Source organism: Lineus longissimus, chromosome 19 (assembly GCF_910592395.1).
Source record: "Lineus longissimus chromosome 19, tnLinLong1.2, whole genome shotgun sequence".
NCBI lineage: Eukaryota > Metazoa > Nemertea > Pilidiophora > Heteronemertea > Lineidae > Lineus > Lineus longissimus.
This window is the reverse complement of record NC_088326.1, coordinates 6,829,771-6,901,859: the sequence shown is the minus strand read 5'-3', so window position 1 is coordinate 6,901,859 and position 72,089 is coordinate 6,829,771. Positions and strand designations below refer to the sequence as shown.

The following is a 72,089-nucleotide window of genomic DNA, read 5'->3' as shown; positions in this document are numbered from 1 at the left end:
GCTGTCGCCAGGGACGTGGCTACCTTGCGGCGATGACGTCAATGGAGGCTGCCTGGCACCAATTGGCTCCCCCTTTCAACCACTGATGTCACTGTCGGCAGGGACGTGGCTGCCTGGAGGCGATGGCGTCAAATGCGGCTGCCTGGCACCGATTGGCTCCCCGCTCCCAACCACCGACGTCACTGTCATCAGGGACATGGTTGCCTGGCGGCGATGACGTCAATGGCGGCTGCCTGGCATCGATTGGCTTTCCCTCCCGACCACCGACGTCACTATCGCCAGGGACGTGGCTACTTGGCGGCGATGACGTCAATGGAGGCTGCCTGGCACCAATTGGCTCCCCCTCCCAACCACTGACGTCGCTGTCGGCAGGGACGTGGCTGCCTGGAGGCGATGGCGTCAAATGAGGCTGCCTGGCACCGATTGGCTCCCCCCTCCCAACCACCGACGTCACTGTCACCAGGGACGTCGCTGCCTGGCGGCGATGACGTCAATGGAGGCTGCCTGGCACCAATTGGCTCCCCTTTCCAACCACTGACGTCACTGTCGGCAGGGACGTGGCTGCCTGGAGGCGATGGCGTCAATGGCGGGAGCCTGGCACCGATTGGCTCCCCTCCCGACCACCGACGTCACTGACGCCAGGGACGTGGCTGCCTAGAGGCGATGACGTCAATGGCGGCTGCCTGGCACCGACTGGCTCCCCCTCCCAACCACCAACGTCAATGTCATCAGGGACGTGGCTGCCTGGTGGCGATGACGTCAAATGAGGCTTCCTGGGGCACCGATTGACTTCTCCCTCCCAACCACCGACGTCACTGTCGCCAGGGACGTGGCTGCCTGGCGGTGATGACGTCCATGGCGACTGCCTGGCAGTGATTGGCTCCCCCTGCCTGGCGGCGATGACGTCAATGGAGGCTGCCTGGGGCACCGATTGTCTCCCCCCTGCAATTGCTTGGAGGCAATGACCTCAATGGCGGCTACCTAGCACCTATCCCCCCCTCACGCAAAACAACTGTGGTCACTGTCACCAGGGACGTGGCTGCCTGGCGGTGATGACGTCCATCGCGGCTGCCTGGCACTGATTGGCTCCCCCTCTCAACCACTGACGTCACTGTCGCCAGGGACGTGGCTTTCCGGCGGGGATGACGTCCATGGCGGCCGCCTGGCACCGATTCGCTCCCCCTCCCAACCACTAACGTCACTGTCGCCAAGGACGTGGCTGCCTGGAGGCGATGATGTCAATTGCAGCTGCCTTGCACCGATTGGCTCCTCCTCCCCGTAACCAGTGAGGTCACTGTTGCCAAGGGTGCGGTTGGCGATGACCTTAATGGCGGCTACCTAGCACCGATGACCCCCTCAACCAAAACCACTGTGGTCACTGTCGCCAGGGACTGGGCTGCCTGGCAGTGATGAGGACCATGGCGGCTGCCTGGCACTGATAAGCTCCCCCTCCCAACCACTAACGTCACTGTCGCCAGGGACGTGGCTGCCTGGAGGCGATGACGTCAATTGCAGCTGCTTGGCATCGATTGGCTCCTCCTCCTAATAACCAGTGAGGTCACTGTTCCCAAGGGTGCGGTTGCCTAGTGGCGATGACCTCAATAGCAGCTACCTAGCACCGATGCTCCCCTCACCCAAAACCACTGTGGTCACTGTCGCCAGGGACGGGGCTGCCTGGCAGTGATGTCGACCATGGCGGCTGACTGGCACTGATTAGCTCCCCCTCCAAACCACTAACGTCACTGTCGCCAAGGACGTGGCTCCCTGGAGGCGATGACCTCAATGGCATCTGCCTGGCACCGATGGGCTCTTCATCCAAATCACTGACGTCACTGTCGCCAGGGATATGGCTCCGCGGTGATGATGTCAATGGAGGCTGCCTGGGGCACCGATTGGCTCCCCCTCCCAACCACCAACGTCAATGTCGCCAGGGACGTGGCTGCCTGGTAGCGATGACGTCAAATGAGGCTTCCTGGGGCACCGATTGATTCCCCCCTCCCAACCACCAACGTCACTGTCGCCAGGGACGTGGCTGCCTGGTGGCGATGACGTCAAATGAGGTTTCCTGGGGCACCGATTGACTCCCCCCTCCCAACCACCAACGTCAGTGTCGCAAGGGACGTGGCTGCCTAGAGGCGATGACGTCAATGGCGGCTGCCTGGCACCGACTGGCTCCCCCTCCCAACCACCAACGTCAATGTCGCCAGGGACGTGGCTGCCTGGTAGCGATGACGTCAAATGAGGCTTCCTGGGGCACCGATTGATTCCCCCCTCCCAACCACCAACGTCACTGTCGCCAGGGACGTGGCTGCCTGGTGGCGATGACGTCAAATGAGGTTTCCTGGGGCACCGATTGACTCCCCCCTCCCAACCACCAACGTCAATGTCGCAAGGGACGTGGCTGCCTTGCGGCGATGACGTCCATGGCGACTGCCTGGCAGTGATTGGCTCCTCCTGCCTGGCGGCAATGACGTCAATGGAGGCTGCCTGGGGCACCGATTGTCTCCCGCCTCCCAACCGCTGACGTCACTGTCGCAAGAGGCGCGGTTGCTTGGAGGCAATGACCTCAATGGCGGCTACCTAGCACCTATCCCCCCCTCACGCAAAACAACTGTGGTCACTGTCACCAGGGACGTGGCTGCCTGGCGGTGATGACGTCCATGGCGGCTGCCTGGCACTGATTGGCTCCCCCCTCAACCACTGATGTCACTGTCGCCAGGGACGTGGCTTCCCGGCGGGGATGACGTCCATTGCGGCCGCCTGGCACCGATTGGCTCCCCCTCCCAACCACTAACGTCACTGTCGCCAGGGACGTGGCTGCCTGGAGGCGATGACGTCAATTGCAGCTGCCTGGCACCGATTAGCTCCTCCTCCCCGTAACCAGTGAGGTCACTGTTGCCAAGGGTGCGGTTGGCGATGACTTCAATGGCGGCTACCTAGCACCGATGCCCCCCTCACCCAAAACCACTGTGGCCACTGTCGCCAGGGACGGGGCTGCCTGGCGGTGATGACGATCATGGCGGCTACCTGGCAGTGATTGGCTCCCCTGCCTGGCGGCAATGACGTCAATGGAGGCTGCCTGGGGACCGATTGTCTCCCGCCTCCCAACCGCTGACGTCACTGTCGCAAGAGGCGCGGTTGCTTGGAGGCAATGACCTCAATGGCGGCTACCTAGCACCTATCCCCCCCTCACGCAAAACAACTGTGGTCACTGCCACCAGGGACGTGGCTGCCTGGCGGCAATGACGTCAATGGAGGCTGCCTTGAGCACCGATTGGCTCGACTTCCCAAGCACTGACGTCACTGTCGCAAGGGACGTGGCAACCTAGAGGCGATGACCTCAATGGCGGCTGCCTGGCACCGATTGGCGCCACCTCCCGACCATCGACGTCACTGTCGCCAGGGACGTGGCTGCCTGGCAGCGATGACGTCAATGGAGGCTGCCTTGGGCACCGATTGGCTCCCCCTCCCAACCACTAACGTCACTGTCGCCAGGGACGTGGCTGCCTGGAGGCGATGACGTCAATTGCAGCTGCCTGGCAACGATTGGCTCCTCCTCCCAACAACCAGTGAAGTCACTGTTTCCAAAGGCGCCGTTGCCTAGTGGCGATGACCTCAAATGCGGTTACCTAGCAACTATGCCCCCCCTTCACCCAAATCCACTGCGGTCACTGTCGCCAGGGACGTGGCTCCCTGGGGGCGGTGACCTCAATGGCATCTGCCTGGCACCGATGGGCTCCTCATCCAAATCACTGACGTCACTGTCGCCAGGGATATGGCTCCGCGGTGATGACGACCATGGCGGCTGCTTGGCACCGATTTGCTCCCCCTCCCAAGCACTGACGTCACTGTCGCCAGGGACGTGGCTTCCCGGCGGGGATGACGTCTATGGCGGCCGCCTGGCACCGATTGTCTCCCCCTCCCAACCACTAACGTCACTGTCGCCAGGGACGTGGCTGCCTGGAGGCGATGACGTCAATTGCAGCTGCCTGGCACCGATTGGCTCCTCCTCCTAATAACCAGTGAGGTCACTGTTCCCAAGGGTGCAGTTGCCTAGTGGCGATGACCTCAATAGCGGCTACCTAGCACCGATGCCCCCCTCACCCAAAACCACTGTGGTCACTGTCGCCAGGGACGGGGCTGCCTGGCGGTGATGACGACCATGGCGGCTGCCTGGCACTGATTAGCTCCCCTCCAAACCACTGTCGTCACTGTCGCCAAGGACGTGGCTGCCTGGAGGCGATGACGTCAATGGCCGTAGCCTGGCACCGATTGGCTCCCCCCTCCCAACCACCGACGTCACTGTCGCGAGGGACGTGGCTGCCTGGCGGCGATGACGTCAATGGAGGCTGCCTGGGGCACCGATTGGCTCCACCTCCCAAGCACTAACGTCACTGTCGCCAGAGACGTGGCTACCTGGCGGCGATGACGTCATTTGAGGCTGCCTGGCACCGATTAGCTCCTCCTCCCCGTAACCATTGAGGTCACTGTTGCCAAGGGTGCGGTTGGCGATGACCTCAATGGCGGCTCCCTAGCACCGATGCCCCACTCACTAAAAAACAACTGTGGTCACTGTCGCCAGGGACGTGGCTGCCTGGCGGCGATGACATCAATGGTGGCTGCCTAGGGCACCGATTGGCTCGACCTCCCAACCATCGACGTCACTGTCGCCAGGGACGTGGCTACCTGGCGGCGATGACGTCATTTGAGGCTGCCTGGCACCGATTAGCTCCCCCTCGAAACCACTGACGTCACTGTCGCCAGGGACGTGGCTGCCTGGAGGCGATGACGTCAATTGCAGCTGCCTGGCAACGATTGGCTCCTCCTCCCCACAACCAGTGAGGTCACAGTTTCCAAGGGCGCGGTTCCCTAGTGGCGATGACCTCAAATGCGGCTACCTAGCACCTATGCCCCCCCCCTCACCCAAATCCACTGCGGTCACTGTCGCCAGGGACGTGGCTCCCTGGAGGCGATGACCTCAATGGCAATGCCTGGCACCGATGGGCTCCTCCTCCCGGTAACCAGTGAGGTCACTGCTGCCAAGTGTGCGGTTGGCGATGACCTCAAAGGCGGCTACCTAGCACCGATGCCCCCCCTCACCCAAAACCACTGTGGCCACTGTCGCCAGGGACGGGGCTGCCTGGCGGTGATGACAATCATGGCGGCTACCTGGCAGTGATTGGCTCCCCCTGCCTGGCGGCGATGACGTCAAATGAGGCTGCCTGGGGCACCGATTGTCACCCCCCTCCCCACCACTGATGTCACTGTCGCAAGAGGCGCGGTTGCATGGAGGCAATGACCTCAATGGCGGCTACCTAGCACCTATCCCCCCCTCACGCAAAACAACTATGGTCACTGTCGCCAGGGACGTGGCTTCCCGGCGGGGATGACGTCCATGGCGGCCGCCTGGCACCGATTGGCTCCCCCTCCCAACCACTAACTTCAATGTCGCCAGGGACGTGGCTGCCTGGAGGCGATGACGCCAATTGCAGCTGCCTGGCACCGATGCCCACCTCACCCAAAACCACTGTGGCCACTGTCGCCAGGGACGGGGCTGCCTTGCGGTGATGACGATCATGGCGGCTACCTGGCAGTGATTGGCTCCCCCTGCCTGGCGGCGATGACGTCAACGGAGGCTGCCTGGGGCACCGATTGTCTCCCCCTCCCAACCACTGACGTCACTGTCGCAAGGGGCGGAGTCGCCAGGAATGTGGCTACCTGGCGGGGATGACGTCAATGGCGGCTGCCTGGCACCGATTGGCTCCCCCTCCCGACCACCAACGTCACTGTCGCCAGGGACGTGGCTGCCTGGCGGCGATGACGTCAATGGAGGCTGCCTGGGGCACCGATTGGCTCAACCTCCCAACCACTGACGTCACTGTCGCAAGGGACGTGGCTGCCTGGAGGCGATGACGTCAATTGTGGCTGCCTGGCAGTGATTGGCTCCCCCTCGCAACCACCGGCGTCACTGTCGCCAGGGACGTGGCTGCCAGGCTGCGATGACGTCGATGGCAGCTGCCTGTCACCGATTCGCTCCCCCCTCCCAACCACCGACGTCACTCTCGCCAGGGACGTGGCTACCTGGCGGTGATCATGTCAATTGAGGCTGCCTTGCACCGATTGGCTCACCCTCCCAACCACTGACGTCACTCTCGCCAGGGACGTGGCTGCCTGGAGGCGATGACGTCAATTGCGGCTGCCTGGGACCGATTGGCTCCCCTACAACCAGAGAGGTCACTGTTGCCAGGGACGCGGTTGCCTGGAGGCGATGACCCCAATGGTGGCTACCTACCACCCATGCCCGCCCCCTCTCACCCAAAACCACTGTGGTCAGCGTCGCCAGGGGTGTAGCTGCCTGGAGGTAAAGACGTCATTGGCGGCTGCCTGGCACCGATTGGCTTCCCCCTCCCAACCACCGGCGTCACTGTGGCAACATGGCGGCGATGACGTCAATGGAGGCTGCCTGCAACCAATTGGCTCCCCCTCCCAACCACCAACGTCACTGTCGGCAGGGACGTGGCTGCCTGGAGGCGATGGCGTCAACTGTGGCTGCCTGGCACCGATTGGCCCCCTTCCCAACCACTGACGTCACTGTCGCCAGGGACGTGGCTGCCTGGAGGCGATGACGTCAATTGCGGCTGCCTGGCACCGATTGGCTCCCCCTACAACCAGTGAGGTCACTGTTCCCAAGGACGCGGTTGCCTGGACGCGATGACCTCAATGGTGGCTACCTACCACCCATGCCCGCCCCCTCTCACCCAAAACCACTGTGGTCAGTGTCGCCAGGGGCGTGGCTGCCTGGAAGCAATGACGTCATTGGCGGCTGCTTGGCACCGATTGGCTCCTCCTCCTAATAACCAGTGAGGTCATTGTTCCGAAGGGTGCGGTTGCCTAGTGGCGATGACCACAATAGCGGCTACCCAGCACCGATGCCCCCCTCACCCAAAACCACTGTGGTCACTGTCGCCAGGGACGGGGCTGCCTGGCGGTGATGACGACCATGGCGGCTGCCTGGCACTGATTAGCTCCCCCTCAAAACCACTGACGTCACTGTCGCCAAGGATGTGGCTGCCTGGAGGCGATGACGTCAATTGCAGCTGCCTGGCATCGATTGGCTCCTCCTCCCTAGAACCAGTGAGGTCACTGTTGCCAGGGACGCAGTTGCCTAGTGGCGATGACCTCAATTACGGCTACCTAGCACCTATGCCCCCCTTCACCCAAATCCACTGCGGTCACTGTCGCGAGGGACGTGGCTCCCTGGAGGCGATGACATCAATGGCGGCTGCCTGGTACCGATTGACTCCCCCTCCCGACCATCGACGTCACTGTCGCCAGGGACGTGGCTGCCTGGCTGCGATGACGTCAATGGAGGCTGCCTGGGGCACCGATTGGCTCGACCTCCCAAGCACTGACGTCACTGCCGCAAGGGACGTGGCTGCCTAGAGGCGATGACGTCAATGGCGGCTGCCTGGCACCGATTGGCGCCACCTCCCGACCACCGACGTCACTGTCGCCAGGGACGTGACTGCCTGGCAGCGATGACGTCAATGGAGGCTGCCTGGGGCACCGATTGGCTCGACCTCCCAACCACTGACGTCACTGTCGCCAGGGACGTGGCTTCCTGGCGGCAATGATGTCATTTGAGGCTGCCTGGCACGGATTAGCTCCCCCTCCAAACCACTGACGTCACTGTCGCCAGGGACGTGGCTGCCTGGAGGCGATGACGTCAATTGCAGCTGCCTGGCAACAATTGGCTCCTCCTCCCCACAACCAGTGAGGTCACTGTTTCCAAGGGCGCGGTTGCCTGGTGGCGATGACCTCAAATGCGGCTACCTAGCACCTATGCCCCCCCTCACCCAAATCCACTGCGGTCACTGTCGCCAGGGATGTGGCTCCCTGGAGGCGATGACATCAATGGCATCTGCCTGGCACCGATGGGCTCCTCAACCAAATCACTGACGTCACTGTCGCCAGGGATATGGCTCCGCGGTGATGACGACCATGGCGGCTGCCTGGCACCGATTGGCTCCCCCTCCCAACCACTGACGTCTCTGTCGCCAGGGACGTGGCTTCCCGGCGGGGATGACGTCCATGGCGGCCGCCTGGCAGTGGTCAGTGGCAGTGGCTCCCCCTCCCAACCACTAACGTCACTGTCGCCAGGGACGTGGCTTCCCGGCGGGGATGACGTCCATGGCGGCCGCCTGGCAGTGGTCAGTGGCAGTGGCTCCCCCTCCCAACCACTGTGGCCACTGTCGCCAGGGACGGGGCTGCCTGGCGGTGATGACGATCATGGCGGCTACCTGGCAGTGATTGGCTCCCCCTGCCTGGCGGCGATGACGTCAACGGAGGCTGCCTGGGGCACCGATTGTCTCCCCCCTCCCAACCACTGACGTCACTGTCGCAAGGGGCGCTGTCGCCAGGGACGTGGCTACCTGGCGGCGATGACGTCAATGGCGGCTGCCTGGCACCGATTGGCTCCCCCTCCCGACCACTGACGTCACTGTCGCCCGGGACGTGGCTGCCTGGCGGCGATGACGTCAATGGAGGCTGCCTGGGGCACCGATTGGCTCGACCTCCCAACAACTGACGTCACTGTCGCAAGGGACGTGGCTGCCTAGAGGCGATGACGTCAATTGTGGCTGCCTGGCAGTGATTGGCTCCCCCTCGCAACCACCGGCGTCACTGTCGCCAGGGACGTGGCTGCCAGGCTGCGATGACGTCGATGGCAGCTGCCTGTCACCGATTCGCTCCCCCCTCCAAACCACCGACGTCACTCTCGCCAGGGACGTGGCTACCTGGCGGTGATGATGTCAATTGAGGCTGCCTTGCACCGATTGGCTCACCCTCCCAACCACTGACGTCACTGTGGCCAGGGACGTGGCTGCCTGGAGGCGATGACGTCAATTGCGGCTGCCTGGGACCGATTGGCTCCCCTACAACCAGAGAAGTCACTGTTGCCAGGGACGCGGTTGCCTGGAGGCGATGACCCCAATGGTGGCTACCTACCACCCATGCCCGCCCCCTCTCACCCAAAACATCTGTGGTCAGCGTCGCCAGGGGTGACGTCATTGGCGGCTGCCTGGCACCGATTGGCTTCCCCCCTCCCAACCACCGGCGTCACTGTGGCTACATGGCGGCGATGACGTCAATGGAGGCTGCCTGGCACCAATTGGCTCCACCTCCCAACCACCAACGTCACTGTCGGCAGGGACATGGCTGCCTGGAGGCGATGGCGTCAACTGTGTCTGCCTTGCACCGATTGGCTCCCCCTCCCAACCACTGACGTCACTGTCGCCAGGGACGTGGCTGCCTAGAGGCGATGACGTCAATTGCGGCTGCCTGGCACCGATTGGCTCCCCCTACAACCAGTGAGGTCACTGTTCAGTGAGGTCACTGTTCCCAAGGACGCGGTTGCCTGGACGCGATGACCTCAATGGTGGCACCTACCACCCATGCCCGCCCCCCTCTCACCCAAAACCACTGTGGTCAGTGTCGCCAGGGGCGTGGCTGCCTGAAAGCAATGACGTCATTGGCGGCTGCCTGGCACCGATTGGCTCCCCCTCCCAACCACCGACGTCACTGTCGCCAGGGACGTGGCTACCTGGCGGCGATGACGTCAATGGTGGCTGCCTGGCACGAATTGGCTCCCCCTTCTAACCACTGACATCACTGTCGCAAGGGATATGGCTGCCTAGGGGTGATGACCTCAAATGCGGCTACCTAGCACCTATGCCCCCCCCCCCCTCACCCAAATCCACTGCGGTCACTGTCGCCAGGGACGTGGCTCCCTGGAGGCGATGACCTCAATGGCATCTGCCTGGCACCGATGGGCTCCTCATCCAAATCACTGACGTCACTGTCGCCAGGGATATGGCTCCGCGGTGATGACGACCATGGCGGCTGCCTGGCACCGATTGGCTCCTCCTCCAAACACCGAGGTGGCACTACGCAATGGGGACGGGGCCGTTTCGTCCCCGCAAAGAAATGTAGTTCTTAAGACGCTGGCCGTTTCCTTGTTCATGAATGGTTCCAAACTGTTCCAAATACTATTTACTTTGACGCCCTGGTCTTAGTTTCTATGTGCAGAGGGATTTTTGGCGATTTGATGAGCGTATAATCCATCCCATTTGAAGCGGGTCCAAATCCCCAGTTTGGCATCAATATGTAACATACCTTCAATCTGCCACGCGAGGTTGGGCGTAGTTGTGCGAGTGTCTATTACGCTCGTCCAAATTCAAGGCCATATAGCGAAAAAATAGCCGAAATGACCCAATGTTTTCACATCAAATCAAGAAACAAGATGCATTTGGCTATCTGCCGGTCGTAATAGCAATCCCAAATCATTCATTTTGAACCGATTGAGACTCGTTTGAAGATCGCACACATCATGCCATTTCTTGGTCAATTATTTACAATATTCAGGATCCAAGTGGTGTCAAAGGTGGCGCCACCTATCGGTGAACTTATGAATCATATGCAATGAAAATGCTGCTGACTTCTTCTCTGGATTCATATGAACCCAGAAATGGATGGATTATGGTGCCTTTGATGTATGATTAGGCCTCATCAGGAACTGAAAGACTACCTCGTGTCGATTGCCCTGGGCCTAGTTGACGCTGCCCTTGACACCGTCCTCCGCACAGTGTAGTGCCAACTGAGGTCACTGACGCAAAGTGCGTGGCTGCCTGGCGGCGGTGACGTCGATGGCAGCTGCCTGGCACCGATTGGCTCCGCCTCTCAACCATCGACGTCACTGTCGCCAGGGCCGTGGATACCTGGCGGCGATGACGTCAATTGAGACTGCCTGGCACCGAATGGCACCCCCTCCAATCCACTGACGTCACTGTCGCCAGGGACGTGGCTGCCTTGAGGCGATGACGTCAATTGCGGCTGCCTGGCACCGATTGGCTCACCCCCACAACCAGTGAGGTCACTGTTGCCATTGACGCGGTTGCCTGGAGGCGATGGCCTCAATGGTGGCTACCTACCACCCACGCCCCCTCACCCAAAACCACTGTGGTTACTGTCGCCAGGGGCGTGGCTGCCTGGAGGCGATGTCGTCAATGGCGGCTGCCTGGCACTGATTGGCTCCCCCTCCCGACCACCGACGTCACTGTCGCCAGGGACGTGGCTGCCTGGCAGCGATGACGTTAATGGAGGCTGCCGTGAGCACCGATTGGCTCGAACTCCCAACCACTGACGTCATTGTCGCCAGGGACGTGGCTACCTGGCGGCGATGACGTCATTTGAGGCTGCCTGGCACCGATTAGCTCCCCTCCAAACCACTGACGTCACTGTCGCCAGGGACGTGGCTGCCTGGAGGCGATGACGACAATTGCAGCTGCCTGGCAACGATTGGCTCCTCCTCCCCACAACCAGTGAGGTCACTGTTTCCAAGGGCGCGGTTGCCTAGTGGCGATGACCTCAAATGCGGCTACCTATGCCCCCCCCCCTCACCCAAATCCACTCCGGTCACTGTCGCCAGGGACGTGGCTGCCTGGAGGCGATGACCTCAATGGCGGTCGCCTGGCCGATTGGCTCCCCCTCCCAACAACTAACGTCACTGTCGCCAGGGACGTGGCTGCCTGGAGGCGATGACGTCAATTGCAGCTGCCTGGCACCGATTGGCTCCTCCCCCCGTAACCAGGGAGGTCACTGTTGCCAAGGGTGCGGTTGGCGATGACCTCAATGGCGGCTACCTAGCACCGATGCCACACTCACCCAAAACCACTGTGGTCACTGTCGCCAGGGACGTGGCTGCCTAGCGGCGATGACGTCAATGGAGGCTGCCTAGGGCACCGATTGGCTCGACCTCCCAAGCACTGACGTCACTGTCGAAAGGGACGTGGCTGCCTAGAGGCGATGACGTCAATGGCGGCTGCCTGGCACCAATTGGCTCCCCCTCCCGACCACCGACGTCACTGTCGCCAGGGACGCGGCTGCCTGGCGGCGATGACGTCAATGGAGGCTGTCTGGGGCACCGATTGGCTTGACCTCCCAACCACTGACGTCACTGTCGCCAGGGACGTGGCTACCTGGCGGCGATGACGTCATTTGAGGCTGCCTGGCACCGATTGGCTCCCCCTCCAAACCACTGACGTCACTGTCGCCAGGGACGTGGCTGCCTGGAGGCGATGACGTCAATTGCGGCTGCCTACCACCCATGCCCCCCCTCACCAAAAACCACTGTGGTTACTGTCACCAGGGCAGTGGCTGCCTGGAGGCGATGACATCATTGGCGGCTGCCTGGCACCGATTGGCTCCCCATCTCAACCACCGACGTCACTGTCGCCAGGGACGTGGCTACCTGGCGGCGATGACGTCAATGTAGGCTGGCTGGCACCAATTTGCTCCCCCTCGCAACCACTGACGTCACTGTCGGCAGGGACGTGGCTGCCTGGCGGCGATGGCGTCAATTGCGGCTGCCTGGCACCGATTGGCTCCACCCTCCCAACCTCCGACGTCACTGTCACCAGGGACGTGGCTGCCTGGCGGCGATGACGTCAATTGAGGCTGCCTGGCACCGATTGGCTCCCCTTCCCGACCACCGAAGTCACTGTTGCCAGGGACGCGGTTGCCTGGAGGCGATGACCTCAATGGTGGCTACCTACCACCCATGCCCCCCCTCACCCATAACCAGTGTGGTCACTGTCGCCAGGGGCGTGGCTGCCTGGAGGCGATAACGTCATTGGCGACTACATGGCACCGATTGTCTCCCCATCCCAACCACTGCCGTCACCGTCACAAAGGGTGCGGTTGCTTGGACGCAATGACCTCAATGGCGGCTACCTAGCACCTATCCCCCCCTCACGCAAAACAACTGTGGTCACTGTCACCAGGGACGTGGCTCCCTGGCGGTGATAACGACCATGGCGGCTGCCTGGCACTTATTGGCTCCCCTCCCAACCACTGACGTCACTGTCGCCAGGGACGTGGCTGCCTGGCCGCGATGTCGTCAATGGAGGCTGCCTGGGGCACCGATTGTCTCCCCCCTCCCAACCACTGACGTCACTGTCACAAGGGGTGCGGTTGCTTCGAGGCAATGACCTCAATGGCGGCTACCTAGCACCTATCCCCCCCTAACGCAAAACAACTGTGATCACTGTCACCAGGGAAGTGGCTGCCTGGCGGTGATGACGACAATGGCGGCTGCCTGGCACTGATTGGCTCCCCTCCCAAACACTGACGTCACTGTCGCCAGGGAAGTGGCTGCCTGGCGGCGATGACGTCAATGGAGGCTGCCTGGGGCACCGATAGTCTCCCACCTCCCAACTACTGACGTCACTGGTACAAGGGGTGCGGTTGCTTGGAGGCAATGACCACCTGGCGGCTACCTAGCACTTATCCCCCCTCACGCAAAACAACTGTGGTCACTGTCACCAGGGACGTGGCTGGCTGGCGGTGATGACGTCCATGGCGGCTGCCTGGCACTGATTGGCTCCCCTCCCAACCACTGACGCCACTGTCGCCAGGGACGTGGCTGCCTGGCGGCGATAACGTCAATGGAGGCTGCCTGGGGCACCGATTGTCACCCCCCTCCCAACCACTGACGTCACTGTCACAAAGGGTGCGGTTGCTTGGAGGCAATGACCCCAATGGCGGCTACCTAGCACCTATCCCCCCCTCACGCAAAACAACTGTGGTCACTGTCACCAGGGACGTGGCTCCCTGGCGGTGATGACGACCATGGCGGCTGCCTGGCACTGATTGGCTCCCCTCCCAACCACTGACGTCACTGTCGCCAGGGACGTGGCTGCCTGGCAGCGATGACGTCAATGGAGGCTGCCTGGGGCACCGATTGTCTCCCCCCTCCAAACCACTGACGTCACTGTCGCCAGGGACGTGGTTGCCTGGAGGCGATGACGTCAATTGCGGCTGCCTACCACCCATGCCCCCCCTCACCAAAAACCACTGTGGTTACTGTCACCAGGGCAGTGGCTGCCTGGAGGCGATGACATCATTGGCGGCTGCCTGGCACCGATTGGCTCCCCATCTCAACCACCGACGTCACTGTCGCCAGGGACGTGGCTACCTGGCGGCGATGACGTCAATGTAGGCTGGCTGGCACCAATTTGCTCCCCCTCGCAACCACTGACGTCACTGTCGGCAGGGACGTGGCTGCCTGGCGGCGATGGCGTCAATTGCGGCTGCCTGGCACCGATTGGCTCCACCCTCCCAACCTCCGACGTCACTGTCACCAGGGACGTGGCTGCATGGCGGCGATGACGTCAATTGAGGCTGCCTGGCACCGATTGGCTCCCCTTCCCGACCACCGAAGTCACTGTTGCCAGGGACGCGGTTGCCTGGAGGCGATGACCTCAATGGTGGCTACCTACCACCCATGCCCCCCCTCACCCATAACCAGTGTGGTCACTGTCGCCAGGGGCGTGGCTGCCTGGAGGCGATAACGTCATTGGCGACTACATGGCACCGATTGTCTCCCCATCCCAACCACTGCCGTCACCGTCACAAAGGGTGCGGTTGCTTGGACGCAATGACCTCAATGGCGGCTACCTAGCACCTATCCCCCCCTCACGCAAAACAACTGTGGTCACTGTCACCAGGGACGTGGCTCCCTGGCGGTGATAACGACCATGGCGGCTGCCTGGCACTGATTGGCTCCCCTCCCAACCACTGACGTCACTGTCGCCAGGGACGTGGCTGCCTGGCCGCGATGTCGTCAATGGAGGCTGCCTGGGGCACCGATTGTCTCCCCCCTCCCAACCACTGACGTCACTGTCACAAGGGGTGCGGTTGCTTCGAGGCAATGACCTCAATGGCGGCTACCTAGCACCTATCCCCCCCTCACGCAAAACAACTGTGATCACTGTCACCAGGGAAGTGGCTGCCTGGCGGTGATGACGACCATGGCGGCTGCCTGGCACTGATTGGCTCCCCTCCCAAACACTGACGTCACTGTCGCCAGGGAAGTGGCTGCCTGGCGGCGATGACGTCAATGGAGGCTGCCTGGGGCACCGATAGTCTCCCACCTCCCAACTACTGACGTCACTGGTACAAGGGGTGCGGTTGCTTGGAGGCAATGACCACCTGGCGGCTACCTAGCACTTATCCCCCCTCACGCAAAACAACTGTGGTCACTGTCACCAGGGACGTGGCTGGCTGGCGGTGATGACGTCCATGGCGGCTGCCTGGCACTGATTGGCTCCCCTCCCAACCACTGACGCCACTGTCGCCAGGGACGTGGCTGCCTGGCGGCGATAACGTCAATGGAGGCTGCCTCGGGCACCGATTGTCACCCCCCTCCCAACCACTGACGTCACTGTCACAAAGGGTGCGGTTGCTTGGAGGCAATGACCCCAATGGCGGCTACCTAGCACCTATCCCCCCCTCACGCAAAACAACTGTGGTCACTGTCACCAGGGACGTGGCTCCCTGGCGGTGATGACGACCATGGCGGCTGCCTGGCACTGATTGGCTCCCCTCCCAACCACTGACGTCACTGTCGCCAGGGACGTGGCTGCCTGGCAGCGATGACGTCAATGGAGGCTGCCTGGGGCACCGATTGTCTCCCCCCTCCCAACCACTGACGTCACTGTCACAAGGGGTGCGGTTGCTTCGAGGCAATGACCTCAATGGCGGCTACCTAGCACCTATCCCCCCTCACGCAAAACAACTGTGGTCACTGTCACCAGGGACGTGGCTGCCTGGCGGTGATGACGACCATGGCGGCTGCCTGGCACTGATTGGCTCCCCTCCCAACCACTGACGTCACTGTCGCCAGGGACGTGGCTGCCTGGCGGCGATGACGTCAATTGAGGCTGCCTGGGGCACCGATTGTCTCCCCCCTCCCAACCACTGACGTCACTGTCACAAGGGGTGCGGTTGCTTCGAGGCAATGACCTCAATGGCGGCTACCTAGCACCTATCCCCCCTCACGCAAAACAACTGTGGTCACTGTCACCAGGGACGTGGCTGCCTGGCGGTGATGACGACCATGGCGGCTGCCTGGCACTGATTGGCTCCCCTCCCAACAACTGACGTCACTGTCGCCAGGGACGTGGCTGCCTGGCAGCGATGACGTCAATGGAGGCTGCCTGGGGCACCGATTGTCTCCCCCTCCCAACCACTGACGTCAATGTCACAAGGGGTGCGGTTGCTTGGAGGCAATGACCTCAATGGCGGCTACCTAGCACCTATCCCACCTCACGCAAAACAACTGTGGTCACTGTCACCAGGGACGTGGCTGCCTGGCGGTGATGACGACCATGGCGACTGCCTGGCACTGATGGGCTCCCCTCCCAACCACTGACGTCACTGTCGCCAGGGACGTGGCTGCCTGGCGGCGATGACGTCAATTGAGGCTGCCTGGGGCACCGATTGTCTCCCCCCTCCCAACCACTGACGTCACTGTCACAAGGGGTGCGGTTGCTTCGAGGCAATGACCTCAATGGCGGCTACCTAGCACCTATCCCCCCTCACGCAAAACAACTGTGGTCACTGTCACCAGGGACGTGGCTGCCTGGCGGTGATGACGACCATGGCGGCTGCCTGGCACTGATTGGCTCCCCTCCCAACCACTGACGTCACTGTCGCCAGGGACGTGGCTGCCTGGCGGCGATGACGTCAATTGAGGCTGCCTGGGGCACCGATTGTCTCCCCCCTCCCAACCACTGACGTCACTGTCACAAGGGGTGCGGTTGCTTCGAGGCAATGACCTCAATGGCGGCTACCTAGCACCTATCCCCCCTCACGCAAAACAACTGTGGTCACTGTCACCAGGGACGTGGCTGCCTGGCGGTGATGACGACCATGGCGGCTGCCTGGCACTGATTGGCTCCCCTCCCAACAACTGACGTCACTGTCGCCAGGGACGTGGCTGCCTGGCAGCGATGACGTCAATGGAGGCTGCCTGGGGCACCGATTGTCTCCCCCTCCCAACCACTGAAGTCACTGTCACAAGGGGTGCGGTTGCTTGGAGGCAATGACCTCAATGGCGGCTACCGAGCACCTATCCCCCCTCACGCAAAACAACTGTGGTCACTGTCACCAGGGACGTGGCTGCCTGGAGGTGATGACGACCATGGCGACTGCCTGGCACTGATGGGCTCCCCTCCCAACCACTGACGTCACTGTCGCCAGGGACGTGGCTGCCCGGCGGGGATGACGTCCATGGCGGCCGCCTGGCACCGATTGGCTCCCCTTCCAAACCTCTGACGTCACTGTCACCAGGGATGTGGCTCCTTGGAGGCGATGAAGTCAATGGCGGCTACCTAGCACCTATCCCCCCCCTCACGCAACACAACTGTGGTCACTGTCACCAGGGACGTGGCTGCCTGGCGGTGATGACGACCATGGCGGCTGCCTGGCACTGATTGGCTCCCCTCCTAACCACTGACGTCACTGTCGCCAGGGACGTGGCTGCCTGGCAGCGATGACGTCAATGGAGGCTGCCTGGGGCACTGATTGTCTCCCCTCCCAACCACTGACGTCACTGTCACAAGGGGTGCGGTTGCTTCGAGGCAATGACCTCAATGGCGGCTACCTAGCACCTATCCCCCCTCACGCAAAACAACTGTGGTCACTGTCACCAGGGACGTGGCTGCCTGGCGGTGATGACGACCATGGCGGATGCCTGGCACTGATTGGCTCCCCTCCCAACCACTGACGTCACTGTCGCCAGGGACGTGGCTGCCTGGCGGCGATGACGTCAATTGAGGCTGCCTGGGGCACCGATTGTCTCCCCCCTCCCAACCACTGACGTCACTGTCACAAGGGGTGCGGTTGCTTCGAGGCAATGACCTCAATGGCGGCTACCTAGCACCTATCCCCCCTCACGCAAAACAACTGTGGTCACTGTCACCAGGGACGTGGCTGCCTGGCGGTGATGACGACCATGGCGGCTGCCTGGCACTGATTGGCTCCCCTCCCAACAACTGACGTCACTGTCGCCAGGGACGTGGCTGCCTGGCAGCGATGACGTCAATGGAGGCTGCCTGGGGCACCGATTGTCTCCCCCTCCCAACCACTGACGTCACTGTCACAAGGGGTGCGGTTGCTTGGAGGCAATGACCTCAATGGCAGCTACCTAGCACCTATCCCCCCCTCACGCAAAACAACTGTGGTCACTGTCACCAGGGACGTGGCTGCCTGGCGGTGATGACGACCATGGCGACTGCCTGGCACTGATGGGCTCCCCTCCCAACCACTGACGTCACTGTCGCCAGGGACGTGGCTGCCCGGCGGGGATGACGTCCATGGCGGCCGCCTGGCACCGATTGGCTCCCCTTCCAAACCTCTGACGTCACTGTCACCAGGGATGTGGCTCCTTGGAGGCGATGAAGTCAATGGCGGCTACCTAGCACCTATCCCCCCCTCACGCAAAACAACTGTGGTCACTGTCACCAGGGACGTGGCTGCCTGGCGGTGATGACGACCATGGCGGCTGCCTGGCACTGATTGGCTCCCCTCCTAACCACTGACGTCACTGTCGCCAGGGACGTGGCTGCCTGGCAGCGATGACGTCAATGGAGGCTGCCTGGGGCACTGATTGTCTCCCCCTCCCAACCACTGACGTCACTGTCACAAGGGGTGCGGTTGCTTCGAGGCAATGACCTCAATGGCGGCTACCTAGCACCTATCCCCCCCTCACGCAAAACAACTGTGGTCACTGTCACCAGGGACGTGGCTGCCTGGCGGTGATGACGACCATGGCGACAGCCTGGCACTGATGGTCTCCCCTCCTAACCACTGACGTCACTGTCGCCAGACACGTGGCTGCCCGGCGGGGATGACGTCCATGGCGGCCGCCTGGCACCGATTGGCTCCCCTTCCAAACCACTGACGTCACTGTCACCAGGGATGTGGCTCCTTGGAGGCGATGAAGTCAATGGCGGCTACCTAGCACCTATCCCCCCCTCACGCAAAACAACTGTGGTCACTGTCACCAGGGACGTGGCTGCCTGGCGGTGATGACGACCATGGCGGCTGCCTGGCACTGATTGGCTCCCCTCCCAACCACTGACGTCCCTATCGCCAGGGACGTGGCTGCCTGGCAGCGATGACGTCAATGGAGGCTGCCTGGGGCACCGATTGTCTCCCCCTCCCAACCACTGACGTCACTGTTACAAGGCGTGCGGTTGCTTGGAGGCAATGACCTCAATGGCGGCTACCTAGCACCTATCCCCCCTCACGCAAAACAACTGTGGTCACTGTCACCAGGGACGTGGCTGCCTGGCGGTGATGACGACCATGGCGACTGCCTGGCACTGATGGCCTCCCCTCACAACCACTGACGTCGTTGTCGCCAGGGGCGTGGCTGCCTGGCGGCGATGCCGTCATTGCCGCCTGCCTGGCACCGATACGCTCCCCCTCCCAACCACCGACGTCACTGTCGCCAAGGACGTGGCTGCCTGGCGGCGATGACATCATTGAAGGCTCCCTGGGGCACCGATTGTCTCCCCCCTCCCAACCACTGACGTCACTGTCACAAGGGGTGCGGTTGCTTGGAGGCAATGACCTCAATGGCGGCTACCTAGCACCTATCCCCCCTCACGCAAAACAACTGTGGTCACTGTCACCAGGGACGTGGCTGCCTGGCGGTGATGACGACCATGGCGGCTGCCTGGCACTGATTGGCTCCCCTCCCAACCACTGACGTCACTGTCGCCAGGGACGTGGCTGCCTGGCAGCGATGACGTTAATGGAGGCTGCCTTGAGCACTGATTGGCTCGAACTCCCAACCACTGACGTCATTGTCGCCAGGGACAAGGTTACCTGGCGGCGGTGACGTCATTTGAGGCTGCCTGGCACCGATTAGCTCCCCTCCAAACCACGGACGTCACTGTCGCCAGGGACGTGGCTGCCTGGAGGCGATGACGACAATTGCAGCTGCCTGGCAACGATTGGCTCCTCCTCCCCACAACCAGTGAGGTCACTGTTTCCAAGGGCGCGGTTGCCTAGTGGCGATGACCTCAAATGCGGCTACCTATGCCCCCCCCCCTCACCCAAATCCACTGCGGTCACTGTCGTCAGGGACGTGGCTGCCTGGAGGCGATGACCTCAATGGCGGCCGCCTGGCACCGATTGGCTCCCCCTCCCAACAACTAACGTCACTATCGCCAGGGACGTGGCTGCCTGGAGGCGATGACGTCAATTGCAGCTGCCTGGCACCGATTGGCTCCTCCCCCCGTAACCAGAGAGGTCACTGTTGTCAAGGGTGCGGTTGGCGATGAACTCAATGGCGGCTACCTAGCACCGATGCCCCACTCACCCAAAACCACTGTGGTCACTGTCGCCAGGGACGTGGCTGCCTAGCGGCGATGACGTCAATGGAGGCTGCCTAGGGCACCGATTGGCTCGACCTCCCAAGCACTGACGTCACTGTCGAAAGGGACGTGGCTGCCTAGAGGCGATGACGTCAATGGCGGCTGCCTGGCACCAATTGGCTCCCCCTCCCGACCACCGACGTCACTGTTGCCAGGGACGCGGCTGCCTGGCGGCGATGACGTCAATGGAGGCTGTCTGGGGCACCGATTGGCTTGGCCTCCCAACCACTGACGTCACTGTCGCCAGGGATGTGGTTACCTGGCGGCGATGACGTCATTTGAGGCTGCCTGGCACCGATTGGCTCCCCCTCCAAACCACTGACGTCACTGTCGCCAGGGACGTGGCTGCCTGGAGGCGATGACGTCAATTGCTGCTGCCTACCACCCATGCCCCCCCCCTCACCAAAAACCACTGTGGTTACTGTCACCAGGGCAGTGGCTGCCTGGAGGCGATGACATCATTGGCGGCTGCCTGGCACCGATTGGCTCCCCATCCCAACCACCGACGTCACTGTCGCCAGGGACGTGGCTACCTGGCGGCGATGACGTCATTTGAGGCTGCCTGGCACCGATTGGCTCCCCCCCCCCAAAACCAGTGAGGTCACTGTTGCCATTGACGCGGTTGCCTGGAGGCGATGACCTCAATGATGGCTACCTACCACCCATGCCCCCCCCTCACCCAAAACCACTGTGGTTACTGTCGCCAGGGCAGTGGCTGCCTGGAGGCGATGACGTCATTGGCGGCTGCCTGGCACCGATTGGCTCCCCATCCCAACCACCGACGTCACTGTCGCCAGGGACGTGGCTACCTGGCGGCGATGACTTCAATGTAGGCTGGCTGGCACCAATTTGCTCCCCCTCGCAACCACTGACGTCACTGTCGGCAGGGACGTGGCTGCCTGGCGGCGATGGCGTCAATTGCGGCTGCCTGGCACCGATTGGCTCCACCCTCCCAACCTCCGACGTCACTGTCACCAGGGACGTGGCTGCCTGGCGGCGATGACGTCAATTGAGGCTGCCTGGCACCGATTGGCTCCCCCTCCCGACCACCGAAGTCACTGTTGCCAGGGACGCGGTTGCCTGGAGGCGATGACCTCAATGGTGGCTACCTACCACCCATGCCCCCCCCCCTCACCCATAACCAGTGTGGTCACTGTCGCCAGGGGCGTGGCTGCCTGGAGGCGATAACGTCATTGGCGACTGCATGGCACCGATTTTCTCCCCCCTCCCAACCACTGACGTCACTGCCAGAAGGGGTGATGTTGCTTGGAGGCAATGACCTCAATGGCGGCTACCTAGCACCTGTCCCCCCCCTCACGCAAAACAACTGTGGTCACTGTCACCAGGGACGTGGCTGCCTGGCGGTGATGACGACAATGGCGGCTGCCTGGCACTGATTGGCTCCCCTCCCAACCACTGACGTCACTGTCGCCAGACACGTGGCTGCCCGGCGGGGATGACGTCCATGGCGGCCGCCTGGCACCGATTGGCTCCCCTTCCAAACCACTGACGTCACTGTCACCAGGGATGTGGCTCCTTGGAGGCGATGAAGTCAATGGCGGCTACCTAGCACCTATCCCCCCCTCACGCAAAACAACTGTGGTCACTGTCACCAGGGACGTGGCTGCCTGGCGGTGATGACGACCATGGCGGCTGCCTGGCACTGATTGGCTCCCCTCCCAACCACTGACGTCCCTATCGCCAGGGACGTGGCTGCCTGGCAGCGATGACGTCAATGGAGGCTGCCTGGAGCACCGATTGTCTCCCCCTCCCAACCACTGACGTCACTGTTACAAGGCGTGCGGTTGCTTGGAGGCAATGACCTCAATGGCGGCTACCTAGCACCTATCCCCCCTCACGCAAAACAACTGTGGTCACTGTCACCAGGGACGTGGCTGCCTGGCGGTGATGACGACCATGGCGACTGCCTGGCACTGATGGCCTCCCCTCACAACCACTGACGTCGTTGTCGCCAGGGGCGTGGCTGCCTGGCGGCGATGCCGTCATTGCCGCCTGCCTGGCACCGATACGCTCCCCCTCCCAACCACCGACGTCACTGTCGCCAAGGACGTGGCTGCCTGGCGGCGATGACATCATTGAAGGCTCCCTGGGGCACCGATTGTCACCCCCCTCCCAACCACTGACGTCACTGTCACAAGGGGTGCGGTTGCTTGGAGGCAATGACCTCAATGGCGGCTACCTAGCACCTATCCCCCCTCACGCAAAACAACTGTGGTCACTGTCACCAGGGACGTGGCTGCCTGGCGGTGATGACGACCATGGCGGCTGCCTGGCACTGATTGGCTCCCCCTCCCAACAACTAACGTCACTATCGCCAGGGACGTGGCTGCCTGGAGGCGATGACGTCAATTGCAGCTGCCTGGCACCGATTGGCTCCTCCCCCCGTAACGAGAGAGGTCACTGTTGTCAAGGGTGCGGTTGGCGATGAACTCAATGGCGGCTACCTAGCACCGATGCACCACTCACCCAAAACCACTGTGGTCACTGTCGCCAGGGACGTGGCTGCCTAGCGGCGATGACGTCAATGGAGGCTGCCTAGGGCACCGATTGGCTCGACCTCCCAAGCACTGACGTCACTGTCGAAAGGGACGTGGCTGCCTAGAGGCGATGACGTCAATGGCGGCTGCCTGGCACCAATTGGCTCCCCCTCCCGACCACCGACGTCACTGTTGCCAGGGACGCGGCTGCCTGGCGGCGATGACGTCAATGGAGGCTGTCTGGGGCACCGATTGGCTTGGCCTCCCAACCACTGACGTCACTGTCGCCAGGGATGTGGTTACCTGGCGGCGATGACGTCATTTGAGGCTGCCTGGCACCGATTGGCTCCCCCTCCAAACCACTGACGTCACTGTCGCCAGGGACGTGGCTGCCTGGAGGCGATGACGTCAATTGCTGCTGCCTACCACCCATGCCCCCCCCCCCTCACCAAAAACCACTGTGGTTACTGTCACCAGGGCAGTGGCTGCCTGGAGGCGATGACATCATTGGCGGCTGCCTGGCACCGATTGGCTCCCCATCCCAACCACCGACGTCACTGTCGCCAGGGACGTGGCTACCTGGCGGCGATGACGTCATTTGAGGCTGCCTGGCACCGATTGGCTCCCCCCCCAAAACCAGTGAGGTCACTGTTGCCATTGACGCGGTTGCCTGGAGGCGATGACCTCAATGGTGGCTACCTACCACCCATGCCCCCCCCTCACCCAAAACCACTGTGGTTACTGTCGCCAGGGCAGTGGCTGCCTGGAGGCGATGACGTCATTGGCGGCTGCCTGGCACCGATTGGCTCCCCATCCCAACCACCGACGTCACTGTCGCCAGGGACGTGGCTACCTGGCGGCGATGACTTCAATGTAGGCTGGCTGGCACCAATTTGCTCCCCCTCGCAACCACTGACGTCACTGTCGGCAGGGACGTGGCTGCCTGGCGGCGATGGCGTCAATTGCGGCTGCCTGGCACCGATTGGCTCCACCCTCCCAACCTCCGACGTCACTGTCACCAGGGACGTGGCTGCCTGGCGGCGATGACGTCAATTGAGGCTGCCTGGCACCGATTGGCTCCCCCTCCCGACCACCGAAGTCACTGTTGCCAGGGACGCGGTTGCCTGGAGGCGATGACCTCAATGGTGGCTACCTACCACCCATGCCCCCCCCTCACCCATAACCAGTGTGGTCACTGTCGCCAGGGGCGTGGCTGCCTGGAGGCGATAACGTCATTGGCGACTGCATGGCACCGATTTTCTCCCCCCTCCCAACCACTGACGTCACTGCCAGAAGGGGTGATGTTGCTTGGAGGCAATGACCTCAATGGCGGCTACCTAGCACCTGTCCCCCCCCTCACGCAAAACAACTGTGGTCACTGTCACCAGGGACGTGGCTGCCTGGCGGTGATGACGACAATGGCGGCTGCCTGGCACTGATTGGCTCCCCTCCCAACCACTGACGACACTGTCGCCAGGGACGTGACTGCCCGGCGGGGATGACGTCCATGGCGGCCGCCTGGCACCGATTGGCTCCCCCTCCAAACCACTGACGTCATTGTCGGCAGGGATGTGGCTCCCTGGAGGCGATGAACTCAATGGCAGCTGCCTGGCACCGATTGGCTCCTCCTCCAAACACCGAGGTGGCACTACGCAATGGGGACGGGGTCCGTTTTGTCCCCGCAGAGAAATGTAGTTCTTAAGACGCTGGCCGTTTCCATGTTCATGAATGGTTCCAACCTGTTCGGAATACTATTTACTTTGACGTCCTGCTCTTTGTTTCTATGTGCAGAGGGATCTTTGGCGATTTTATGAGCGTGTAATCTATGCGGGTCCTAATCGCCAGCTTGGGATCAATATGTAACATACCTTCAATCTGCCACGCGAGATTGGGAGTAGTTGTGCGAGTGTCTATTACGCTCGTCCAAATTCAAGGCCATAGTGAAAAAATAGCCGAATTGACCCAATGTTTTCACATCAAATAAAGAAACTAAATGCATTTGGCTATCTGCCGGTCGTAATGGCAATCGCAAATCATTTATTTTGAACCGATTGAGACTCGTTTGAAGATCGCACACATCATGCCATTTCTTGGTGAATTATTTACAATTTTCAGGATCCAAGTGGTGTCAAAGGTGGCGCCACCTATCGGTGAACTCATGAATTATATGCAATGAAAATGCTGCTGACTTCTTCTCTGGATTCATATGAACCCAGAAATGTATGGATTATGGTGCCTTGATGCATGATTAGGCCTCATCAGGAACTGAAAGACTACCTCGTGTCGATTGCCCGGGGCCTATTTGACGCTGAAATGACCCAATGTTTTCACATCAAAAAAAGAAACTAAATGCATTTGGCTATCTGCCAGTCGTAATGGCAATCCCAAATCATTCATTTTGAACCGATTGAGACTCGTTTGAAGATCGCACACATCATGCCATTTCTTGGTCAATTATTTACAATTTTCAGGATGCAGGTGGTGTCAAAGGTGGAGCCACCTATCGGTGAACTTATGAATTATATGCAATGAAAATGCTGCTGACTTCTTCTCTGGATTCATATGAACCCAGAAATGTATGGATTATGGTGCCTTTGATTTATGATTAGGCCTCATCAGGAACTGAAAGACTACCTCGTGTCGATTGTCCGGGGCCTATTTGACGCTGCCCTTGACACCGTCCACCGCATTGTGTAGTGTCAACTGAGGTCACTGTCGCCAGGGGCGTGGCTGCCTGGCGGCTGCCTGGCACCGATTGGCTCCCCCCTCCCAACCACCGACGTCACTGTTGCCAGGGGCGTGGCTGCTTGGCGGCGATGCCGTCATTGGCGCCTGCCTGGCACCGATTGGCTCCCCCCCTCCCAACCACCGACGTCACTGTCGCCAGGGACGTGGCTGCCTGGCGGCGATGACGTCAATGGAGGCTGCCTGGGGCACCGATTGTCTCCCCCCTCCCAACCACTGACGTCACTGTCACCAGGGATGTGGCTCCTTGGAGGCGATGAAGTCAATGGCAGCTGCCTGGCACCGATGGGCTCCTCCTCCAAACACCGAGGTGGCACTACACAATGTGGTCGGGGTCCGTTTTGTCCCCGCAGAGAAATGTAGTTCTTAAGACGCTGGCCGTTTCCATGTTCATGAATGGTTCCAACCTGTTCCAAATACTATTTACTTTGACGCCCTGGTCTTAGTTTCTATGTGCAGAGGGATTTTTGGCGATTTTATGAGCGTATAATCTATGCCATTTGAAGCGGGTCCGAATCCCCAGTTTGGCATCAATATGTAACATACCTTCAATCTGCAACGCGAGGTTGGGCGTAGTTGTGCGAGTGTCTATTACACTCGTCCAAATTCAAGGCCATATAGCAAAAAAATAGCCGAAATGACCCAATGTTTTCATTTCAAATAAAGAAAAATGCATTTGGCTATCTGCCGGTCGTAATGGCAACCGCAAATCATTCATTTTGAACCGATTGAGACTCGTTTGAAGATCGCACACATCATGCCATTTCTTGGTGAATTATTTACAATTTTCAGGATCCAAGTGGTGTCAAAGGTGGCGCCACCTATCGGTGAACTTATGAATTATATGCAATGAAAATGCTGCTGACTTCTTCTCTGGATTCATATGAACCCAGAAATGTATGGATTATGGTGCCTTTCATGTATGATTAGGCCTCATCAGGAACTGAAAGACTACCTCGTGTCGATTGCCCGGGGCGAAATTGACGCTGCCCTTGACACAGTCCTCCGCATTGTGTTGTGCCAACTGAGCTCACTGTCGCCAGGGGCGTGGCTGCCTGGCGGCGATGCCGTCATTGGCGCCTGCCTGGCATCGATTCGCTCCCCCCTCCCAACCACCGACGTCACTGTCGCCAAGGACGTGGCTGCCTGGCGGCGATGACGTCATTGAAGGCTGCCTGGGGCACCGATTGTCTCCCCCCTCCCAACCACTGACGTCACTGTCACAAGGAGTGCGGTTGCTGGGAGGCAATGACCTCAATGGCGGCTACCTAGCACCTATCCCCCCTCACACAAAACAACTGTGGTCACTGTCACCAGAGACGTGGCTGCCTGGCGGTGGTGACGACCATGGCGGCTGCCTGGCACTGATTGGCTCCCCTCCCAACCACTGACGTCACTGTCGCCAGGGACGTGGCTGCCTGGCGGCGATGACGTCAATGGAGGCTGCCTGGGGCACCGATTGTCTCCCCCCTCTCAACCACTGACGTCACTGTCACAAGGGGTGCGGTTGCTTGGAGGCAATGACCTCAATGGCGGCTACCTAGCACCTATCCCCCCTCACGCAAAACAACTGTGGTCACTGTCACCAGGGACGTGGCTGCCTTGCGGTGATGATGACCATGGCGGCTGCCTGGCACTGATTGGCTCCCCTCCCAACCACTGACGTCACTGTCGCCAGGGACGTGGCTGCCTGGCGGCGATGACGTCAATGGAGGCTGCCTGGGGCACCGATTGTCTCCCCCCTCCCAACCACTGACGTCACTATCACAAGGGGTGCGGTTGCTTGGAGGCAATGACCTCAATGGCGGCTACCTAGCACCTATCCCCCCTCACGCAAAACAACTGTGGTCACTGTCACCAGGGACGCGGCTACCTGGCGGTGATGACGACCATGGCGGCTGCCTGGCACTGATTGGCTCCCCTCCCAACCACTGACGCCACTGTCGCCAGGGACGTGGCTGCCTGGCGGCGATGACGTCAATGGAGGCTGCCTGGGGCACCGATTGTCTCCCCTCTCCCAACCACTGCCGTCACTGTCACAAAGGGTGCGGTTGCTTGGAGGCAATGACCTCAATGGCGGCTACCTAGCACCTATCCCCCCCTCACGCAAAACAACTGTGGTCACTGTCACCAGAGACGTGGCTCCCTGGCGGGGATGACGACCATGGCGGCTGCCTGGCACTGATTGGCTCCCCTCCCAACCACTGACGTCACTGTCGCCAGGGACGTGGCTGCCTGGCAGCGATGACGTCAATTGAGGCTGCCTGGGGCACCGATTGTCTCCCCCCTCCCAACCACTGACGTCACTGTCACAAGGGGTGCGGTTGCTTCGAGGCAATGACCTCAATGGCGGCTACCTAGCACCTATCCCCCCCTCACGCAAAACAACTGTGGTCACTGTCACCAGGGACGTGGCTGCCTGGCGGTGATGACGACCATGGCGGCTGCCTGGCACTGATTGGCTCCCCTCCCAAACACTGACGTCACTGTCGCCAGGGAAGTGGCTGCCTGGCGGCGATGACGTCAATGGAGGCTGCCTGGGGCACCGATTGTCTCCCACCTCCCAACTACTGACGTCACTGTTACAGGGGTGCGGTTGCTTGGAGGCAATGACCACCTGGCGGCTACCTAGCACCTATCCCCCCTCACGCAAAACAACTGTGGTCACTGTCACCAGGGACGTGGCTGCCTGGCGGTGATGACGTCCATGGCGGCTGCCTGGCACTGATTGGCTCCCCTCCCAACCACTGACGCCACTGTCGCCAGGGACGTGGCTGCCTGGCGGCGATGACGTCAATGGAGGCTGCCTGGGGCACCGATTGTCTCCCCCCTCCCAACCACTGACGTCACTGTCACAAAGGGTGCGGTTGCTTGGAGGCAATGACCTCAATGGCGGCTACCTAGCACCTATCCCCCCCTCACGCAAAACAACTGTGGTCACTGTCACCAGGGACGTGGCTCCCTGGCGGTGATGACGACCATGGCGGCTGCCTGGCACTGATTGGCTCCCCTCCCAACCACTGACGTCACTGTCGCCAGGGACGTGGCTGCCTGGCAGCGATGACGTCAATGGAGGCTGCCTGGGGCACCGATTGTCTCCCCCCTCCCAACCACTGACGTCACTGTCACAAGGGGTGCGGTTGCTTCGAGGCAATGACCTCAATGGCGGCTACCTAGCACCTATCCCCCCCTCACGCAAAACAACTGTGGTCACTGTCACCAGGGACGTGGCTGCCTGGCGGTGATGACGACCATGGCGGCTGCCTGGCACTGATTGGCTCCCCTCCCAACCACTGACGTCGCTGTCGCCAGGGACGTGGCTGCCTGGCGGCGATGACGTCAATGGAGGCTGCCTGGGGCACCGATTGTCTCCCCCCTCTCAACCACTGACGTCACTGTCACAAGGGGTGCGGTTGCTTGGAGGTAATGACCTCAATGGCGGCTACCTAGCACCTATCCCCCCTCACGCAAAACAACTGTGGTCACTGTCACCAGGGACGTGGCTGCCTGGCGGTGATGACGACCATGGCGGCTGCCTGGCACTGATTGGCTCCCCTCCCAACCACTGACGTCACTGTCGCCAGGGACGTGGCTGTCTGGCGGCGATGACGTCAATGGAGGCTGCCTGGGGCACCGATTGTCTCCCCCCTCCCAACCACTGACGTCACTGTCACAAGGTGTGCGGTTGCTTGGAGACAATGACCTCAATGGCGGCTACCTAGCACCTATCCCCCCCTCACGCAAAACAACTGTGGTCAGTGTCACCAGGGACGTGGCTGCCTGGCGGTGATGACGACCATGGCGGCTGCCTGGCACTGATTGGCTCCCCTCCCAACCACTGACGTCACTGTCGCCAGGGACGTGGCTGCCTGGCAGCGATGACGTCAATGGAGGCTGCCTGGGGCACCGATTGTCTCCCCCCTCCCAACCACTGACGTCACTGTCACAAGGGGTGCGGTTGCTTCGAGGCAATGACCTCAATGGCGGCTACCTAGCACCTATCCCCCCTCACGCAAAACAACTGTGGTCACTGTCACCAGGGACGTGGCTGCCTGGCGGTGATGACGACCATGGCGGCTGCCTGGCACTGATTGGCTCCCCTCCCAACCACTGACGTCACTGTCGCAAGGGACGTGGCTGCCTGGCGGCGATGACGTCAATGGAGGCTGCCTGGGGCACCGATTGTCTCCCCCTCCCAACCACTGACGTCACTGTCACAAGGGGTGCGGTTGCTTGGAGGCAATGACCTCAATGGCGGCTACCTAGCACCTATCCAGCACTGCGGAGAATGGACCAAGTACGATTATCCAAGCTGACATGGCGTCAGACACCGCTGCTTCTTTTGGGTTCCGCTTCCTCGAAGTCAGGCACGCAGTAGCACAGACCGAAGCGAAGAGGATTGACGATGTGACACCGAGTGCAATAGACGTCCTCATGAATGCGGCTAGGAATTACAGCCACCTCCCTCCTCAAAGGTTTGTAGGCCCCAACTTGTTTACGCACGTGGGCATAGCCTGCATACATAATACATTTGATGTACATGATGTATGCACATGTGGCCTATGGCTATGATGTAGGCCTACGTCAGCCAGGGGCATCACAATCTTTAGCTGTGTGCAAGACTCAGTTGTCATGTCAGATTGCTGCTGGGCTTGTCTGTCTATCATGCTATAAGCCTTTAGGCCTAGGGCTGAAGCTAGGCCCTATTAATACTAGGCCTGTGCCTGTGGCCTTGGCCTGCCTATAGGCCTAGGTGGGTGCTACCTTTGCCTAGGCCTATCGAAATGCACAGCTAGGCTTAGGCCTGCATGGGCGTATGAAGTGTGGCTGAGTTTACTCTCTGCTGCATATTTTAAATACAGTGGGCCTATTGAACTGCAAATGAAAGAGATGTCCACTGTCCATGCACCATGAGGTGAGTGATTTAGAAATTTCAAGCGAATCTTTTTTAGCCCTCGACAGACTATGAGACATTGTTCTGAAGTACCGGTGCCAGGACCGGTAAACTTTTCCCATGCAACCTCGGTCCAAAACATGCATCTCAATACAGTTCATATACCAGTATTAACTTCTGTCTTTTCATATTTCAGGGCACCAACGAATTCCCACAACAGGCAGTACAACAAATTATTGGAGATTTGTCAGGCCAGTTGACACCGTTGGCGTGGATGTCCTGAGTGTGATTAGTGAGGCCCTCTGGTACATAGATGCACACCATGACAAGTTTATACAGTGGTCCATCCCGATTGTGGCACCTTTCAACGATATAACAGACTTCAACGACTACATACATTACCACAAGGCAAAACCAATGGTAAGACTGATCTCATGTCTAATCCTTTCGACTGAACACTGGGTCCTGCCTTTAAACCTCTTGTAAATTGTACATTTCCCTGTACTGGCGAAGTCAACTTTTAGTATTGGTTTTTGTCCCCATATACATGTACAATGTAGGCCTACAATGCAAGAATTGTGCAAAGTTCTTAGAAAGCCTATGGCATTGAATGATCGCCCACTGGTGTATTCTCACTTGACATGAACTGACCTGACACTTTTTTATTTCAGCTAACTAGTGATGGTCTGAAAATTCACCTTGATGAATTGGCACGGATACTCATGTTGCCCTGGTTTGCCAACAGCAAAATCAAGGCATTCAAAGTGAAAGTTGACGACTTGGCTAAGGCTTTTAAGTCTTATCTGGACTATCTAACCGCACACAGCAAACGTCAAGTTGCTGCACGGTCTTCAACTCAACCAATCAGATCATTGCAAGACAACTGGCTTTACAAAGTATTCCCTGGTGTTACACGTCCAATCAAAGTTGAATATCAACGACTGGATGAGGCCATTTGTGAACGTGAAGAGTACAAACACGTGCATTTGTTGAACTATGAGCCTGAGGACATATATGAAAGGAGAGATTGGCTTAATAAGCTTCAGTTACCATATTCTGTTGCTGTGTATACCTACCAACAGGATGGGAACTTGAGAACCCACGCCACAGGTTCAAGTGATGAGAAAATGATACACAAGTGGTGAATGATATTCGACAACACATTCCATTGTATTCGACAAGATCCATGCGGCGTCAATTTATTGACAGATACACACCAGCAGGTATAAAGCCAGCAGTACTGAGGGATATATACAAGTATCTCGCACATGATGAGTCAAGTGCAGAAACGTCGAAGATGGAGGAGGTTGATTGTAGGGTTGTTGCCTGGTTGGCCAGCAGCGACGACCCAGATTTGTTCTATGATCTTCGGAAACTCAATGGTAGGCCCCACAATGCTCTGTTTAACCCTTTCTGGGAAGAGCTTCAGCGGTACCTAGATGAAACATGTGCTGTGAACAACAGGGGCCACGATGACTTGATGTATCTACCATTCGCGATGTCGGTTCGCGATTTGAAGGAAACTATTTTGGACAGACTGCCGGAAGATACTCCTGCCCCATCTGTGTCATGGATTCGCTTGAACTTTTCTCCGCAGAACAGTTTCAACAAAACAGCACTCAACTACACTGGTCGGTTTAATGTCAAATATGCGGTTCAGCAGCGGCTGCTACGCCATGAGCACGAAGACCAGTGGTTCTGTGGTCACCAGTGTAACGATATTGTCATTGATTGTTGCTGCCGCCTATTGATATATGTTGTAGTTGTTTTTCATTGTTAAGAATATATATGAAGTACCACCACGAACATGTCTTCTTAATTTCATTCTCTCAGCCGTTTATAAGCTTTATATGGTGTCAGAAAGTACCTAATCGCCCCGAAAATTAATCAGGCTTACAGAAAACCAAACGAACTACAATTAGTAGGCAACGTCGCCGAAAATTGGAAGCGATTTAGACAAGAATTCGACATATTCTTGGCGGCGAGTGGGCTGGATGAAAAACCGGACAAGCGGAAGGTAATGATTCTGCTAAATCTCGTCGGATCCGAGGGCCTCGCAGTGTATAATACGTTAACGTTTGACCCAGCTACTGACAATGAGAAACTCGCTCTTGTATTGACCAAATTCGAAGCATACTGTAATCCCTTGAAAAATGAAACGTGTGAGAGACATAGGTTCACACACAGGAGCCAGGGTGCAGATGAATCTATAGATCAGTATGTCACAGAGCTACGTAGGCTGTCCGAGAACTGTAACTACGGGACAATGCGTGAGTCTATGATTAGAGACCAGATTGTGTCAGGCTGTAAAGATGAGGAGACCCAGTTACGTTTACTGAGAGAACCAGATTTGACATTAGAGACTGCAATTAAATTCTGTCGTGCTGCTGAAACGAGCAAAAAGCAGAAGAGTGAAATGGAAAAAACGTCCTCAAGTACTAACTCTAGTGTGAATGCTGTGCATGCCAGCCATCATGGCCGTGGTAAAGCTGGTGCATGGCGTGGAGGAAAACGTGGTGGATTTGGCTATCGAGGGGGCCGTGGTAAACCTCCTATGTCACGACAAGCTGCTAGTAATAGTACTGACTCCAGTGCTAAGTCAACGTGTAAACGGTGTGGATTCACATATCACAAGACGGGAACGTGTCCGGCGTTAGAAAAACAGTGCGGAAAATGTCACAAAATAGGTCATTTTCAGGAATGTTGCAGGGCTTCGAAGTCAGGTCCAGGAAAATCGGTGAATCTGCTAGCTGCTGACGATTTATATGATAATGAGTACGGTACTCTTGAGGAGCATGGATTGTTCGTGGATTCAATCGCGTCAAAGGAGGATCGCAATGTGTGGAAAGTCGATTGTGAAATTCAAGGAAAAGCGGTAAAATTCAAAATCGATACCGGCGCCGAGGTGAATTGCATTCCCAAATCTATGTGTTCTGAGTTGGGGATCGCTAAACTTGAGCCAACAACAACCAAGTTGTTGGGATATTTCGGGCAACGTCGCCACCCTGTGGGTCAGGTTGTGTTAGATATCACGTATAAAGGTCGCACATACCCTACACAGTTTCAGGTCATCGACGGCCTTGTTCCAGTGAAACCTGTGCTTGGTTTAGAATCTTGTGTAGATATGAAGCTGATTGAGCGCGGATACTCAATGTCAAAGGATCCCGATGATCCTAACCGTATTCTGGATGAATATTCTGTTGTGTTTAAAGGCCTTGGCTGTCTGCCGACTACGTATGATATCAAAGTTGATCCAAATGTACCGCCTGTAGTGCATGCACCCCGTCACGTAGCTCATGCATTACATGATCGCTTGAAAGCTCAATTGAAGAAAATGCATATGGAAGGTGTGATTGAACCAGTTGAAGAGCCTAGTGAATGGGTTCATTCAATGGTTGTCATTGAAAAGCCCAGTGGCTCATTGCGCATATGTATCGATCCGAAAGATCTCAATAAAGCAATATTACGTGAGCACTACCCCATGAAATCGCTAGATGACGTCGTTGGAAAGTTATCGGGCGCTAAATATTTCACTGTCCTGGACGCAGGACAAGCGTATTACCAAGTTCCAGTGTCTGATGCGAAGTGCTAAGTTACTTTGTTTCAACACTCCATTCGGGAGGTTTCGCTTTATCTGCTCCAGAGGTATGGCAGAGAATCGCATCGCAAATGTTTTGTAACCTTGAAGGAGTAGAGGTATGATATCTTGATCTGGGGAAAAACGCTAGCTGAGCATAACGAGCGCTTACGGAAAGTGCTAGAACGTGCACGAGAAAACCATCTGACATTAAATCGAGACAAATGTCAAGTAGGAGTTGATTCCGTGACCTACATGGGCCACACCCTCACACGAGATGGATTGCGCGTAACTGATGCAAGGATTCGGGCTATTGCCAAAATGGCCACTCCCACAGATAAGACTGAACTCAAACGTTTTCTGGGCATGGTGAACTATGTTGGAAAGTTCATTCCCAACCTGTCACAGCGGAGTGACCCGTTACGTGAACTCTTGAAAAATGATGTAGCATGGCACTGGGATAGCCGTCACCAGGCATGTTTTCTTGATCTAAAGAATGCACTGGCAGCAGCTCCTGTGTTAAGTTACTTTGATCCTAAGAAGGATGTGACATTGTCTGTAGATGCGTCACTACAAGGCCTGGGTGCTTGTGTACTTCAATGTGGAAAACCAGTAGCCTATGCTTCACGCGCACTGAACTCTGCTGAACGCAGTTACGCTAACATTGAACGGGAGATGCTTGCAATCTCCTGGGGCTGTCATAAATTTCACGATTATATTTATGGCAAAGCTAATGTCGTTGTTGAGAGTGATCATAAGCCTCTTGAGTCGCTGTGGAGAAAACCAGTGGCTCAAGCGCCTCCTAGGATGCAACGTTGGCTGATCAGACTGCAGAAATATGATATCAGTGTGAAATATGTACCTGGAAAGAACATGCATATTGCAGGTGCTCTTAGCCGTGCTGTGGTCGGTCCACCAGAGCATGATGAGGAAGATGACTGTGTTGTAAATGTGATTAGCAACTTGCCAGTTAGTCAGTCCAGACTAGCTGAGTTCAAGGATCAAACTGCCAAAGATGAAACATTGATCAAACTCATGAAGTATGTTATGCAGGGCTGGCCTGAATGTCGTGATCAGGTTGACCCATCTGTTCGTCCGTACTGGAACTTCCGTGAGGAAATTTCAACATATGATGGTCTGCTGTTGAAAGCAGATAGACTGATTGTTCCAGAATCAATGCGAGCTGCTATGAGAGAGAAAATTCATAGTAGTCATCTTGGCGTAGAGAAATGTCAACGCAGAGCAAGAGATGTGATGTACTGGCCAAACATGAATGTTGAAATCAAGGAGTTAGTCGCTAACTGTCCGTTGTGCTTAGAATTTCGAAACAAGCAGAGCAGAGAACCATTGCTGGTACACCAGATTCCTGACAGACCGTGGCAAAAGTTGGGATCTGACTTGTTTGAGATTGATGGTGTGTCATATGTGTTCCTAGTGGACTACTTCTCCAAGTTCGTTGAGTACATTGAGTTGAAAGTAAAAACGTCGAGCGAGACTGTTATCACGTGGATGAAAGAAAAGTTTGCACGTCACAGAATACCGGAGGTTGTATTCTCTGATAATGGTCCACAGTAGGATAGTTTGCTGTTCTCACAGTTTGCACGAGACTATCACTTTGTTCATGACACGTCGTCCCCTATATATCCGCGTAGCAACGGGATGGTAGAGCGGGCTGTCCAAACTCTGAAAAAGCTGCTGAAAAAGTGTCGTAGGCAGGGAACGGACCCCTACCTCGCAGTTGTTGAGTGGAGAAATACGCCATTGGAGGGACTTGGAGGCTCTCCAGTGCAAGTTCTTATGGGATGCAGGACCCGTACCCTGCTACCCATCACTGATAAGTTGCTGAAGCCTGGTACTGTATTCGATGGTGTGAAGGAGAAGCTTGAGCAGGCACAGCTCAAACAGAAACATTACTATGACAGGGGCACTCGACCCTTATTACCATTGCAACCTGGAGACTTCGTACGTCTTCATAATGGTAAAACCTGGCAACCAGCTGTTGTTAGGCAACAACTTACTCAACCTCGTTCATACATGGTTGAGCACAATGGTAGGCTGTTCAGAAGAAATAGACAGGTGCTGATGAAAACCCCTGAACCAACCCCGTCGCAGAATACTCCTGTGCTTAATATGCCAACTCCTGTACAATCGGAACCACCAAAGACGCAGAACCCTGAGCCGACGCCACCGCCAGTGACCCAGAGCAGAAGTGGTAGGACAATTGTGCTTCCGAGTCGGTTCAAAGACTTTGTGATGGACAATGCCAATGCAAAGTAATTGCTGAGAGTGAGAGTTGAGAATGTTATATTATAGACATGGTGATTTTCAGTATACTTGTGTGGTGTATATGACAAGTTTACTTTGTGTGTTATCTCGATGTTGGACTGTCGTTGTATTTCAGCTTCTTGTGTTTGTGTACTTTACCAGTTCCATATAGTTAAATCATGAAGATGAAGGTTAAGGTTAACCACGAGTTCATAACAAGTTCATAATTAGTGAGATCATAGTGAATTTAAAGTTGTAAGTGCTTCCATAGTTTGCGCTACCAGTTACCGAACAGTAGTAATTTGTTGGAGTAATTCGTAAGGATTCAAGTTGTGTTGACGTTGTGTTATCAGCAAAAGTTATATATAATTTGCGTGTGTACCGTCGTGTTCTAGGAAATGCATTCTGTGTTCAAACCGTGTAAGTGCTGTCTTATGAATGGTTCAATTTCAGCAAGTGTGGACATTATGAGTTGATTAGCTTAATGCAGCTATCAAGTTGATCCCGGACACCCCCCTCCTCAGGCACTCGACTCTAACTCGCCAGTCTGCAATATTTTGTGTGTTGGAGACTCGACATGGATACGCCAGTACCATAGAAAGTGCTAGGTTGGGATTCACTTTAGGGTCATGTGTTGCGATTGGGGCACTCGTCTTATCCATTAACTCCTGTGTAGAGCAGGTGGGGACTCGCTCCGGATGCATAGGTAGCATGCATGTATCGTTGTAGTCGGAAAATCTATTCTTGGACAAAATCCAACTGCGATGTTCTTCGGTCTGTTTTCCAACCTAACTGTTGCCGAGATAAACCCAGCAAAAGGCAAACGAATCATAAACTCTCGAAGTTGCAAAATGTACAATAACAGGCTACTTTCACACAATACGATGATTAAAAATCGGGACTATTCACCTGACAGCCCCTACTCCGTTAGCACCCTGGTCCTCCATCATGCTTGCGCTCGCACATGTCCCGATGTCGAGGCACTCGGCAGTCAGACGTCAGCAAATCGACGGAGAACTAATATCGCGATGCGCCGATAGGGTCGGGCACTCGCGTTAGTTCTTTTTCAGTTTTCGAGTCACTCGCGCCAACACGCCTGTCGCAGAAAAACTGCTTGTCAAGGATTCGACCAAAGGATACAATCTAGAACACGGGGACTCGACGAATTATGGCGAGTGAACGACGATGCCTGAGGGGGGGGGGTCCGGGTTCAACTTGATAGCTGCATAAAGGGGGAGATGTAACGATATTGTCATTGATTAGTGCTGCCGCCTATTGATATATGTTGTTTTTCATTGTTAAGAATATATACGTGTACCACCACGAACATGTCTTCTTAATTTCATTCTCTCAGCCGTTTATAAGCTTTATAACCAGTGGAAGATGCTTCGTCAGATGGCGATAAGCTTGAGGTCGCATTCAGTTCTCGTTTGTGTTGATGACAAATCGATTGTACCTGTGGTTGAACCCGGTGTAGCCATATCAACAGGTGTCCGCGTGCATCATGGTGCACCAGTTGTGGTAAACGGTCCTACACTTGCTGCTGCTGACCATGACTTCCACACATGCGGGATAGTCCCTTCCGTTACATTCCTCATAGACATTCCTGAAGTGCTGGAAGATGGTTTTTACAGTGGGAAAGTTCACGTTGCCAGCAAGGATAAGATATTCAGTCCGTCTTCTGCCGCAAGACATGCTGGGGAGATGATCAAGCTGATGCGTGACATTCACAGCGACGATGACGTTGACCTCTCCAAGCCGATTCTTTTCACCTTCAGTGATGGTGGTCCTGATCACAGGACTAACTTCATATCAGTGAAAGTTGCTGTAGTACTTCAGTTCATGGCACTCAATTTGTATATGTACGTTGCTATTAGAACTGCCCCACATGCTAGTTGGGTTAATCCGGCAGAACGTATTATGTCAACATTGAATATAGCACTGCAGAATGTTGCCCTCACGCGGGACAAAATGGATGATGATAGCCACGAAAAGGCAATGAAGTCCAAGTCGGCAATGAAAAGCGTTCGCATTGAGGCTGGCGAACATCCAGATTTTGGAGCTGCACTGAAAGGATCGATGGAACCAGTGACTGACTTGTTGAAGGAGCGATTTAGTCGTCTGCGTTACAAGGGAGAATGTATCGAAACAGTTGATCCACCACAGGATGAGGCTATGGTTGACGTATTCACTGATCTGGCTAGGATTTTGGATAAAAACCTGAACATCACCTCCCTCGATGTTACAAAACTCCCCAATCGTAGCCCTGCTTTGAAGAACTTCATGACGAAACACACAAGGGAGCGGCACTATTCATTCCAGGTAAGGTCCTAGTACTGTATGGTGGAAACGTTCATTCTTGTATTAAACTGTTCCAGTTTGATAGTTTGATACTTCTTGATGTGCCTCACTTGTTGCAATCATGATATGTGAATATTGGCCAATATTAATCAATGTTTTCATTTCATTCAGGTCAAAAAATGTACATCGGCTGACTGCTCGTATTGTACTATGTTCCCGCCTAGGCTTCCTGCAGAGATCTTTGAAAATCTCCACTTCCTGCCAAACTCTGTCTACGACAGGAACAACCCGTGTTATTTGCCATTCGAAGACGTCTATGGCAAACCAACTACTGACGATGACCGGCCATCCCTTCAGAAAAAGAAGTTCTGGAGCACTTCAGCAGACAAGGCCCACAATGCTGTCCTCAAGGGAGGTAGGTAGCATGTTCTTGGTTAATGAGGCCACTACAATTTGTGTAGTGGGCCTTACTGTTTTATCAAAACAGACTTGGACTAGAGTAGGAGGTTTTTATACCTGTAGGAAGAATGAAGATTTTATTTAAAGTTTAATGACTTGCTTTGCACCAAGAGTTTATCAATGGTATGGTGAGTTGAGGAAAACTTAGGTCAGGTACAAGACACAGAATCTTCCTTAATTTTTGTGATGTTTGTTCATGTAGCATTTTCCTATTTTTCAGAAAAGGCCCGTGACTTTGTTGACTGCTGTGAATGTGGAAAACGACGAGTAGTATATTCTAAAGCCAAGCTGACTACGAGACAGGTCATTGTCTTGAGACAAGTAAAGGAGGAACTGTTGTACGTCTGTGGGTCCCACCTCTTCCCAGAAGAAAACATGCATCATCACACTATTGTCGTCAGAGAGGGTTTGCGGTGTTCTTCTGAAATTGAAAGTACCTACTACTCAGGTAGGTTATCATTATTTCAACTTCCGGTATTAAAGTTGTCCAGGATTCCAGATACCTTTCACCAATGATGTTGCCAGTTCATACCTAATACATGTCATCCTCGGCACCCAGTGGTTTTCCATATGCTCCAGCTCTCGCTATTACAAACCCCTGGGGAAATCCATGCCCTTCAGACGGATTGTAGCGGTAGAAAAAAAAGCGCCCAATCAGAGCGTCGGTTGTATTTGAGTCATGATGACAGATAAAACCACATGTTTGCGAGGGTCAAAGGTCAATCAGCGCCATGAAACGCGTATTTTCATTAGCTGCTATTTTTAGAACATCCGGGTATTTATGAAAATTCTGAATTTTTCAGTGCTGTTCCTTCGTATTGCGCGCACCCCGCTGCAAATTTATTTCATTACTTAATTGAAACACAATTACACGTCTACACAATGTTTAACAGCAGTAATATATATATGAGGTGATAGGAATCTAGGTATTTTGAAGCTATTTTGACAAAATCCCTTACAGGCCTTTTTGTCTCAAATTAGCTTAGAAACCCCTAAGAACCAGCCGCCTCATATGTATATTACTTAGGGAATACTACAGCTCAATGGGTTAATTCCTTAAAATAAATGGCCTTTTACTGTCTTCATTATCCAAAATTCAAGGAAAAATTCAAGTAAATTAAATGTATTATCCAATAGCAAATCAACATAAAAGTAAATTCACCTATGACTTCTTTAATTTAGAAGTAACTGTTAACAGTAACAATTTCTTCAGACTACAAGAAACTAAGATAACACCTGGGTTTTTGAGCCTGAAAAATAAGAAAGACTGTCTGCGACTGGAAAAGAATCCATTATCGTTTTACCAGAACCAATTTAACATGGCTGTTTGGTTTGCTACTACCGGTTGTGGTATTTCAATAGATGATCACTTGAATCACAGTGACCCATTGATAAGGTCAATTTACAGATTTCATGTTTACTATCAAATATTGAAGATCATGAAGAATCTAGAGATACCAATTCCAGGTGAAAGTGATTTCAATGAGACAAACAATAACATTAACCGTAGGAAACTAGGAGGGTTATTGAGTGAATTTGGTTTAAAAGACGAATATGATTTTTCAGTGTTTGAAAGTAATGAGGGGTGGACTTCCTGGAGTGTACCGGATTACAACCCAAACATAACTGATCCCGGATATTACATCAATGATTCTAAAATCAATTTCTTCCTCATGCAAGTTCACGAGAATAGAATGCCACCAATGTTTAAATCTGATTGGGATGCTGGAATGGCTAATTTCAAATATCCAGATACCTTCATTAAGTATCATGTGAAACAACACAAGAATGTATTTGATGTAATTACACAAAATGAATGTCAAACCTATCAACAATTCATGATATTTAAATCAAATGGTTTCTCTAATCCTGGAATAGAGAGGTTGAATGACACAATAAGAACATATGTTTACTGTATTCTGGGTGCTCAGGCGTTGACCAGAACACCAATAATTGGAGTACCGGGTACAGAATTGGATGCCCAGAAGGAATTTAACAAACTATTAAAGGACTCGATTAATCAACATCCTGATATTCCCACTTCAATTCAAAGATATCAAAAAGCAGTGAGTGACACTCATACAAGACTAGATTATGTAATAGCATCAGGATTGTATGTCATAGGGTCAAATATGGTACTCGTTATTGGTAAGCTGGATAACTACAATAATAACATTTTAATAGCACCAAAAAATGCTAAACCTGGTAAGAATGACATTAACCACAAAAAGACCTTACCACCACCACTGATGGAAGGAAATAGTTCTAAGAAAATAAGAGTTAAGAGTAGTGTTGATACTGTCAAGACCAGTCATACACCAAAGAGTAATGTTGATTCACCAAAAACAACTGAAACATCAAAGAATACTCCTACTACTAAACGGGGCACCAAAGTTGAGAGGGAGGATGATACTCATGAAACAATTAAATTCATGCTTTACTCAGTTGTTGGTACATTGATTGTTTTTATGGTTAGATAAATAAGTAATTATGGCTGAAGGAGGTGAAGATTATGAAATGGATGATTACGATCATAATTACATTCATAATGTGGATGATCCTAATACAGGTGAAACCAATAGAAATTTTCAAGATGACGGCACAACATACAACACAGGTAATACAAATCTTACTACTGAAACTTCATTCACTACAACTCCAGATAGAGCAAGAGGTATTGCCCCTGAATTGATGGAAAAGGAGTTTAATTACGCTGAAGTAGAGGGTAAACTTGATACAGCATTGGAAAGAGCAAAATGGAAATATGACAAGAACAAATTGAGTAATCTTGCACCACACATTAGTTACGATGGAAACAAACTTTATTATTGGCCGACAACACAGTATGAATTTGATTTGATAAAAGGTAAACTAGGAAACGAAAATTTATTTGACTGGCGTAATAAGGATAGAGAAGACATAAAGTTAATTCCTTTAACTAAGGGTGATGGAAGCTTCTTTGCTGAAACAACTTTAAAGAATGAGTTTGGTACTAATTTTGTTAATTATTTAAAAGGTATGATTGCACCTGATGAACCAGCACCTATGGAAGGACATAGAATGGCACCTATGGAAGGCCAGGAATCAGTAAGGGAACCTAAATCTGCATCCACTCAAACAGATATATTAATTAATGAGGTAAACAGTTCAAACCAACCAATAGATAAACTGATAGATTCTAATGATGATGAACTTAAAACACTGGGTTTTACTGAATCTGCCTTGAGAGAACTTAGAGGGTTAAAACAGGCTGGTGATGATCTAGCTGCAGTAAAGAGGGATAAGGACATGCAAATAGAGGAATTAGAAAATAAACTTCGTAATTTAACAAGAGACTAATTTTAGAGTCTGTAGAAGAAGATTCTGAAGATACGGGGGAGTTGAAAAAGCAAATAGATGAACTAAATAATAAATTGTATGAGGAAATGTCAAAGGTATGGAGGTTAGACAATGACAGGGAGTCACAAACTAGAAGAATTAAACGTTTAATTGTTGATGTTCTAAAGAAACCAGATTCAACTATTCCTCTAAAGGACAGAATAAAGTTACTTTTTAAGACGTATGGTGTAACCATTAGCGCCATAATAACAGCTGTTGTAAGGACATTTACAACTCTAGGTCTCAGTATCAGTAGTGTTTTAAGTGGTGCCACTAAATCTGTAAAACCAACTCCAGGACCAGACCCAACTCCAGGACCAGACCCAACTCCAGGACCTGGGCCAGGACCAAAACCATCAATACCAGATAAAGTAAAAGAAGGTCTCAAGAAGTTTGCTGAATGGCTAAAAGAACTGGCCTAGAAATCAGCTGCGGCTTTACCTGGAATCATCGGTTCTATCGTTTCATTTCTCCTGAAAACATTTGGTGCAGTTGTTGGCTTTCTAGCTGAACATCTGATCATAGCAGTTATTGCTATTGTGAGCTCCATAATCTATGGTTTAATTGGGGGTGTTAAAGCCTTAAAATCACGTAAAGCCTTAAAATCACGTAAAAGGTCTTAGGTGAACTTCTATCAAAAAACAATGTTTAAAAAAATAATTATCATGTAAATATGAATAAATACATCTCATTAAAAGATTATTATGCTAGTGAGTGGAACAGTGAGAATCTTAAAGGATACATTCGTCCTAGGGTCATGGATAGAAATTTTAGTGAAGAAAATGTCAGCAAGAATTATGACAGTGGGAAATTTGATAAGCCTACTGAGACACACAAAGTAGTCCTGCCAAGAATGAAAGAATATGACGTCAGTACCAACACTAATGCCCAATTCTGCCGTAATTGCAAACGTTGGACACTTTTTGAGTATCAAAAGACTTTAAATTTAGCCAGGAACGCCGCTAAAACTGTGAAGTATCAATTCTGCATTGTTTGTAATGCAACCAGTTACAATGGTGATTTTAAGACTCTTGAGATCAATATTGACAACAAGATTCGTTATTTTGACATTATTCTTAGAAAGCTTGGATGGAGACGTTTGTCTGAATCGGTTCTCAAATATTTAAAGGACTTTGTGGAAGTGTATTTACAGTGCTACTTTTCAAGTCCCAGAAAATGTCTTAGTAAGCAGAGATATGAAAGTACAGTCCACTTAGCTTTAAAAATGGGTATTAACACTCCTCTCCCCTCTAAGTTACGGGAAAAGGGGTTACATGGCGAGGCCATACTTGTTGAATTTCACTGTGGGGAATATGACTGGTTTCTTGCCATTGAATTTATCAACAGGGCTATTGGTAAACCCCAATTAACAGATGAGAATATCACTGACCTTAGACTAGTGTACTATGCTTTCCTTAGATTTCTGCATTACTGTGGTGTGAAGGTCACAATTAACTACAAGGTATTTTTACACCAAGCCTTTAAAACGATGAAAATTGATTATGTAATATTTAGACCTTTTTTAACCAACAAGGAGCGAGGTAATGATTTGGAGAGATTATGGTATGATTTCACTCAAAGTATTTTCTTCCAGAATTACAAGGTTGAGAAGGAATATGACCAGGATATTGGCAAGCAGTTTGATGTTTTATTGAGTGCTAGTGCAGGTCGAGACATTAACTGCATCAGTAGTATTAAGTTAGCACCAGCCGGACTTTGTCCTGAGAGCATAGCTCGAGCTAGTGTTAAGTGCAATAAACTTGTGAAAACAGCATTTTGCACTTAACACTCATGTTTCTATTATTTTAAATGAACAGTCAGCAAATGAATAGTCAGACATCATCTGTAATTGAACAACAAATGAAACATATTGGTGTTATCAATCAAAACCCAGTAGGACTTTGTCCTGAGAGCATAGCTCGAGTCGGGGCTTCTAACCAACAGAACACTGGTAGTTACCAACAGAACAGTACTAACTTTCAACAGAACTGCACTACAAATCAACAAGTTTCAAACAAGCAGTTGAATAGTTCAAATTTAGTTACTCCTCGTCAAGGAATAGTCAATTCTAGTTGCCAACAAGGTTCAACTAGCAATCAACAAGGTTCAAGTAGCAATCAACAAAATTTGAACTATTTGACTGATAGTGGCCTTAAAGCCAAACAAGACTTAGAAATTTTAGTTGCAACTGGGAAAAGCAAGTATTTACTTAATAAACAACTAACTTTAACTGACTTAGATAATATGCAAAAAAAGGAACTCTTAAAACACCACAGAATCTATCAGACAAAGATGGCTGCCAGACTTAATGATTCTTTGGGTAAGACAGTACTTTAAGCTTACACTAAATTATCAAAGTGGTTATTACCAATAGATGACGAGGATAATCTTTACCATGACCTCAGAAATGATTACATCGTTACCAATGAACTTGACAAATGGCTTGGATGGGTTAGTATCAAAATGGGAGCACTAACTGCTCTTGCTTCAACAACACTTATTACTTTAGGCCATTGTCATGAGGAATCATCAATGAATACATCGGGTATGACTGTCTCTGAATGTGACAAACCAATAGATGAAAGTCTGGATATCACAGATAGTGATGATAAAGAAGACTAAATTAACCTGGTTATGAGATCATAGTTCGAATTAATTCGGCCAAGATAAATGGAACTTGAAACTGTAACTGATACTACTAAAGTTTCAGTGTCTAAGAAACCTCGATCAGAGAAACAATTAGCATGGTCTAGAGAACTGGGTAGAAGATCTCAGGAATTTAAGAGGATAAAAAAGGATAAGACGACATTTAAAGTACAGTACTCCTCCCCAAACAACAGAGTTGTGGAAAAGGAGGAAGAAGAAGTAGAGGAAGAAGAACCACAATCTCAAAATACTGATGTATCACTGCGTGAATCTACCAGTAATACCTATGTCTATGTAGGTTTAGGTGCATTTTTTTAGCAGCACTTATCATGTTTAAGAAACTTCCTAAAAAAGTAAGTAAAGAGCAGCGATCAGGCTTGAATGAAGCAGTCATGAAGGGATCACTCAGGAAGGGGTCAATTAGCCCTCTTGTTAAACCTGTAGTTAAAGAGAAGAAATGTACTATTCCTTTAATGGAATGATCTCATCAGGTGGTCGGACTTCGTCCTGAGAGCAGAGCTCGAGTCCGAGGTGCTTGTCTTCACCACAAGAGTTTAACTCTATTCTTAACTCTAAAGAAACCTCTGTTCCTCTGAAATTAACTAGCTTACCATTCTCATCAGTGATTTCGAATTTTATGTGATTAGTACACTTATTTATCGTTTTCTTACAATTCGGTTCGTATCTCTGCATTTTTATTTGGTCACCATCTTCTACAGGTATGATGCAGAAAATGTTAGATGGTTTATTGTTGTAGAGGGTCTTAGCTTTGTCAACCAAATTAGCTTGCAGGAATAGATATTTTCTGTAAAAGTTGAGTGGTCTTATGGAGTAGTATTTTCCTTTCTTGGTGAATTCAGTTTGTTTAAAGCCGAACCATTCATTTACCACAAAGGCAATGTTTTGCCAGCTGGTGTATCATTTACAATAGCATAAAATCTGTTATTAAAGTAAAAGTATTTGTCCTCTGTAAGTTCAAGGGTTATGTAATTATTGTTATCACAGTAAATTTTCACATAGTTTATTCCATTTTCTTTTATGTATGTTTGCCATTCCTCACAAAACTCACTTAAACTAAAATGTCGAGAGAATGGCAATGTAGATTGTCTGTTTTTTATTATTGTTCTAATAGAGGGGTTAACTAAAAAATTCTTACAAAATTCATCTGGCGTCGCATCGGGTGTATGGTTAATGACTTCAAGGCACTGTTCTATTATGGTTGCATTCAGTTTTTTATTAAGTTTAAACTCTTCGTAAAGAAACATGAATACTTGGGCACTCGCTGGCAGGTTATCGCTTGACCACCATGAATTGTAAAAGGTTATCGATTTCAAAGTAATGGATTTTATGTCTAATTGGTCTGTTAAGTAGTACTCAAATTTGGCTTCATTACATTCTTGTTCACTGATTATGAAGTCCATTTCTATTTAATTCAAGAGATTCATTGAATTTAATAAATTTTAGTCTAATAAATAAAATGACTGATAAGAATCAGAAAATACTTTGCACTACATGTGACAAGTACCTATCATACAATAATATGGCCATTCACAGGAGAACCAAAGGTCACCTGACCAAATTAAATCCGGATTATGTCCCTATTTCTCAACCACGAGCCCCATCGCTGATCACTAAAAGTATGGATAAGAAACTTGCATTTGAGGAAAAGGAGCTAGATGGCATAAAGAAAGTGAGTGGAGTAGAAATAGTAAAACAATTTGGCAAGCCTGTAGTCACCATTAGTTTGAAGATTGACAGAGAAGCTAAACAAGTGTATGAATACAGAGAGAAATTAGAGGAGGTATTATTTCAACTCAATGATTACCATCACAAAATAAGCATATCAGTATTTGCTCAGTTTGATCGTCAAGGTGAAAGTGTAACCCGGACTACGTCCAGAGAGCATAGCTCGACTAGGACAAAGTCCCGAGAACAAAGTTCGACACACCCCATACAGTCTCCAATGGAAAGCATAATTTCAAGGAACCAGGCAATTTATGCCATAACCAACCAGTTAAACTACATTAAGACACAGATTGAGGAAAGTTACTTTCAAGGGTCTGGACTTACACTGAACAAAATAGAGTCTTGTAACATGACCATCTGTTCTTACAAGAGGTGTAAAGGTGGTCATTACACTAAATTACCATTTAAAACAAAAGCTGTAATCAATGTGGAGTCGAATGACAATAAATGTTTTCTCTGGTCTTTATTGGCCGCTAAATATCTAAAAGAAAATCCTGAGAGTACATTCAATATCACTACTGATATGCTAGAAATGACTTCGTCACGAGAACAGAGTTCGAAAACTACTGATATCAAAATAGACTCATTTCCTGTATGTATTCAAAAGGATATCCCTAAGATAGAGAGTGATAATAATCTCAAAATTAATGTGTTCAAGTTAGAGAACGAATGGGCTAAAAGCATTTATGCCGCAAAACTAGAACCTCTCTACCTGTCCAAGAATTATGACGATGATGATGTCATTGATCTGCTCTATTTCAAGGACCATTTCATGTACATAAGAGACATCAATCTTTTCTTCAGGTCACTCGCTCATAGAGTGTATCTTTGCAGGAGATGCATGAATTACTTTTACAGGAAGTCTTCACTAGACAATCATAAAAAGAAATGTGGAGAACACGATTACTGTAAGATCAGTCTGCCTCCACCTAACAGTAAATGGTCACAGCTTAAATTTGAAAAACACTCATTTAAAAATAGAGTTCCCTTTGTAATCTATGCTGATTTCGAAGCGATAAGCACAACAGTCAATGATAACACAACTCAGAGCAGAGCTCGAGTCGGACTTCGTCCTCAGACAGATACCACTGTTACCACTAAAAAACTATTCAAACAACATGCATCAGCTGTTGGTGTTTATGTTCACTCAGACTACCCACAACTTTACAGTAGCCAGTATGTGTCTCACAGGGGTGCTGATGTTGTAGATGTGTTCTGTAAACGGTTAATCAGGCTGGAAGAACAATTCTCTAATTTATTGAACTGTAACTTTCCTCTAACAATGACAGATGAGTCCGACTGGCAGAGATATCAATTAGAAACACAATGTTATTACTGTAATCAACCTTTAGGATATGACAAGGTCAAGGATCACGATCACTACAGTGGTAGATATCGAGGTGCTGCTCACAGCTCATGCAATTTGAATGAAAATAAAGCCATGTTCGTTCCAGTATTTTTTCACAATCTTAGTAATTATGATTCACACCTGTTTATCAAAGACTTAAGTGTCAGTTCGTGGATGGACCATGCAAAATCTGCAAAAAGTGCTAAGGTGGGGGTTGAACAGAACCGGCCCGTATATTGACCATAAGTTGACCCTAAGGCATGATGATGATTGCTGAAGTGATTCCTCGATTAATCACTCAGAACAGGAATAAGGGACCGAAACGTTTTTGGCCCTTTGTTAATAAAAAAAGCAGTTATTTCTCTGCAAAATATGCTTGTTTATTTTGATTTTTTCCAGCTTGAATGCAAAACAAATATAATATATCATATAAAAGTATGAAAGTGGGATTGTAAAGGAATAATTTCATGGTAGTCTGAATTTTTTTGGGGTGGGGGTTTACTGCCAAGACCCCCCTGAAAAGGGTCTTACCCTCTAACAGTGAAAACAACGCAGTACTTCATGACGAAAACCTCATCTTCTGCGGGGGTGAGGCCAATGATGTTTGGTTTGGAGTAAAGGTTAAGAATTATGCAATTATATGCCGAAAACAAAACCTTGCCCGCGGTTTTAGTTTTTTCATAGTATGTCCTCAAAGAACCCATATTTTCCCACTCTTGTGATAGTTCCACTGTTTCACAACAGGTGGCACTTTTTCATGCAATTGCCTTATAACCTATTTTTGACAGTTTACGGCATGTGGATCGAAGGGGTTTCAAATGACCATCATCGTCATATAGGAGTGTAGGATCCAATAGTCCCCTCATCTCCACCCCAAAAAGGGGTAAAATAGGGCTCGGACATCGGCTGGCATAGCCACGGCCCATGTGGAATTAGTCCACAGACGTTTACGAGAAAAAAAAACAACCAAAACACAAGTTTCAGTCATTCATGCCATTATGGCCATGGAAAGTCAAGAAAGCCCGGCTCTTCATGGTCTAAGATGTTCATTTTTTGCTGTATCTAACTCGTATGATTGTGAACTAATGAAAAAAATATCCAGGTGATGTAAGTGTGGTACCCTTGCACCAGTGCACGAAGGATGTGAGACGGCATTTGAAAGGTTTGCACACTGCAGTTTCTACTGTGCATTCTGAATGGGAACTGATTGCCCTTCGGTCAGGACATTTCGACTTGCAAAGCCCTTTGTTGAGAGAAAAGACAATATGCCCTTACCATCGCTATAGATTGGGTTTGTGTTGGACGTCCCCCAGGAAGTGCCAGCACCCTCTTCACCGATTATCCTCAACGAGGAAAACGTACCGCGGTGTCGGTAGTGTAACTTCCAGGGAAGTCTACGAAACATGGAACGTGCTGTTGCCGGTTGGGTCAGGTAAGCATTGCCGATTAAAATGTCGTCTTGTTTAGGCCTACGATTTATCTAAAAAATACGTTTGTCAATTTGGTCTCGAGTAGGCCCTCGGCCCGATGGTACAGTTAGTAGCTTTTATTCCCCCAATTAATTGAGTTTGAAAGATCGGGTAATGCCTGATATCATGACATGAATGACACTGTAACGTAAAGTATTTTATATATTTTTCAGGGATTTGTAGAGATTGCATACAGCAACACAATGAAGAAAAGAAGGGTTCCCTTAGCTCCCAGGCCCAGACATTTCTAGAGGTAAGATTCATAATGTACTTTCAAGTTCATGAACATGATGAATTGGCCCTTTCGGCAGGCAGAGAGGGCCCGACCACCACAAGTATAGACCTAACAAACAAATGACTGCATACCAAGGCCATTGTACGCGCCATTGCTGAATTTGTTGTATTTTTATAATAACTTCAATTTGTTCTGACAGGTCTACCTTTGGAGCAGTACAGCTGAAATCATCAATTTCTTCAAAATAAATCTGAAAATATTTGCTGAAAACAGCTTCTGCAAAAAACCAAACAGCTTCCCTTAATTGAGAAATTCTAAAACTCTGGAAGCTGTTTTTGGCTCCAGAAGCAAAAAGCTTATTTTCATGCCTTGAATGTCTTTGTAACTTGAATTTCACCTCCACACTGATCTGTTTACAGCCTCTCCCTTCAACATCAACTGGTAGGCACACTGTGCCAGCTCCATCAAAGGTTGCTACATGGCAGTGGTAGAAATTCACTAAGAGGTTATGGTGGAGAGGTTGTCATGGCAAGGCGTAACAAAGTTCACTAACTTTGTCTACCAGCATGATGGGCTAGAGGTAACCTGTGGTTACAAGATTGGTACTCCACAGCGCTTTTCCTACAAGACACTGTTGAAGAACAAGAAGGCACAGGACACAACCAAAGTGGCCTTTGCTGTGGAGTATGCGCGTCCAAATACCCTTGCTGGTACTCTTGGGCAGTCTGCAGTAACTATGGCTGTTAGTGTTACCATTACTTGTTTGGAGCCGACCTGCAGCAAAACCTTCAAAACCCAGGAGGACCTTGATCTCCATATTGCTGCAGGCAAGCATTCTCTGGATTTGGTCGACACGAAGTTTGACACAATTGCTAGGAAGTGGGCCAGTACGGTATCAGACGTCACAACAACGACGCGTCCCATGATGACTGGAGACTCTGATATGTCGCCTGCAACCAATCCTGTTCCTGCTGGATGGGCGGTGAAGGCTCCACGACAGAGCAAACGATTTGCTCAACAAGTAAAGGACTTCTTGTTTGAAGAGTTTATGCGAGGTGCCAACACTGGCAAAAAGGAGAACCCTGGCCTTGTGGCCAAAAAGATTAAGAACCAATTTGAGAGGGATGATTGGCTGACCACCCAGCAAGTCAGTAGCTATTTCTCGCGTCTTGCTGCCCAGCAGAAATGCGGGCGTTTGACGAGAGAGACAGCGGACAAGTACTCCGAGGATGACCACCAGTTGGCAGCTTCAATGATGACGAGGTCCAAGCAGCGTGCTGAGATCATTGAACAAATTGATTTGTAGACTGGGGAAGATTACATGTATTGAACAAATTAGAATAATATTTTGGTACGTTTAGGTATGTGTGATTATAATAATGCTGGAGATTGTATTCACATGGTTCATTATTTACTCGTCCCAGTATCGCACATAAGCATCATTGTCAAAACTTGTCACTGACTACTAGTATTCCAGTTACTTATACCCAAGCCACTTACATGCACATAGTTCTCGAAACTTGGATGTCTTTATTATTTCTTTTTGTACATAATCAAACTTAGTTTATTTATCATGTCTGTAATGAGTGCTTGAAGCTTGAATTGAATGCCTTTATTATTTTGTTTGTACATATTTCAAAAACATTTTCTGTCATGTCTGCAGTGCCTGAAGTTTGGGTGCCTTTATTATTTCATTTTGTATGTATCAAAAATATTTTCTGTCGTGTTTTTAGTGCTTGAAGCTTGAATGCCTTCATTATTTCATTTTGTACATGGATATTGAAAATAAAAGTCTGTCATGTCTGTATAAAAGAATAAACATAGTAGATTTGTATTGAAAAACAAAAGGTTTCCTTTTGTTTATCTGTTGCATAGAAATATGCCAATGAGAAGCAAAATGTCAAGTTAAGTACATTACGCAAGGACTGCCAGCTTATTGCCTTGATGTTGGAGGCAGCAAGAAGAAAGCTCATCTTCAGAGGTCTTGGCCCTAGCCTGGGTCGTCAAGTGACTGGAACTAAGAAAATCCCATAAATTTCGGACTCTAAATGGGAAGAACAAAGGATTTCAGGATATTCTGGTTTCCTCCTACATTGTAGGTAGGCCTACATTTCAGCCATTTATTCTCCCATGTCGTGCATCACTGTTGAAAAATATCATCTGGCCAAAGTGGAATGAAAATTTAGTTTTATAAGTTGACAACAGATGGCAACACTGTATAAATTGTGCTAAAAGGCCTATTAATGGTCTTACGTAAGAGGACCACCACTCATTAACGATAACCGCGGGCAAGGATTTTCTTTCAGATTGTGTAAGCATGTGTCCTGCCTGTAATCCCTGGCAAGTCACATGATCTGAATACCCGCAGAAGCCGGGTAAATGGGCCCTGAACATGGGCATGTGGGCCTTTTCGGGGTAGGGGGTGTGGTTTTTGCCATTCCTCCCTTATGCTACCAATATCTTTTATGACCTTCTATGGAAAGGTAGATAATATGATAGGAAAGTACCTTGCCAAGTTGGAGTAACACAGGTAAAACTGTTTTTTTTCTATGAGTACTCAAAGATGACCTCTTGAAGTACATGAAAAAATGGCCACCCGCTGGGCCCTGAAACTATCGAGTCTAAATTTGGGCATACCCCTGAATCGAATTTGCTCATATTTTATATTCTTTATAGTTTAGCCCTGAGGTATGTCTCCACCAAATTTCATTGATTTTGGTGGGACACCACCTTAGCACATTTTGCATGGTCCAACCACGAACTGACACTTAATGACTAAACTACCGAAGTACAAGAAACTGAAATTACTTGCCAAAACAGCAGAGGAATACATCTCATTTCAGTTGGGTTGTTTCAGGTTTTTGGACTCGTACAGATTCATGCAGTCCAGTTTAGACAACATAACCAAATCAATGCTGGATGATGACTTTAAAATTACGAGACAGAAGTTCCCAAATACCATTGATTTAAAACTATTGAGGAAGAAGGGTTCAGTACCTTACTCTTTTTACACATCACATGAAAGCTACAATGTCACTTACCTAGAAAAGTCTATGTTTTTTGACGAATTGAAAAATGAAATGGCACCTGATTCTGCCTATGATGAGGCTAAGGTAATATGGGATCATTTCAAGATCAGGAATCACGGTGAGTTCATTGACCTCTACCTCAAAACTGATGTGATCCTTTTAGCTGATTTATTTGAGAAATTCAGGGATGTCAATTTGAACTACTTTCAGATAGATCCATGTCACTGTTACTCGGCACCAGGCCTAACCTGGCAAGCTGGTTTGAAGTACACAGGAATAAACCTAGAACTACTGACTGATACCAATATCTTACTTACTTTTGAGAAAGCAATACGAGGTGGAATTTCGGGTGTTATGGGAACAAGACATGTCAAGGCAGATGAACACCACAAACTACTCTACGTAGACGCAAATAATCTCTACGGCTGGTCCATGATGGAACCTCAACCCTATGGTAGTTTTGAAATGATAGATATTGATCCACTTAACATGAATGTTATCAGTAAAGAGCAGATTATGGCAATTCCAAGTGATAGTGAAGTAGGCTACTTCTTAGAGGTTGATTTGGAGTATCCAGGAAATATTAAATTTAAGTCAAGGAACTTTCCATTCTGTCCCGAATCTCTCTTTATTGAAGATGATGAATTAAGTCCTTACCAGAGAGAGTTACTGGGCGATGATAAAAGATCAAATGTAGAGAAACTAATACTAACACAAAAGGATAAAACTAATTACATAGTGCATTACAGAATGCTACAATTTTACCTCAAGCACGGAATGATACTTAAGAGGGTTCATTCGGTGTTATATGTTTTAAACAATCAAAGTGGTTAGCACCATACATTGATTTTAATACTAAAAGACGTATGGATTCTAAGACTGATTTTGAGAAAGACTATTTCAAGCTCATGAATAATGCTTTCTACGGAAAGACTTGTGAGAATGTAAGGAACAGGGTGGGAATAGAATTGGTAACGGACGGGGAGAGAGCCAGGAGTGTAATGGCCAATCCCAGGTTTTCATCGATATGCGTATTTGACGAACAGAATGCTGCTATTAGCATGAGGAAAACATCAATGAAATTCAACAAACCAATCTACATAGGAGCTTCAGTACTTGAATTGTCTAAATTATTAATGTATGAATTCTATTATGAAGTTCTTCAACCGTACTTTGGTGAGAAAAATATTGAACTACTGTATCTAGATACAGATTCCTTTGTACTTAACATTAATACTGATGACTTAACTAAAGACTTAAAGGAGTTGAAACACTATTTTGACTTCAGTAATTATCCAAAAGATCATCCACTCTATGACACCAGTAAGAAGAAGGTGCCAGGTTATTTCAAGGATGAGTTAGGAGGAGTCGAGATGACTGAATTCATTGCCCTGAGAAGTAAGATGTATGCTTACAGGACCAGAACTATGTCTGGAGAGCAAGGCTCGACAAAAGATTACGATTCTAAGAAATTAAAGGGTATTGCCAAGAATGTAGTAAAGAGAGATATCTCATTTGATGACTATGTTGATTGTCTTGAAAAGAGTATGTCATTTTACCACAAGATGAGACACTTAAGATCAGATAAACACCAAATCTATTTGGAAGAAGTTGACAAAAAAAGCCTCAGTCCTTTTGATGATAAGAGGTTCATACTTGAAGATGGAATAAGAACGTTACCATTTGGAATGTATTATGAAGGCTACATAGATTACAGCGATTCAAACTTCGCTTGAGTCGGACTTTGTCCTGAGAGCATAGCTCGAGTGCAAAATCTTTATTAAACTAATGAAAATGGTGGCGCTGATGGTAGTGGCACTGGCGGAAATTCACCCCTAACACCGAAGTCATGGTGATAGTGATAGTGATACACCACATTAGGATTATGACTATTTAGTCGGACTTTGTCCTGAGAGCATAGCTCGAGTCCTGTTTGATTTACTGTGACTTCAGTTTCTCTATCATCTCTGTTTGTGCCAGTTTTTTTCCTTCTTCTAAAAAAGTCTTCTTTAAAGACTCTACATCAACAGCTGAACTTGCCTCCCTTTGTTTTTTCCTAATGGCATTTTTCATCGAAATGTATTTCTCCTTCTCCTTGAGAATCAAAGTAAACTCATCTGTAGATATGTGAGAATCGGTTAAGGCTTTACTGACCAAATCATTGATTGTGTTCAGTTTTGAAATTGCCAACATTCTGATATTCTCATGCTTTTCAATTTTCCTTAGAATATTCTTTTTCTCCCAGCCTATGGCCGATGAAATAATGGCACTACCTATTGTTACGCCACCCAGAGCTAAACCTATCGGAGCCGTGATGACACCAGCTAGAGCGGAAACACCAACAGATCCGGCTGCTACGCTAGTTAAATTAAGGAAGTGGCTAATGCCAGTAATTGCATTGAATGCTTTTTTGTACTTTGAAAATATCTTTCTTCTAAATTCAATCTCGCTTTCTAAGAAACTCTTAACCTCACATATTTGTTGTAGTCTGAAAGCCTGAGGGTTACTTTCTGTATGCTTTTCAGACCTTTCATAGTTTAAATGACTTTCAGAGTTTAAATGACCTAAATCTGGATAAACCTTGTTGTCTCCATCCATTTAATTAGTGGGAATAACTAGAATCAGTTGTTCTGACATTTCTAGTGTTTAGTGTTGATCTTGCAGACGCTACAGGTTTTTGAAGTACATTAAATTTTAAAGGTTTTTCTGACCCAGCAGGTTTTTCTGGCCCAGCAGGTTTTTCTGACCCAGCAGGTTTTAAAGATTTTAAAGGTTTTTCGGGACCAGGCTCCAACTTTGACTCTACTTCTGCCTCTAATTCTCTATGAAATCGTTCTAATCCTTCTTTCCAATTACGTGGGCGTTTTGTGTAACCCCAAGTTCTATTCATTTATTCAGATGAAGATAAAGATGAAAATTAATTAAGTAGAAGGATATCGTTAAATTCTGGGTTATCCCAAAAATACTTGTTTGTTATCCTTCTCCACTCGTTTATCACGTTTTGGTCTCGATAGTCAAACCAGTTTTCATTAAGCTTATTGGCCATAAAGTTAAATGAGCGGTCCAATTGATCCTTAAATAGTGTGTAGTCTACTGTAGCACTCTTCTGCCTGTTTTGTGTTTTAGACATTGGTCGAATGTTAAACCAAGCAAAGCACAGTTCAGGTTTATCTTTGAATTCCTTGATTGGTAAGACATGATCCAACTCTTCTTCTACTATTCGAACTCTGTTCTCGGGACTTTGTCCTATTGGAGATAGACTCCTCTGGTACTCTAACCACTGTGAGAAGAAACTGTCTGTACATCCTAGATTGAATGATGAATTACCAGTCGGACTTCGTCCTGAGAGCAGAGCTCGAGTACACTCTCCCTTAGAAATGCGGTTAAGACCAACCCTAATTTTGTGTCTGTCTCTATTACCATTTTGGTCAAGGTAATCCTTTTTGTAATATGAATTAAAACATGATCTACAGTTACCTCTATTTCCATCTTTACCGAATTCACCATCACTTAGTAATTTCACTTCTCCACATTTACCACATTTCTTGATTTCAGTTGAACCACATTCTTTACAGTAATCAAGTAGTTTATTACGTCTGTTCTTTCCAAATTCACTTTCAGGTTTTGTTACATCGCACTTAACACATTTAAATGTAGGCCCTGAAACTAATGGTTGATACTGATTAACAGGATACTGATTAACAGGATACTGATAAACATTGACAGTACCATAGTTAACGTTAAATATCTGTCCTTCCATTTCTAGCTTGATTTAAAGGATAAAAAGATTTTAAATTAAGGTTTTTAGTCTTTTAGGCTTTTTATTCCTGAAATTGGTAACCATTCATTGAATTTATCACTGTATCCTTTCCATTTCACTAATCCGTATTTCTTGCCTTTACTGGTCTTGTACCTCAAGATTTTCTCTATCTTGTACTCTAGCTGGTCAGGATTAGGAACATAACTCAATTCCTCTTCATAGAAATATCCTTGAATTTCCTCTTTATGATAATCTTCAAGTTTGTAGATGATAGGGTGAGTGAAGATGATCTGTTTGATTTGGAATCCTTCCTCAGTGAAGTTGGGCATGTAACCTTTACCGAAAATGGACTTGTACTTTGAAATCCTTACACTGTCACCTACTTTGTACTTTGGATCTCCAAATGTTTCTTTGAGGTGAAGACCGTAAAGATTGTACCACACAGCTCCTTCGTTTTCCATCTTTCTGGCGTCTACAGGTTTCATACCTATTGATGAGTGAAATGTGTTGTTGTAGCCACTGACCAAGTCATCCAGTACGTCGATCCACTTGTCTGTCTCCTTAGCAGTGAAATAACGCCACATTTTTTCTTTAAGAGTCCTGTTGAATCTTTCTACTACCGCTGCCTTCTTATCAGATTTTGTAGAGAACCATTCTATGTCATTTTCTGTTAAGAGTTCCTTGAAGTGTTTGTTGTAGAATTCTGTACCGTCATCAAACTGGATCTTTTCTGGTATCGCCACAACTGGTTTTGCTTCTCTAGAGCTTTGCTCCTTGGACGAAGTCCTTAAAATCACTTTAAATGCATCTCTGATTTCTTCTCCCCTCTTACTCTTAACTGCTAGAGCCCAAGCATAGCGACTGAATAGATCAATTACTGTCAAAATGAATCTGAAACCTTTATTCTTACTCTCGAATTTCTGCATGTCAACCAGGTCGGCTTGCCACTGTTGATCGATGTACGATACCATTGTTTTCCTGAAGGTGAATTTCTTAATGGCCGGTTTGTGTAGTTGGTGAGTTGGTAGTGTTTCTAGAAATTCTTTAACTTCTTTTTGTTTAATAAGTTTACCATCTTCCTTGACCTGTTTCCACATCTTACTCAAAGAACTGTAAGCCACAGGACTCTCGGGGTTGTAGTACAAATCCCTTAGATACTGCTGTGTGTCATCCTTTACATCCATTTAAATGGGTGAAGTATTTATTTACGAGCCACATAACATGCTAATTTCTGGTGTCACCAATTGTGGTAAGACATATTTTGCCCTTGACCTCTTAGAAAAGGAGTATCGACACAAATTCCAAAACATAGTCATTTTCTGTCCAACATATTTCAACAATAAGACATATGACAGGAAATGGATTTACCAAGACAAGAGCGTCTACATAGTTAATCCCGAAGTGGTGGCCAGTAATTTGGACCTTGTGCTTCAATTTGCTACTCTGACCTTTGCTGGTTCTAACACATTATTCCTAATTGATGACTGTGCTAATTTGAGAGACACAAAAAAGAAGGTGTCCGAGTTATGTAATCTTGCCTTTTCTGGCAGGCACTACAATCTTACTGTTTGGTTACTAGTTCAGAAGTACAATTCAGTTGTCAAGGACTACAGAGAGAACATAAGAATTTTAGTATTGTTTTTTAATAAGGATGAATCAGCCATGAAAGATGCCTTAGAAGAAAACAGTGTTATTCCTAAGGAGAAAAGACAGTACTACATAGAAGAACTTAAGATGAAAAAAGGATCAAAACTGATCATTAGACTACAACATCCATTTGGATTTACTCTTTCACATCAAAAATCTTAGTCCCGCTTCTCATCAATGGTCTTAGTCTTTCTAACCCTAGTAAAATAATAAATTATTAATCCTAAACCACTAAGTCCTAGGATAATCCATAGGTACTCGTATTTCTTCATTTCATCACTAGGTTGGTAATAATCATTTAATTGTGGTCTCTGAGGTAGTACTATAGTTCTATCGGGATGTAAATGATTGTAAACAGTAAGTGCTGAATCAGTATTGTTAAAATCAATAGAAGCGTCTCTTTCTCTCTTTAATTCAAGATTAACAAAGTCAATAGTACTCTTTCTATGCTCCTCCCATTCGGTTGAAGCTTTTTGTAATTGCTCCTGAGCCAAATCATGTCTTTTCACTTCAGCTTCATAACCGTTTTTATCTGGTGACTTGAAAAGGTAACCAGATCCAGTAAATGCTAATCCATTGATTATTGCAGATCCAAATAACATGCCAATGCCAGCCATTTAATTTCAACGAATTTTAGTTTCAATGATGTGTTAATACCAATTGGTACTGTACATCATGACCATTAAGATCGATGATGTCACCTTTTTCATCCGTTAAGCGAATATTCAGCTTATTGAATCTTGGTTTACAGGGAATTGCTATTGGTTTCTCAAAGGTGTATGCTATTAAATCCCCAAAATTTGCTTCTTTTATTGGTCTTGTGGTTAGCACATCAGATGTATCACCATTACTTAATACACTAGTAGATTCGTCACAGTGAAAAACAAAATGGTTAATTGGTCTAAAATTGATGGGTTTCTCGCTTACAACATCATCCTTACTTTTATTGTCTGAAGGGTAAGGCCATTCTGTTTTCATGCCAAATAACTCATTGCTTTTACCAATAAAATAGATCTGATAATGCACCTCATTTTTTCTCTTTAGGAAGTGTAAGATGGCCTTACCTGTTGGTTCTTCAAGGTCAAATCTGACAGCACCTCGACTCATACTATTTTCTTTCAACTTATCCGCAAATACTTTTGAAAAGCTCTGTAGGTCATAGAGACCATCTGGTAGCGTAATCTCTGCCACATCAAACCCCTTAACTTTGATTCGGTTATTCTCCCTGGCCGCACTGATGTTGTAAAATGTACAAGGTATTACTGCAAAAGTTAAAGTGATGCTACATGCATCTTGAATTTCAGTCTTGAGATTGACTGTTAAATCACTTGAACTCTGATCCGGGTAGTCGCTGGAATCAAGGTTCATTACAGTTACCATTTAGTTAAGTAAATTATTCTTACTTCATAATATTTCTGGGTAGGATTCCTTGATCGTAAAGGTACTCTAATGTTCCATTACTAATAGCTACAGTTCCACCCAGTTTAATAATTTCCTCTAGGTTGGCCTGACTTGGGGGACCGATATTGATTTTCAAGAACCTTTTCAGTAACATAGAGTAACCAATTGTTGTTGATGTCAACAGTAAACTTTGATACAGTGTATTTATGATAGCTTTCTTTCCAGATGTATCCATTTAATTAGGATGAAAATCTAATGTTGTAGCGAACTTTGTTCTTGCAGCACCTTAGTGCTGGAGCGAACTTTGTTCTTGCAACACCTTAGTGTTGGAGCGAACTTTGTTCTTGCAGCACCTTAGTGCTGGAGTGAAGCAATCTGAGAATTCTGGATGTTTACCTTGGCATCAGAAACCACGAATATGTGCATTTTGTATGGTCCCTTTCCAGATTTCTTTGTAATAGATAATTGAATACCATCTTTTGTGTTCTGGAGCTTCTTTCCTGATCCGTGTAATCTATTGTCTTCAGAAGTTCTCAGGTCCAACCATAAACCATAGTGATTAGAATCACCATAGTATTTCTCCATTGTCATGTTACAGTCATGGGTTTTCTTCAAATCTTCAGACATGAAGTGTTTCTTGATCTCCTCACATTGATCCATCATTCTCATTCCTTCTGGGAACACCTGATTGGCAACACCCTCAATTGTGATTTGTACTTTACTTATGTTAGGGTTTTCAAACTTCTCTGAATCTCTAGCTCCATCCACATAGTCAGACACAAATAATAACAATAATCCTTTAATTGACATTCTTGGAAAGTCGATGTTCTCATTAATCAGTGTTTCATTAGCAGTAACATTAACTGTTTTAAAATGGTCTACCAAATCATAAAATATCGAGAAACCAGAGTTGTATTTGTTGCTCAGTTGATTTGCAATCATCTTATTAGTAACCGTGTCGTATTCAAAACTGATATTTTCAAGTTTGTAGCCCATACTAGCTGTGGTTGTGGTGACTATGATTTCCTCCTTTGGTGCTAAAGTTATTTCAATAATCACATCTTCTTGAATTGGAAACTTGTAAAATGGAGCATAATCACATCTTCTTGAATTGGAAACTTGTAAAATGGAGCATGATGGTGAAATAATTCAAAATCTAATGGTATTTTGTACTTCTTATCAAACACTTCCTTTAGTGTCTTTTCATTAGCTGTTTCACCAGTGACATCAGCTTCAGCTACTCCCGATCTTAATTCTCTAAGATTTTCTGATCGAATACCCTGAAAAACTCTATCATTTCTTTCTTCTCCAGTTAGCCACAGATCTTTAAATGTAGAAAAATTGCTGTATTCGTCAAGGTCAAATATCTGCTCTGTTCCCCACTTAACCACCATCTTTGAGATTAGATTTCTACCAAGATTATTTACAACACTATTTTTAGAATCACCAGAAATGGTTACATCAGCAGACAAATAAAGAGACCTGGGTACAAAAAATGTATTCTCCCGCAATGCCGGTATTCTAACATACAAAGTTTCTTTGGGATAAGCAGAAGAGGGATTATGAGTAATGATGTGATGCTGCCTCTCAGCTTTCAAACCGAGTGGAATTCTATGTGCTCTATCTGTATTTAATAAATATCCAGTGGCCATCTTGTATTTATTTACTCGTAAAATTAATAATAGTTCCAAGAGCAGGCCTCTAAAAAACACTTGCATTGACTACCAGTAGTTCAAAATTCCCTGCCATGACGTCATCACCTAGCTCACATATCATTAGGGAAAGCACTTGGAGATCTGTCATTTCGCCATACTAGCTAGCGAGACTGTTACAATGTTGTTTTTTTGCCTGTTTTACCGGCCAATAATGCTTCGATGCTTACATTTCTGCTCTTAATAACTTGTAGAGAATATTCCTAAAATATTAATCTGCGTGTCTTGTAGTTATGCTTGGTTTAACACGCTAAATATCCCGGTTTCAACTTGTAAACAAAACCGGGTCAATATGGCCGTGTTACCGTGGTTGCATTTTGCATTAAAACAACGCTATTACTCGCTGTAATTGCATGATTAAAAAGTTATTAGTTAACCTAAAATGTGTAGATTAAGAGACAGGCCATTGGCAAACTTTATCTTAACATAAAACGCTATTTTCTGTTATGTAAACAACGCCATGCATTCTTCTGTGTACTGACGGACCAGTCCACTTTTCTAGAGGTGTGTTGGCTTGATCATGCACATACACTCTAGGTAGCATGCAGTCAATACGTGTCAAGCCAACTCTATGCCAAGGCCTTTGATTGGCTGCCAACGTGTAACGATTTGATTGGCTGCATACAAGCCTTAATTAACATACATACACGTTATTACCCATAATTCCTGTCATCTTAGCAACGGACATGCGCAAACGATCACAGTTTGTTTTGATAGCAACCGGCAAACACTTGTTTGCACGTTGTACAATGACAACAATCTCAACTTCCTTGGCAACCGGCAAACACTTGTTTGCTCGTTGTACAATGACAACAATCTCAACTTCCTTGGCAACCGGCAAACACTTGTTTGCTCGTTGTCAAGGATGACAATCTCAACTTCCTTAGCAACCGGCAAACACTTGTTTGCTCGTTGTCAAGGATGACAATCTCAACTTCCTTAGCAACCGATTTTCAGCGACATCTTTCATTGTAACATGTAACTAAACAACCGACGCAGTAAACAAGCTTGGCATAGGCCAGTCTTCATATGTTGCCTTCACCGGGAAACGAACCTACGCCAAAACACAACCTCATGTGTGGAAGCTCCATGCTTTACACACTCGGCTATTGAACTTTCTACTAGATCAATGACATTTATGCCTATTTAAAGTAACATCTGTTTAAGGTAACATCTGTTTAACATTAATTACGTCAGTGCTGCCATCTGTTTGTTTGAATTTTTCCTTGAATTTTGGATAATGAAGAAAGTAAAAAGGCCATTTATTTTAAGGAATTAACCCATTGAGCTGTAGTATTCCGTAAGTAATATATATATGAGGTGGCTGGTTCTTAGGTATTTTGAAGCCATTTTGAGACAAAAAGGCCTGTAAGGGCTTTGGTCAAAATGGCTTCAAAATACCTATTATTCCTATCACCTCATATATATATTACTAACAGCATAGAATCGATGAAGTATAAAACGATTTAACGATAGGATTATCTTAAACTTTATTCATATACATTTTATTGTCATATAAAACACTATAATACATACATTACGCACAGTGTATCAGGTTATCAGAACAGCCACCCTTCGCTGTCGATTCTAATGGATTTTCTCAGGGTTTTGTATGGGACGTAGGAGTATCAAAAACCTGAAGCTCAGGATGAATACATGTCGGAGTTCTTGATTTCTTTGTCATCGACACTATGAATGCCCTACAACAGTTCTCATTGCTTTTCAGGTGCCCAGGCCGTATTCGACCCCTGTTGCGCGCACTGTGGTGACCTTGAGAATTTGGTTGAAAATGATGAAATTAGTGCTCTACGTGAGAGTTTCGGGATTGTCCGCCCAATCTGTGAATTCTGCATCGAACATGGCAAGAAACCTGTGACCCAAAATGCCAAGAAGGGGAAAAAACGTTGTCGTCGTGAGGATGATGATGAAGATGCTTACATCTTGAAGCAATTAAACTATGCTGCTGTGCTTCTATGAATATTGGAATATGTTACTGGATTGTTCTTGCTTCTTGTTGTTTTGAATGTGTTTGTCTTTTGATTGACTTATTGTTTTATCCATGAAAGACTGGATTAAGGAATAAAGGGAGTGGTCACGGAAAAGTACAGTCCCAGTATCATGGAATGGACAGCAGGAAAAATTCATTGATGAAAGGCTTTTGTCATCCAGACATCATTTCATGACCACTTCCCCATAAATAGTAATGGAATGTTCGAACCAAACAATGGATACAGTATGATACAATAATGCAATAGTTTTGTTAAACATTTTCAGAAAAGTGATAGGATGTTTCAATTTGATAATGATTTATACATGCAAAACTTGAATCGTTTAATACCTACTTTAAAGTCAATGGACTGGTAGTGCAATCATATCATGAAAATTGTGATCTACCCATTTCTTATGTGTGGATTAACTGGTCAATGATAGAACTGCTGGTATTTGTTACATTTTACTTGTACAGTAAAACATTGTGATCTACCCATTTCTTATGTGTGGATTAACTGGTCAATGATAGAACTGCTGGTATTTGTTACATTTTACTTGAACAGTAAAACATTGTGATATACCCATTTCTTATGTGTGGATTAACTGGTCAATGATAGAACTGCTAGTATTTGTTACATTTTACTTGAACAGTAAAACGGGCCTACTTTGTCACTGTATTATGCCATTGCCAGGATGAATTGGGTGTTCCTTTTATTCATATCGATTTTCCCTTTACTTGTGGTGCTCTTCCTATCATTTCATTCAATACCCGTGCTTATAATTTAGCCAAAACCTGGCTCAAAGAAAGTAGCCCCAAGTACGTATTCAATTATTTGCACTTGACTAGTTGGTCAATGTTGTGTCAGAGGTATTTGACCTGAAATCTATAAATTCTATCAATGAAAATTGATTTAAGGCCATGACTCCTGCTTTTATGATTGCATGACATGTACAGATCCTCAACGAGTAGACTTAAAGCTCCGCATTAAATCAAGTTTGATCAAAATTGAAGCACCCAGTCCAGAGATAAAGCAAGATTAACTGTTTTGTTTACATGTTATGTAACAGCCTTGGTTAGGTTTCTAAGTGAAGTCAGGCGGCAGGTTTACTGACATAGTTCAGACTGATGTTTGATTTCTTACTATAATGGTATAAATTTGTCTTATTATAAGGTACTAGCATAACCCGTGTAGTGGGCATAATTCGGGTGGTAGCTAGAGTTGAAAGGCAGGCCTATATTATCATAGGTTGTGCCACTGACCGTGTTTTGTTTGTCATCCGTTCAGTATGTACACACATTTTTCCAATTTGTTAGATACCCCCCCCCCCCCCGTGTACGCATAGGTGATACAAAGTAATGTACAGCAAATTAATGTATTGGAGTACGCAAAATGGCCCCTATATCGTAACCATGGTTACTGAAATATAAAAACCAAACTTTGAAGAAATCGGCCCGGTAGTTTCTGGAGTCACCCAAAAGGCCAGGTGTGGGCGTTGCCGGACACGCATTTATTTCTTAAGTTTATTGACTTTTGTCTTTTGCATGATAGGACCCAGCCGGCTACCACCACCCTCGGCTAGGCCTATGAATATGATTATGATAGGAACTTGTCGGCGCGGCGGTGGGTCGATCAGATATTCCGGCATGCAGTCATTATTTGTGGGAAATTTCCTTTTTAGAACGACAAAATTGCACTCGCCTTGCTCAACTAGCAGTCGACAAATTCAACTTGGACAATCTCGCAAATTCGCACAAACGGTGTGATTCTCTCTGTGAAGACGTCATTAGCAACGCGTAGAGAAACTTCCAGCGAAATCCCAGCGAAATTTCGAGGCAAAACAACATCGGCAAGTGTGAGTTTATTCGTCCCCCTTCCAGTATTATTATATAGATATTGAAGGTTAGAATTAGAAATACATTATGATAGTTTAAGTATTGTATAAATTGAGGCATTTTGATGCAATTTCCTGTAAAAAGAATCGAATTTGAAAATTTAATTAAGTTCTATAAATTTGCCTAAATGACTATAAAACCTATATTGAACCATATTTGTAGTGGTCTATGTTGTTTTTGGCATTGATTTTGTTTATCTACTTCATGAATAAGCTCAAACAACACTTTCTAGATGTGAGATTTGGCTTCTAAAATAAATATAACTGGTTTTCAAAAAAAAATAAAAAATTGGATTATTTTTTTTGGAATACAATACACTCATCTATCATGGGCAAAAGTATGCTTTCATACTTGAACATTGAAAATGTCAATGAAAAACAGATTTCATACATCAATTTTAAGAGCATTCATTGATATTTGTCCTCCCAAGTAAGGCAATAGCCTGATCTACATCACAACGTTTGCTGAACCCGCCGCCTGGCTCTAACAAGCCAGTTGCTAGCCTGATTAGGTATCCAGTTGTCAAACACATAAATGGCTATATCTTCAAAATGGATGGAGCAAATTGCATAGGGTTTTCTGTATTGTATAAAGTGTTAGGTACACTTTTGAAATCGTCTTACAGCAGAAAATGACAAAATACCTGGAGTCATGGCCTTTAATTGATTTTTCCATTTATGGTAACCTTCATTCATTTGTAGAAAATTAAAGATTTCAGGGCAAATTTCATTAAACCAAGTACAGTCCGTCAGATGTCAAATTCTCCATGCGACCCATCACGGCAAAACCAGACGCCGATCGTAAAATTTAGAAATAGGGTTAAATACTTCTATGGCCGCTGTACACGGTCAATCATTTTCATCAAACTTTTTTATCAATCTTTTTGGTCAAATTTGTATGTAGAGGGTCCCGCCATACACGGTCAATCATTTTCATCCAATCATTCACAAAATGGCTCCCGTGCAGTCAAGACTGCTTGTGGCCGTTGCTGCGTCAGCTGCCGTTGCTGCTATGGCAATAGCCATGGCCGCATTGAAGAAGAAACGACGACGACGACGCCGATATTGGACACGGCCATGGATCCTTCGAAGAGCATCCAAAGGGGCATATGCCATGCTAAACGAGGAGCTCAGGCTGGAAGACCCCGCTTCTTACAAAAACTATCTGCGTATGGATGAAGAGATATTTGCTGATCTCGTTGATAGAGTCACTCCATACGTTTATAGGTCAGACACCAATCCCCTGCGAAATGAATTTTACCTTAGGTGGATTTTGTTGGAAATAGCTGGAATTTCCAGCTCTTGGCTGGAATAAGCTGACACTTTGAATTTAGAGAGTTTCATCGAAAAGTTATAGCTGGCAAAAGCTGACAAAAACTGGAACTTTATCCATGGGGTGGAAATTCTTGGCATTTTCTGGAACTTTACTTTTCGTAAAAGTTCCAGTGCTGGAAATCTCTGTCACTTTACTATGAGATTGTCAGAGCTGGAATTAGCTGGAAATTTCAAAATTCGATGTTTCTGACAATTGTTGGAAAAAGCTGGCATTTGCTGGCATTATGCAAATTGCTATTATGTTATGCAATTCTATCATGTGGTCTTATCACCTGACCTATCCCATGATGCATTACACCTCAGACAGGAACTAGTAGGTTTGAATTTTCAAGTCAAACAAAGAAATCATGCGGGAGCTCTTCTTATTTCTTGATTTTTTACCCCGAATTCGATATCAAGATATCCAAAGTTTACACAAATTGAATTGGAACACATAAGGATTCAAATGAATGCCAAAAGGGTAATCTGGACAGGCCTTGAGGTTGTTTTTTTAGCATATGAAGAAGCCTGAATCAGTGCATGTGCTGTAAGCCTGTATTATTGTATGCATGATCGTGGACCCGGACGGTATCATGACTGTAAGATTTTCCATGGGAGATGTCCACAGCTCATGACTCATGTAAGTGATGGAGTCAATCAACAGTCGGCTTGCTCCATCGTTCTTTTCAAGGTCGTGCAGTGATGTTATTTGGACGTCAGTCCCCGTCTTTAACCCTGCCCTCCAGACATCAAAGTGACAGAGTGTGCTATGTGTGGTTAACATCATGTTGATGTCACGGTATCCAGTTAAAACGACACCTCTTTTTTATTTTGCTCACCTTGTGAGCCTATGCGATGATGTGGCGTCCATCGTCGGTGGCGGCCGTATGTTAGCGCGGCACGTTTCGTAAAGTCTGGACTTAAAATTGGTACACATATGTTCCATTGGGCCCTGGGGCAATTCACACCAATCTGGTCAATCCATGATCCTCAAACTTACGAGCCTAATATTACAATGTGAATACTTTGCACTATCTATATTATTAAACCAGAGGCAAAATTTTCCTGTCAGTGTTGTCAATGACGTCATCGTATCAACTGATCACAATTAGCTAAGATGTAAATGACGTGCTGCCTCCAGGACGGGCATTGAGCCCTGACGACGCCAGTCGGCATTGACGAGCACTCCAACCCAGGTCATGTGGCAACTTAAACCATCTGCAATGGGGAAGTGTCCGCCTGGCAGAGGTGTCTGCAAGGAGCCTCAGTGAAGCAATAATCTTACATTTTATATGATGGGCCTCTTATGCTCGTGTAAGTCCATGGTCAACACACACCAAGAATGATATTTACATTATAACAGTGAGACAAGATTGTGTCAGAAAACTAAGGGATTTGGTCAGTGGCATATGCTCAAAACTTGATAATGCCACAGCAATCATGTTTGCAAGTGACATAAATCACTTGTTTGCATAGATAATTTCAGGTGCCTGCAACAAGAACTGGTCATCCTAGCAACCTCTGTTGGAAGCAAAATCAACCTGCAACCTTTTAAATCTATTTCTGTGTGACAGAAATTGCTTGTTTGCAGTTATAATTGCAGATGCCATCAAAATTGAATTAGAATTGGAAATCGCACGGCCTGGGATCAAGCAAAATCAACATGCAATCATGTTTGCATGTGAAAAATTGCCTGTCTGTGGTGATGATCGCAGGTGCGTGTGACAAGATTGCAATCAGCAAAGTCAAAACTAAGCGATTATTGGTTTTACTCCACGACAAGAGATCTTCTTGTTGCATATCACAACGATTCTAATCATAGTCACTGTTGAGTGACAAAAAACGCCTGTTTATTAGTGTGCAGCGCTCTGATCGATTCAAACGTAGAGCAGGTCACATACTCAATATTAAATTTCCAGCTAATGTCAACAAATGCCAGCTATTTCCAATATATGACAACCCTGACATTGGTAAATGAGCTCGAAGGTTTGGGTCCAGCCCGGTCGCATACTGAATTCTTAATTTCCAGCTAATGTCAACAAATGTCAGCTGTTTCCAATAAATGACAGCAAATGACAATTCTGAGGATACAGTCGCATTCCTCGTTGCATGCTGAATTTGTAATTTCCAGATAATGTCAACTAATGCCAGCTATTTCCAATAAATGACAGCCCTGACATTCCTCGTTGCATGCTGAATTTGTAATTTCCAGCTAATGTCAACTAATGCCAGCTATTTCCAATAAATGACAGCCCTGACATTCCTCGTTGCATGCTGAATTTGTAATTTCCAGCTAATGTCAACTAATGCCAGCTATTTCCAATAAATGACAGCCCTGACATTATGGTAATCAGCTAGAAGGCCTGGGTCAAGATTTTTCAACCTAATTCCAGCTCTGGAAATTAGGTTCCAGCTAATGCCAGCTTATGCCAGCTTTTTCTAGAGCTGGCATTTTCTGGCACTGCCATTTACCAAAATACCGCCAAACTCCAGCCCTGACATTTTCTGGAATTTCCAGCTAATTCCAGCCTCCTGGCAAGGAAAAATAGTTTGGAATTAGGTGGAAATTGCCGGCTTTTGCCGACAATTTCCAGTCGAATTTCGCAGGGGATATGCGCCAGGCAATCACTCCTGCCGAACGTTTAGCGGTGACGTTGCGTTTCTTGGCAACTGGAGAAACATTCCAAAGTCTAGAGTTCTCAACAAGGATTAGCGCCTGCACGATAGGTAGAATTGTTCCAGAGATGTGCGATGCCCTCTACATGCGATTTCATAAAGGTAATACCAACACTATGAAAATGACACTGCAATGTTTTCCTTTTAACCATTTTTTATTTCTTGCTGTAGCTGACTTTACAATAACAAAATACTTAAATGCACAATCATTCAGTACTGTAAAATGTTTGCATCATGGCATTACCAAGAATATCAGCGGTGTTCCCCATGCTACATGCATTTGAAGTTGTTACATTTGGAAAATCTTTACGACTAGGCTGACCGTTATACGTCATGATGGAACACTGCTGGTTGTAACCATGTTTTCCAGGAGGAACTGTTGCATTATTAATGTGCTTCGGAGGGACTCTTCTAGTCAACTGAGTATTTCTGCCCAACTCAGACTCTTGCGCATCAAGAAGCGCCATGTTTATTTTCCTTTTTGCACTTTGCCTTATGTCAGCATGCTGCAGGCTGCGCATTTCGCAAGCCACAAATTTACCAAAAATATCAAATTGGTCCTCGTTCTGCGTTGGTGTACTAGTGCTTTCATTCATGTTTGAACTGACAACAGCATCTTTCAATTCAGTCAAAGCATCAGCTGCTGTGTGCAACATCGACTCCTCTACAGAACGACTTTTTTTCGCCCTTGGTTTAGGTCTACTCGGTTCCTGGGATGTGCACGGTTTTGCTGAGTATCCTACCGATGGCGTTCCAGGACGTGGTGATTCATCATGCAACTCTTGGCCGTAGTCGTCATTAGCAGAGGAGTCCTGAAAGTGGAGGTTGACATTGCAACTTTTCCTTTTTTCAGATGCCAGCGAACGCACAAGAGTGGCTTCAGGTTTCTAGAGATTTTGAGTACAGATGGAATCTATCCCACTGTCTTGGAGCTATCGACGGCAAACATGTGACCTTTCGCCCACCTCTGAAGTGTGGATCGTACTTTTTCAACTACAAGAATACCCATGGTTTGATTCTATTCGCTTTGGTTGATGCAGACTATAAATTTCTTATGATTGACGCAGGGACAAATGGCCGTGTGGGAGATGGGGGTGTTTTTGCTAAAAGTGACCTAAACAAGGCTATAGTAGACGGAAGTATAGATTTTCCAGATGCTGAACCCCTGAAATATTGTACCGCCCCAATTCCCTATTTTTTGGTAGGAGACGATGCATTCCCTCTGCATACTTACATGATGAAACCGTACCCGTTCCGAAACCTTGATATTGACCACAGAATTTTTAACTACAGGCTGAGCAGGGCGAGACGCGTTGTTGAGAATGCGTTTGGAATTCTGGCAAATCGCTTCAGAGTCCTTCTTGCACCGATGTTATTATCACCCGATAAGGTAGAGAGAGTAATCCTTGCTACATGCGCCCTTCACAACTATCTCCGCACGAGGAGCCCTGCTCGGTACTTCCCTCCTAGTTCCATGGATAGAGAAGACACGAGCAGAGGCCAGGTAACAGATGGTGATTAGAGAGAGGTGAGAAAGTCGGAAGTAGCATATGAACGCATCTCATCTCAAGCTGGCAACAGGTCTACAAATGCGGCTCAGGCTCAGAGAGACTACCTTTGCTCCTATGTCAATACTATTGGTCGAGTATCGTGGCAAGGTAAATTTGCAGCGTAGAATGAGGCAGCCATTCTTGTATACCTGTGTGTGTACAGTCAGTGAATAATTCTGTTGTAGTCAGAGAAATAAAATGATGAGAATTAATTACCTTGTCAAGTGTTTCATTGCAATCTGTGCCTCTCGACATTGAGCAAGAACTGGGCCTCGCCTCTACGTGGTCCTTAAGAAAGAGCAGCTTCTGGAACCACCATACGGTTGGCTTGTGCACATCCTTTGCCGCAGCACCACTTCTTTTGGTCTTGTTTATCTTCTCCATTTCCCTAGCAAAGTTGCTACGTAGCCCGTTCATTTTTTTCTTCACGTCATCAACCGTGCAGTCACTCTTTTCCTTGCAGACATCCTCAAGTACCTCTTGGTAGGCCAGTTCCTTCTTAACGCGATTGTGGTACAGGGCATCTTTGGTGTTGTATAGGATTGGGTGGGCCCTATACGACTCTATCATGATTTCCACTGCCCTCTGCGTCCAGCCCATGTTGTCGTCTATGAGAGGCAAACTGTGGAATCTAGGCCTTGCATTACAAACCCGTCAAATTGCATAACCACCGTCATCATGAAGGAGGAATGGACGATCACTGATTTCGGTGAACCCACGAACAATTCAATTCAATAGGGTTAATTGTTCAATAAATATCCATGCCCGCTGTGCACGGTCAAATTTTATCAATTCGTCATTCAAAAATAGGACCGGCTCCATTCCATCAATCTTTGATTGATGGAAAATATTTCATCCAATTTCCCACCATACACGATCAATCTTTTCGGTCAAATTTTTTTCATCCAATTTTGAGGGATCGTGTACAGCAGGCAGCTATGGTATGCCTACATGCGCCTGGTTTTGCTATGTCAGATGGGTCACATAGGCTTAGAATGTGTTCTTGTACTGTGCAGCTGTGATTTGACGCTGTGATTGGTTGGATACCAAAGCATTAAATTTTGATAGTTTCTATTTTTATGAGCATTTTAAAATGTTGATAGTTTCTAGTTTGATATAAGTTGTATACACATGTATGTTATGATAGCATTATAGTTTCTAGTTTTATATAAGAAAATGTCATTTGTCATTTAGTACTTTCCATCCTACCTTCGTCTGGCTGCTGACTGTTCAATATGTGAAAATGCACTACTTTTTTTAGGAAAAAAAAAA

The 72,089-nt window shown here is 48.7% G+C and overlaps 2 protein-coding genes across 3 annotated transcripts; one reads left to right on the top strand and one right to left on the bottom strand.

Moving 5' to 3' along the window:
- Positions 1–49,140: 49,140 nt before the first annotated feature.
- LOC135503235 (uncharacterized) lies at positions 49,141–51,656 on the top strand. Its single transcript, XM_064796706.1, has 3 exons — positions 49,141–49,574; positions 49,785–49,864; positions 50,266–51,656. Exon 3 carries the CDS (start codon positions 50,355–50,357, stop codon positions 51,150–51,152), a length of 798 nt encoding a protein of 265 aa, XP_064652776.1. The 5' UTR covers positions 49,141–49,574; positions 49,785–49,864; positions 50,266–50,354; the 3' UTR covers positions 51,153–51,656.
- A 17,772-nt stretch (positions 51,657–69,428) lies between these two features.
- LOC135503313 (uncharacterized) lies at positions 69,429–71,699 on the bottom strand. Of its 2 annotated transcripts, none has more exons than XR_010449883.1 (2): positions 70,502–70,780; positions 69,429–70,079 (listed from the first exon to the last, which is right to left on the bottom strand). XR_010449883.1 is itself a non-coding variant. In XM_064796833.1 (2 exons), exons 1-2 carry the CDS (start codon positions 71,415–71,417, stop codon positions 69,474–69,476), a joined length of 990 nt encoding a protein of 329 aa, XP_064652903.1. In that variant the 5' UTR covers positions 71,418–71,699; the 3' UTR covers positions 69,429–69,473. The 2 variants fall into 2 exon arrangements, 1 of the variants encoding a protein (XP_064652903.1); XM_064796833.1 differs by lacking the exon at positions 70,502–70,780 and adding an exon at positions 71,034–71,699.
- Between the last annotated feature and the right edge of the window lie 390 nt (positions 71,700–72,089).

Bases quoted from the DNA above. Each gene is read 5' to 3' on its own strand.
- LOC135503235 (XM_064796706.1), top strand. From the start codon at position 50,355: ATGGTGGAGAGGTTGTCATGGCAAGGCGTAACAAAGTTCACTAACTTT.
- LOC135503313 (XM_064796833.1), bottom strand. From the start codon at position 71,417: ATGGGCTGGACGCAGAGGGCAGTGGAAATCATGATAGAGTCGTATAGG. The intron at 70,080-71,033 runs GTAATTAATTCT...CTCCACTTTCAG, and splicing joins GCAATGAAACACTTGACAAG to GACTCCTCTGCTAATGACGA.